The 64,667-nt window shown below is 36.5% G+C and overlaps 4 protein-coding genes and 1 long non-coding RNA gene across 7 annotated transcripts; 3 read left to right on the top strand and 2 right to left on the bottom strand.

Annotated features, from left to right (window-relative positions):
- The first annotated feature begins 20,899 nt into the window (after window positions 1–20,899).
- LOC121990580 (NADPH:quinone oxidoreductase-like) lies at window positions 20,900–23,364 on the top strand. Its single transcript, XM_042544692.1, has 3 exons — window positions 20,900–21,020; window positions 21,106–21,297; window positions 22,961–23,364. The coding sequence occupies exons 1-3, from the start codon at window positions 20,930–20,932 to the stop codon at window positions 23,260–23,262; spliced, it is 585 nt and encodes a 194-aa protein (XP_042400626.1). The 5' UTR covers window positions 20,900–20,929; the 3' UTR covers window positions 23,263–23,364.
- A 2,800-nt stretch (window positions 23,365–26,164) lies between these two features.
- On the bottom strand, window positions 26,165–30,386 carry LOC121989195 (PHD finger protein ALFIN-LIKE 1-like). Its single transcript, XM_042543080.1, has 5 exons — window positions 30,106–30,386; window positions 29,977–30,009; window positions 29,664–29,886; window positions 26,725–26,842; window positions 26,165–26,643 (listed from the first exon to the last, which is right to left on the bottom strand). The coding sequence occupies exons 1-5, from the start codon at window positions 30,194–30,196 to the stop codon at window positions 26,392–26,394; spliced, it is 717 nt and encodes a 238-aa protein (XP_042399014.1). The 5' UTR covers window positions 30,197–30,386; the 3' UTR covers window positions 26,165–26,391.
- Window positions 30,387–31,107: 721 nt separating this feature from the next.
- On the top strand, window positions 31,108–34,097 carry LOC121989194. Its single transcript, XR_006114202.1, has 3 exons — window positions 31,108–31,198; window positions 31,305–31,372; window positions 33,720–34,097. It is a non-coding gene; the product is annotated as an uncharacterized LOC121989194 (long non-coding RNA).
- An 867-nt stretch (window positions 34,098–34,964) lies between these two features.
- LOC121989191 (sorting nexin 2A-like) lies at window positions 34,965–44,194 on the bottom strand. Of its 2 annotated transcripts, none has more exons than XM_042543077.1 (6): window positions 42,947–44,194; window positions 41,523–41,732; window positions 41,151–41,411; window positions 36,398–36,484; window positions 35,125–35,229; window positions 34,965–35,048 (listed from the first exon to the last, which is right to left on the bottom strand). In XM_042543077.1, exons 1-5 carry the CDS (start codon window positions 44,021–44,023, stop codon window positions 35,149–35,151), a joined length of 1,716 nt encoding a protein of 571 aa, XP_042399011.1. In that variant the 5' UTR covers window positions 44,024–44,194; the 3' UTR covers window positions 34,965–35,048; window positions 35,125–35,148. The 2 variants fall into 2 exon arrangements, with proteins under 2 accessions (XP_042399011.1, XP_042399012.1); XM_042543078.1 differs by having other exon boundaries at window positions 35,146–35,229.
- Window positions 44,195–44,663: 469 nt separating this feature from the next.
- On the top strand, window positions 44,664–52,905 carry LOC121989193 (26S proteasome non-ATPase regulatory subunit 13 homolog B-like). Of its 2 annotated transcripts, XR_006114201.1 has the most exons (7): window positions 44,664–44,949; window positions 48,923–49,369; window positions 50,471–50,551; window positions 50,871–51,067; window positions 51,180–51,279; window positions 52,454–52,701; window positions 52,828–52,905. XR_006114201.1 is itself a non-coding variant. In XM_042543079.1 (6 exons), the coding sequence occupies exons 1-6, from the start codon at window positions 44,803–44,805 to the stop codon at window positions 52,646–52,648; spliced, it is 1,167 nt and encodes a 388-aa protein (XP_042399013.1). In that variant the 5' UTR covers window positions 44,665–44,802; the 3' UTR covers window positions 52,649–52,905. The 2 variants fall into 2 exon arrangements, 1 of the variants encoding a protein (XP_042399013.1); XM_042543079.1 differs by having other exon boundaries at window positions 44,665–44,949; window positions 52,454–52,905.
- Window positions 52,906–64,667: the final 11,762 nt, after the last annotated feature.

The following is a 64,667-nucleotide window of genomic DNA, read 5'->3' as shown; positions in this document are numbered from 1 at the left end:
GGATATTCTCCATCCTTTTTAGGGTCTTTTCTAGTTTGTCAAGTCTTGACCTCAAGACTTGATTTTCTATCATTAAATCCTTAGATTTTGATTTTTCATTACACCCATGAGCATTTTTGTTTCTAGGCTTGTATCTATTATCCTTAGTGTTCTTGCCCAAATCTCTATCTACCTTTCTAGCCTTAGGGGTAGTAGATTTGGCATGTAGGGCCACATGCTTTTCCTTAAAGCCCTCATGCTTTCTATTCTTATGGTAAATTGCATTAAAATGATAAAAATTTGAACTATCATGCTTTTTACCATAATGTAAAGGGGTAGGCTCAATAAAAGTTACCTTCCTTTTTACCTTAGAGGCTCCCCCTTGACTTAAGCTTCCTCCTTGAGCCTTGACCATCTTCTTCCCCTTAGGGCATTGACTCCGGTAATGCCCCTTTTGATTGCAAGAGAAACACATAATGTGCTCCTTGCTCTTCTTTGTTCCGGGGATGGTCTCCTTTGGCTTCTCCTTGCCCTTTGGTGCCACTTGACCCTTCTTCTTGGCCAATTTAGGGCACTTGCTTTTGTAGTGCCCATGTTCCCTACATTCAAAGCATATAATATGATTTTTATTATTAATTGAAATATTTATACCTTTGCTTGTAGGGGTGACATCTTTTCCTTTGGATCCGGAGGTAGAAACTTCCTCTTGATCCAAATTTGATACTCCTCCATTTGATTTTGCTTGACTTGTGGAGGTGGACGCTTCTTCATCCTCTTCTTCTCTTGACCCGGATGTGGAGGATTCTCCTTCTTCTTGATCCGGTGTCAATGAAGATTGCTCCCCCTCAATCCTAGAGGTGGAGGCTTCTCCTTCTTCTTCATCTTCTTGTACATGAAACAAGGAATATACTACTTCCTTGCTCTTTTGATTGCACTCCTTTGAGGATGAAGCTTCCTCTTGGACTTCTTCTTCGGAAGTTGAACATCTCTCAACTTCGGAGCCCTCCTCTTGATCTTGATCCATTGAGTCGCCCTCTTTGGATTCCTCTTGATTCGGTACAGTGGAGGGGATCTCATGGATTAATGTCAACTTGCTCCAAAGCTCCTTGGCATCCTTGAATTCTCCAACTTGAGCCAAAATATTGCTTGGCAATAAGTTGACCAAAAGCTTGGTCACTTTATCGTTTGCCTTGCTCCTTTGAACTTGCTCTTGGCTCCATTTGCTTTTCTTGAGAGGCTTGCCCTTGGAGTTTGTTGGAGCCTCAAAACCTTCCATGAGAGCAAACCATTGCTCTATCTCCATCATCAAAAAAATTTCGATTCTTGATCTCCAAGAATCGAAGCTTGTGGATGTGTATGGTGGAGCCACCCTTGTGTCAAATCCAAGTCCATCTTGGAATTGCATCTTGAAGTTGAGCCTTTTGATTTCTTTGACTTTGATGAATTTGCTCCAACTTCTTCGCCCTCTAGCTTTTCTTGTTATGCTTGACCCTTCCGGCGATGATTCTGGTGAAGAGCGGCCTTGCTCTGATACCACTTGTTAGGACCAAAAGTAGCTAGAGGGGGGGTGAATAGCTCGTCGCGTGCTCGTTGCTCGGTGTTGCTTGTTTCTTCAAGAATGCGCAGCGGAAAATACATAAACAAACACAAACACGCTAACACTAGGAGTTTACTTGGTATCCACCTCCAACGGAGATGACTAATCCAAGGATCCACACCACGCACGCACCCTCCACTATGAAAACACTCCTTTTCGGTAACTACCGAGGGCGGAGAAGCCCTACAAGACTCTCAGTACAAGAAGAAGAAAGGGTAGTAAAGAATAAGCAAAAGCTTACAAGAAATGCAGTAAACCCTAGCTTCTTCTTCTTCTCGTTGCAACTCGCCTCTTGACTTGGATGAACCTCCAAGAACCTTCAAGAACTGGCGGTGAGGAGCTTAGAGAGTGCTGGGGAGGAGCTATGTTGAATCTGGAATGAATCTGTGAAGTTCTGCTGAAGAAATCGCACGCCAACAGCTATAAACGACGCCAACGGTCGAATCCCAATCGATTGGATTGCTCCCAATCGATCGGGGAGGCTTTGGATCGATCCACGGATCGATCCAGAGCGCCTCTGTGCTCTGGAAACGCGCCTGGATCGATCGGTGGATCGATCCAGCGCTTATTGCGCGAAACAGCATCGTCCCGATCGATCGGCTGATCGATCGGGACCTCTGGATCGATCCACGGATCGATCCAGAAGCTTTCTGTTCGCTGGGAAGAATCTGGATCGATCCACTGATCGATCCACAGCCTGGATCGATCCACGGATCGATCCAGCACTTGGTTTTTGCCCAAAACCAAGTCCCAAACCTCCCTAACCAACATCCGGTCAATCCTTGACCTGTTGGTACATCATGCCTCGCATCTGGTCACTCCCTTGACCTGCTAGGACTCCCCACCAAGTGTCCGGTCAATCCCTTTGACCCACTTGGACTTTTACTCGTCGTGCCAAGTATCCGGTCACTCCATTGACCTACTTGGACTTCCACCAGATGTCTGGTCAACCTTGACCCATCTGGACTTCCTTCCTTGCCAAGTATCCAGTCAATCCTTTGACCTACTTGGACTTCCCAGCACCAGATGTCCGATCATCCTTGATCCATCTGGATTTTCCCTTGCCTGGCTTCACTCACCAGGGCTTTCACCTAGCTTCACTCACTAGGGTTTTCCATCTGCCTAGCTTCACTCACTAGGACTTTCACCTGGCTTCACTCACCAGGGCTTTCACCTAGCTTCACTCACTAGGACTTTCACCTGGCTTCACTCACCAGGGCTTTCACCTAGCTTCACTCACTAGGGTTTTCCATCTGCCTAGCTTCACTCACTAGGACTTTCACCTGGCTTCACTCACCAGGATTTCCTTCTGCCTAGCTTCACTCACTAGGACTTTCACCTGGCTTCACTCACCAGGATTTCCTTCTGCCTAGCTTCACTCACTAGGACTTTCACCTGGCTTCACTCACCAGGATTTCCTTCTGCCTAGCTTCACTCACTAGGACTTCCATCTGCCTAACTTGCCAGTTAGGACTTCCCAGTCAAGTATCCAGTCAACCTTGACCTACTTGACTCTTCTTCAATCAATATCTTATTGTCAAACATCTAAACCCTAACCAAGACTCAGCTTGGTTAACCAGGTCACCCTTGACCTGAAGGATATTGCACCAACAGCTTTGAGCAGCTCAGTTAGAAAAGAATGAAAAGTTGCAATGGATGAAAAAATGGAGTCAATGAGAAAGAATCAAGTTTGGGATTTAGTCAATCTTCCTCCAGGCCGAAGGGCTATTGGGAATAAGTGGATTCTCAAAGTAAAGAGGAAAGAAGACAGATCGATTAATCGATACAAACCTCGATTAGTTGCAAAAGGATATACCCAAATGGAGGGTATTGACTTTGAAGAGACATTCTCCCCAGTAGTAAAGTTTGTGTCAATACGTGTCATCCTAGCTATAGTAGCACAATATGACATGGAATTACATCAGATGAATATAAAAACGGCTTTCCTTAATGGTAATCTTGATGAAGAAATCTATATGGTACAACCAGCAGGTTATGTTGCTGAAGGCCAAGAGAAAAGAGTATGTAGACTTCGGAAGTCTATATATGGGCTAAAGCAAGCGTCAAGACAATGAAACATAAGATTTAATGAAATAATATTATCTTATGGTTTCGAAATGGTCAATGAGGATCATTGTGTTTACCTAAGAAAGGAAAAAGGGAAGTTTGTCATTTTATCATTATATGTTGATGATATGCTACTAGCTGAAAGTGACATAAAGTGTGTGATAGAAGTCAAAAGTTGGCTTTCATCACAATTTGACATAATAGATATGGGAGAAGCAGAGTACATCTTAGGAGTGAAGATCGTTAGAAACCAATCAAAGAGGCTTTTGGGTTTGTGTCAAGAAACTTATATCACTAAGATGCTGCAACACTTCAATATGTCAGATTGCAATGTTGAACAGACGCCTATAGTGAAAGGTACTATCTTGAACAAAAGTATATATCCCAAGACTCCTGAGGAAATAGCCGAAATGAAGAAGAAACCATATGCCAGTGTCATTGGTAGTTTGATATACACTATGTTGTGTACCCGTCCCGATATAAGCTATGCTATTGACTTAGTTAGTCGTTTCCAGTCAAACCCAGGATCGAGACACTGAAAAGCGATGAAGAGGATATTCAGATATCTCAAAAGAACAACAGATTATTGCCTTTGCTTCCAGGGATCAGAAATGAGCCAAGTGGCTACACAGATGCAGATTGGGCAGGGGACCTTGATGACAGAAAATCCACATCTGACTATGTCTTCTTGCTGAATGATGGCGTCATCTCATGGAACAGCAAGAAGCAGGCTTATGTAGCCTTGTCGACAATGGAAGCTGAGTATGTTGTTGGTTAATCCTAGGAAAACATACCGGTTCCACTGTACAAAAATTTTTGTACAAGTGTCGAACCTTTCCTTAAATAACCTATTGTGTTCTTTAGAAATTAAATTAGGAATCACAGAAGGAACTTAACATCATTGATTCCAAATTTAACTTATCTGTTCTTAATGGTTTAGATTTGAATCGGAAGCGGAACTTAACACTATTGTTTCAAATCTACCTAAGTTATTAATTACATAAATATTAATTTTCAAAATTGGTTTCCAGGACTGCATGGTGTGACACATGGCCTTCTTGGATATGGGAGCAACCACCACCGCCTAGGCAAAGCCTTTTAAGGAAAGCTAATATTTATTTCCTTAAATAACTCTAGGTTAACAAAAAAGAACAATCGAATCACAAATTCGAAAAAGAAGAAAACACAAACTCGAAAAATAAATTCGATAAACTAGATCTAATTGCCTCTTGTATTTAGAATTCTTACAAAGAAAATAACTAGTATGATGCGGAAGAAAATTACTAGTTATACCTTCTTTTTGTAAGCTAATGACCTTGAGATCTTCTGTCGTATTCCTCGCTTCGCCTTGGACGTCGTGTGGGCGACGATCCTCCAAGATGAACATCACCCAAAAGAGTCCTTCCTCTTCCTCTAAGATTCGGCCACCACCACCACCAAAGGAGAAGAGAGCAAAGGGAAAGGGAGAAGGGAGAGGGTCGGCCACCAAAAGACCTCCAAGCAATAGAATAAGAGTTGTGTCTCATGAAGCCCCCTCACCCATTCTTTTATATTACTTGCCCAAGGCAAATATGGAAAAACCTTTTACAAAAAATAAAATCATCCAAGAGTTTTTCCTTTTCCCTTTTTATTTTTCCTTTTCTTTCCTCTTGATTGAATCAATCACCAATCAATGGTTGTGATCAATCCTATATGGTTTAGGATTAAGTTTGGCCGGCCCTTTGCTTGGGCACCAAGCAAGGTGGCCGGCCACCATATTTAGGAAAGGAATAATAATTTTTTTATAAAATTTTACAAGAGAAAAAAAAACTCTTATAAAATTTTACAAACTCTCTTTCCTAAAGAAGGAGTTAAAAAAGGAAAGTTTCTAAAAATTAAAACCATGTTTTAAATTTAAAAACTTTCTTAAAAATTTCCTTTTTAAACATGATGATAGAAAATTTTAATTTTAAAACTTATCTCCATTTTTTTTCTTAAACCATGAGGATGGTTAAAAAAGGAAAGTTTTAAAACTTTTAAAACTCTCTATTAAAACATGTGGCCTAATTCAAATAAGGAAAGTTTTAAAAATTAAAATCTCTCTTTTAAAACTTATAGTTTTCTATAAAGAGAAGATTTTAAAAATTCAAAACACCCCTCCTATTTGAATTAATCTTGGTCGGCCCCTACAAGCTTGGTCACCAAGCAATGGGGTCGGCCCCTATAAGAGGATGTGGTCGGTCATTGCTTGGTCACCAAGCAATGGTCCGACCCCCTTCTTGGACACCAAGAAGAGCCTTACATTTGGATGGACCTGAGACTATAATGAGGCTACGACAGGGACTTAGAGGAGAAATTGGTTTTGGCCTTCCGATGAGCTTGAGTATCCCGTGCTCGCCCCGAACACACAACTCAAGTTCATCGATAACAACTCATTCCACTAGAGAGTTATTACCGCACTACCGCACCAATCCCAAATTACATTATGGGCTCCTTCTTATCATGAGTGTGTTAGTCTCCCTGTGTTTCATATTACGAATGTCCACTAATTAAGTAAATTGCTGACAACTCACTTAATTAATATCTAGCTCCAAGAGTAGTACCACTCAACTTTATTGTCATGTCGGACTAGGTCCACCTGTAGGGTTTAACATGGCAATCCTTATGAGCTCCTCTTGGGGACATTCTCAACCTAGATAACTAGGACACAGATTCCTTCTATAATCAACAACACACACTATAAGCAATATCATTTCCCAACTTATCGGGCATATTGATTTATCGAGCTAAACCTCATCCTTTGATAAGTCAAAGAAATAAATATTAAATATATGTGTTTGTTATTATATTAGGATTAAGAGCACACACTTCCATAATAACTAAGGTTTAGTTCTTTTACTAAGTCAGTACAAAAAGAACTTACCTAAATGATCCTACTCAATACACTTAAAGTGTATCAGTGTAATTTATTAGTCAAGATAAACTAATACTTAATTACACTACGACTATTCTGATGGTTTGTTTCTTTCCATCTTAGTCGCGAGCAACTGTTTATAATTTATAGAGAACCGACAACATGATCTTCTGAGTGTGACACCACACTCCATGTTATCTACTATATAAATTAATTGAACAATTACATTTAACAAATAAATGCAGATATTGACCAATGTGATTCTTTTATTTCAACAAATAAATGTTTACAAAAGCTAGGCTTTTAGTATACACTCTAACATATGTGGCTTGTGCATCGGCTGTGCAAGAGGTTGTCTGGCTAAGAAGGTTCCTAAAGCATCTGAAGATTGCTGAGTATAGTGGGAGTCCTGTTACTGTGTACTGTGACAGTCAAGCTACGATAGCTTTTTCCAAGGATCCTAAATATCATAGCAAAGACAAGCATATAGAAATTAAGTATAATTTTGTAAGGGATATTATTGACAAGAAAAAGGTGATTCTTGAGTACATCCCTACATGAAATATGCTTGCTAATCCTTTTACTAAACCATTGACTAAAGAGTCATTTTATGGACATGTGAAGTCTTTGGGACTTCGAAGAATGTAACTAATTGTAAAGACATTTTGATAAATGAAAAATGTCATGATCTATTCAGTGTATATGTCTTTGTTACATTCGAATAAAAGTCTCGATAAACATGTTGGCAGATTGGGATTGGTCCACTCACATAGATAATCATCTCTATTTGTTAAGTACGAATAGAGGTAAGACCGTTGCTTATGAGACAACTTATGTAGTTGTGAATAGAGACATACCCATAAGTTAAGGTCGCCTTGATATTTGTGCCAAGATGAGATCATTTGTGTAATGATTGGAGTAAATGCACCCACCATTTACTGAATCTGCTTGAGGCCAGATTAGAATTCATATGTTGAATTTAGGATTAGACATTAGGAATGTCTAGATCGAAATCTGTACGATGTTAAATTTGGGAAAAAAACATGCACTCTTTTTGGTAAAGAGAATAACATCGTAGTATGTGATTCATACCACATGTGTTATGGCGACAAGAAGGGTAGTAGGAGAATGGATCCATGCTTCTCTACTATGTGAGACCCTTGAGATTATAAGTTAATCTCGATTTTACCCTAAGTGACTATTTAGCTGTCTACTTGAAATTCTGATCAGTGTCTGCTACTTTAGCATGTTTCCTATTGGCTATGGATGATTCGGTCTATGGAGCATAACTAGGAAAGCAACTGATTAGAATGAATAGATTCTAGCTAAAAAGGAAGATTAAGATTGATTTACATCTGTGACATTTATTCACTGGTACTGGTTACATTTTTAGTTCAGTACATAAAATGTAATTGTGAATAATTTGTTTGATTGGAGATGTTGAACATGCTCTTGACATATGGTCAATATGAGGGATTAGAGATGCTCATAATGATGTAAATAATTAAATCTGGGGTAAAAGCAAGTCATTTATGTCTTTGATTCGTTCTATAGACATTTATGTCTCTGATTCGTTCTATGGAGCAGCTAAGTAAGGTGTGACAATCTTCTTAGCAATTGAATGCTCACTGTGCTTGCTGTCGCACGAACCATTTTCCTTAATGTATGGAATGGATGTTCTTATTTGATCTTTGTGACTAAATTCTGATCTGGTCTTCATGACTTGATCCTGGTAAAGTCTATGTGACTTATTTGGTCTTTGTGACTAATTTTCTCTGGTCTTCGTGACTTGATCCTCATAAAGTCTATGTGACTTATTTGGTATGTGTGACTAATTTGCTCTGGTCTTCGTGACATGATCACCTTGTAGTCTATGTGACTGACATGGTCTATGTGACCATATTGTTGGTGCAACATTCCTTAGGTCAAGGTTGACCTGGTTGACCAAGCTTGAGTCTTGGTTTGGATTTCGATGTTTGACAATGCAAGGTTGATTGAAGAAGAGTCAAGTAGGTCAAGGATGACCGGATACTTGACTAGGAAGTCCTAACTGGGATGTTAGGCAGGAGGAAAATCCTGGTGAGTGAAGTCAGGTGAAAGACCTAGTGAGTGAAGCTAGGCAATTGGGAAGTCCTAGTGAGTGAAGCTAGGCAGGAGAAAAATCATGGTGAGTGAAGTCAGGTGAAAGACCTAGTGAGTGAAGCTAGGCAATTGGGAAAGTCTTGGTGAGTGAAGCCAGGCAAGAGAAATCCAGATGGGTCAAGGTTGACCAGACATCTGGTGAGAGTCCAAGTAGGTCAAAGGGATTGACCGGATACTTGGCACGAGAAAGAAAAGTCCAAGTAGGTCTTAGGGAGTGACCGGATACTTGGCAAGAAGAGAAAAGTCCAAGTGGGTCAAAGGGATTGACCAGACACTTGGTGAGAGAGTCCTAGCTGGTCAAGGGTGACCGGATGCTAGGTCTTATGTACCAACAAGTCATGGTTGACTAGATGTTGGTTTAGGGGGCTTTGGGCAAAAACCAAGATCTGAATTGATCAGCCGATTGATCCAGCAGGTTTGGATTGATCCGTGGATTGATCCAGCAGGTTTGGATTGATCCGTGGATTGATCCAGCAGGTTTGGATTGATCCGTGGATCGATCCAGCAGATCTGGATCGATCCACCGATCGATCCGGTGAGTCCCCGCGAACAGAACCCCTCTGGATCGATCGGTGGATCGATCCAGAGGTCCCAATCGATCAGTGGATCGATTGGGACGCTGCTGCTTCGCGCGATAAGCGCTGGATCGATCCGTGGATCGATCCAGAAGTTTTTCCAGAGCACAGAGGCACTTTAAATCGATCCGTGGATCAATCCAAAGCCTCCCCGATCGATTGGGAGCATTTCAATCGATCGGGATTCGACCGTTAGCGTCGATTTAAGCCGCAGGCGTTCATTTCCTTCGGTAGAACTTCACCGATTCATTCCAGATTCATCACAGCTCCTCCCCAGCACTCTCTAAGCTCCTCACCGCCAGTTCTTGAAGGTTCTTGGAGGTTCATCCAAGTCAAGAGGCGAGTTGCAACAAGAAGAAGAAGAAGCTAGGGTTTTTACTGCATCTCTTGTAAGCTTTTGCTTATTCTTTACTACCCTTTCTTCTACTTGTATTGAGAGTCTTGTAGGGCTTCTCCGCCTTCGGTAGTTACCGAAAAGGAGTGTTTATTAGTGGAGGTGTGTGTGTGTGCGTGGATCCTTGGACTAGTCACCTCTTGTGAGGTGGATACCAAGTAAAATCCTATTGTTAGCATTGTTGTAGTTTGTTTCTTTGTATTCCGCTGCGCATCACTTTGAAGAAACAAGCAACGAAGCACGACGAGCACACGCCAAGCTACTTTTCGGTCCTAACAAGTGGTATCAGAGCAAGGTTGCTCTTCACCGGAATCACCGCCGGAAGGGGCAAACATAACAAGCAAAGCTAGAGGGTGAAGAAGTTGGAGCAAATTCATCAAAGTCAAAGAATTCAAGAAGCTCAACTTCAAGATGCAATTCCAAGATGGACTTGGATTTGATACAAGGGTGGCTCCACCATACACATCCACAAGCTTCGATTCTTGGAGATCAAGAATTGAAAATTTCTTGATGATGGAGATAGAGCAATGGTTTGCTCTAATGGAAGGTTTTAAGGCTCCAAGGAATTCAAAGGGCAAAGTTCTCAAAAGGAGCAAATGGAGCCAAGAACAAATCCAAAGATGTGAGACCAATGACAAAGTGACCAAGCTTTTGGTCAATCTATTGCCGAGCAACATCTTGGAGAAAATTGGAGAAGTTGAAGATGCCAAAGAGCTATGGAGCAAATTGGAAAAGGCTCATGAGATCCCCTCCACTGTACCTAACCAAGAAGAATCCAAAGAGGGTGACTCATTGGAGCAAGATCAAGAGGAGGACTCCGAAGTTGAGAGATGCTCAACTTCCGAAGAAGAGAAAATCCAAGAAGCTTCATTCTCAAGGGAGTGTAATCAAAAGAGCAAGGAAGGAACATATTCCTTGTTTCATGTACAAGAGGATGAAGAAGAAGGTGAAGCCTCCACCTCTAGGATTGAGGGGGAGCAACTCTTGGTGACACCGGATCAAGAAGAAGGAGAATCCTCCACATCCGGGTCAAGAGAAGAAGAGGATGAAGAAGCTTCCACCTCCACAAGTCAAGATAAATAAATTAGAGGGAAATCGATTTCGGATCAAGAGGAAGCCTCTACATTCATATCAAATGGAGGAGCAAGTGTCACCCCTACATAAGAAGGTATAAATAGTTCAATTAATAATAAAAATCATATTATATGTTTTGAATGTAGGGAACATGGGCACTACAAAAGCAAGTGCCCTAAATTGGTCAAGAAGAAGGGCCAAGTGGCACCTAAGGGCAAGGAGAAGCCAAAGGAGACCATCCCCGGAACAAAGAAGAGCAAGGAGCACATTGTGTGCTTCTCTTGCAATCAAAAGGGGCATTACCGGAGTCAATGCCCTAAGGGGAAGAAGATGGTCAAGGCTCAAGGAGGAAGCTCAAGTCAAGGGGGAGCCTCTAAGGTAAAAAGGAATGTAACTTTTATTGAGCCTATCCCTTTACATTATGGTAAAAAGCATGCTAGTTCTAACTTATATCATTTTAATGCTATTTACCATAAGAATAGAGAGCATGGTAAAATTAAGGAAAATAATGTAGTTTACCATGCTAAAACTACCACACCTAGGATTAGGAAGGTAGATAAAAATCTAGACAATCACATTAAGGACCTTAGCTACAAGCCTAGAAATAAAAATGCTCATAAATTTAATGGAAAACCAAAAACTAAGGACTTAGTGATAGAAAATCAAGTCTTGAGGTCAAGGCTTGATAAAATGGAAAAGACCCTAAAAAGGATGGAAAATATCCTAAAAGGGCAAAATGAGCATAGCCTAGGTCTAGGAGCACAAAGGTCATCTAATGGCCATAGGGGTTTGGGATACAAACCAAAGGCTAAGAAGGATGTAATCTCTTACCATAGGGTTCCATATAGTTATGGAACCAACCCTAGGTCTAGTGGTCAAGCCAAAAAATACAAGGGAAGTTATCCCTAAGAGTATTTTTGCAACAAATGTGACTAAGACTTCTAAGAAGACTAAGAAAGTCACAAAGAAGGTTACAAGGGAAGCAATCCCTAGAGTTGACCTAGAAAAAGTGACCAAGACTTCTAAGAAACCAAACAAGGTCACTAGGAAGGTATCTAGGGAAGTTATTCCTAGTGAATACCTAGAGCATCCAAGGAGCACCAATAGGTTTTGGGTTCCTAGGAGCATTTTCTCTATCCCATAGATGGGTTAGAGAGTGTCAACTCTGAGAAGAAGGGTAGTTAACCCAACTTTGAAGAAATTAACACTCAAGGAGCATTTTCAAGGTTTTTGTTAACCTTTGAAAATGAAATGGATTTATTGTTAATATTGGAAAGAGTAAAACGTGCTATAAAGGAAGAAATTTGAGATGACTTTAAATGTCACAAGAAATCAAGTGTTAAGAAATATCAAATTGGGACTTTGGTATTGTCTTAGGAATTTAAGGCAAATCTAAGCCTTAATTTAAAGTGATTACTCTTATGGGAAAATGAAATATGCCAATATTTGAGGAATGTTTTAAAATTTTAATTGGCATAATTAATTCAAGAGATTAAAGAAATGTCAAGTTGGGTTTTGGCATTTTCCTAAGGAAATTGGGCAATCTAGGGTTTATGCTTTAGGATTAGCTAAGGGTTAAGGATACTTAGATAAATAATCTAGGTATATTTTAATTATGCAAAATCTTGCCATGTTTGGTTGCCCATTATATGCCATGACATCATGTTTTATTTGTGCATTCATGACTTATTATGAAAAACTCAAAAATACCATGTCATGACATACATACATCATGTAGTTATAGGAAATTTTCTTCTAAAAATTATTTCTTTTTGATGTATGCCATAACATTATCATGCATTATGTTATTTCCTTAAAATTAAGGACAAATGGCAGTTATCATCAAGTGGCATACCAAATGACATCCTAGGTGGATGGTCAATATTCACAAGATGCCTAGATAAATATGCATGAACCCTAGGTTAGAGCAAAACCAAAATTAACATCTCACAAAGACCTATAAGATGACTTGTATGTGTTTTATACACAATAGATACAAGTGAGATGTTAGGAAGACGAACAAAACTCAACATGCTGAGTTAGTGCATTTCCTTGAGTTTTAAGTTCATCAAAACACATAGTTATGTGTTTTCCCATCATTGGGAAAGCTAATGTACAAGTCATGTGCATTAAGCCCAAGGAACATGGTGGGATATTGGTTTTGAAAATGTTTTTAAAATGATTTTGGAAAACCTTGGTGAAGGCTATCTTTTGATAGTAATCACCATTGAATAGTTAGACACAAACTTGAAGAAAACACTAAAGTTTTTGCAAGTTCTCAAGTTTGTATCAATCTTTGAAAATATGATGTATTTTCATAGAAAACTATTTTTCCATGATAAATTATACCCTAAATAATGTCTACACAAATTTTTACGATTTTTGGAATTTTGTAGAATTTTCTAGGGTTTCAAATTGCTGAAATTGAATTTCAGCATTGAAGCCTCCAATCGATCGGTGGATCGATTGAGTGCCTCAATCGATCATCCGATCGATTGAGAAGGCATTCTCGCCGAGCAGTCATGGATCGATCAACCGATCGATCCAAGAAGATTGAATCGATCGGTGGATCGATTCAGGTTCAATCGATTGGAACCCAACTCCAATCAATCAAGATGCTGATTTTGGCTTGGAAAGCTTATTTTCAGCATTTTGAACCTATTTTAGTCTAGGTAACCATTCCAAACCCCTGAAAATACATTTGTATACATAAAAAGGGTGTTTTCGTGTGGAAAACAAGGATGGATTGGTTAAGGAAGGCTAAGTTGAAGTTTAGGTTGAGGTTTGTTTCAAATTTTGAATATTTGAACCTCAAAACTTCTAAAATTGGGTTTCCTAAAGTTTTGGGGATACCAAGTCATTGTCGGTGCAATGACAGAAGTTACCACCATGTCTTTATGGGGAGGGACTCTTTAAAGACATAAAAATTATTTTTCATGAACCTTGGAAGGTGGTTAACCTTCCGTTAAGAACATGCTCAAGGTTGAGCGTTTGAACTTTAATGGGGAGTGGATATCCTCATTGTTCAAGTGGTTTCAAGTGGATAATGCTCAAGGATGGGCATTTGCCTACATTGGGGAGAATGTAGGGTTAAGGTTAATGAAGGGTATGAGACCTTCATTATCGTGCTGATCACAACATAGTTGTGAACGACGATGAGCAACTCTTCAGGGGGAGAGTTTTCAACAAGTGAATCTGTTGATGTGTGCCCAAAAATGGGGCATGGTTTGATGTGTGCCAATAGGGGGAGAATGAAAGGGAGTAAGTTAGGCTTTTATCACCTAGAGGGAGTTTGCCCTCTTAGGGGGAGAATGAAGGGCTTAACTTATGTATTCATTACCTAGTGGCATGAAGAAGGTTTAGGCTATGAGATTAGCCTAACTTACATGTGGTATTGTAAGTGATAGTGTTGGTATTGCCAAACATAAAAAAGAGGGAGATTATTGGTGCAACATTCCTTAGGTCAAGGTTGACCTGGTTGACCAAGCTTGAGTCTTGGTTTGGATTTCGATGTTTGACAATGCAAGGTTGATTGAAGAAGAGTCAAGTAGGTCAAGGATGACCGGATACTTGACTGGGAAGTCCTAACTGGGATGTTAGGCAGGAGGAAAATCCTGGTGAGTGAAGCCAGGTGAAAGACCTAGTGAGTGAAGCTAGGCAATTGGGAAGTCCTAGTGAGTGAAGCTATGCAGGAGAAAAATCATGGTGAGTGAAGCCAGGTGAAAGACCTAGTGAGTGAAGCTAGGCAATTGGGAAAGTCTTGGTGAGTGAAGCCAGGCAAGAGAAATCCAGATGGGTCAAGGTTGACCAGACATCTGGTGAGAGTCCAAGTAGGTCAAAGGGATTGACCGGATACTTGGCACGAGAAAGAAAAGTCCAAGTAGGTCTTAGGGAGTGACCGGATACTTGGCAAGAAGAGAAAAGTCCAAGTGGGTCAAAGGGATTGACCAGACACTTGGTGAGAGAGTCCTAGCTGGTCAAGGGTGACCGGATGCTAGGTCTTATGTACCAACAAGTCATGATTGACTAGATGTTGGTTTAGGGGGCTTTGGGCTTGGTTTTGGGCAAAAACCAAGATCTGAATTGATCAGCCGATTGATCCAGCAAGTTTGGATTGATCCGTGGATTGATCCAGCAGGTTTGGATTGATCCGTGGATTGATCCAGCAGGTTTGGATTGATCCGTGGATCGATCCAGCAGATCTGGATCGATCAGTGGATCGATCCAGAAGATCTGGATCGATCCACCGATCGATCCGGTGAGTCCCCGCGAACAGAACCCCTCTGGATCGATCGGTGGATCGATCCAGAGGTCCCAATCGATCAGTGGATCGATTGGGACACTACTGCTTCGCGCGATAAGCGCTGGATCGATCCGTGGATCGATCCAGAAGTTTTTCCAGAGCACAGAGGCGCTCTAAATCGATCCGTGGATCGATCCAAAGCCTCCCCGGTCGATTGGGAGCATTTCAATCGATCGGGATTCGACCGTTAGCGTCGATTTAAGCCGCAGGCGTTCATTTCCTTCGGTAGAACTTCACCGATTCATTCCAGATTCATCACAGCTCCTCCCCAGCACTCTCTAAGCTCCTCACCGCCAGTTCTTGAAGGTTCTTGGAGGTTCATCCAAGTCAAGAGGCGAGTTGCAACAAGAAGAAGAAGAAGCTAGGGTTTTTACTGCATCTCTTGTAAGCTTTTGCTTATTCTTTACTACCCTTTCTTCTACTTGTATTGAGAGTCTTGTAGGGCTTCTCCGCCTTCGGTAGTTACCGAAAAGGAGTGTTTATTAGTGGAGGTGTGTGTGTGTGCGTGGATCCTTGGACTAGTCACCTCTTGTGAGGTGGATACCAAGTAAAATCCTATTGTTAGCATTGTTGTAGTTTGTTTCTTTGTATTCCGCTGCGCATCACTTTGAAGAAACAAGCAACGAAGCACGACGAGCACACGCGAAGCTATTCCCCCCCCCCCCCCCTCTAGCTACTTTTCGGTCCTAACACATATAACCTTATGGATTGACTTGGACGAGTGAGAGATGTTGGGCGTTACATCAGGAGATGAAAGGGTTCATCCTTTTCGCTGCTGCAAACAAATGTTTGCTGCAAACGCCAGGGAGACGAAGGGGTGTCCTTTCCCCTTCGTCTTCCTCGGCCTTATCATTTAAGGTGCGTCCAAGCACATATCCGGTGAGGTGTGCGAGAGGAGAGAAAGCTTTTGCGAAGGTGATCAGAGAGCACTGAGGTGATCGTGTGCGAGCAAAGGGAGAGCATCCAGAGGCTGGGATTTGGCTCGTGAACTTTGAAGTGCTTTCCGGTTGCCCCGTGATCGTATTTCTGACAGCGACATCCTCTTCGTCGACTGGTGGTTCTTCGGCGATTTCTTCGGGAGATCCATGTAAGTGGTTACCGCTTTATTTTATTTCTGTTTCATGCTCTCAAAACTACCAACACCTTAACCAGGACACGACCTCACTTAGTCACTCTCCTCCAGTGACTTATCTTTACTTACTAATTTGTTGTTGGTTGACTAGCCTCTTGAACCACCAGTTCTTCATGCCAACTGTCCGATCTGCAGACGTAACTGGACTTCTGCTAGTTGTCCGGTCTCGTGGACCCAACCGATCTTCCCATAAGATATTTAGTCAGCCCGTTGACTTATTTGGACTTCGCATTAACTATCCGGTCCTGTGGACCTAGTTGGATTTTTGCTTGGTGTTCGGTCCTTCAGACCATCAATTCTTGCACACTTAGTAAAGTAATTAGATCACAAAACACCTAACTTAACTCACTTACCATTCATCAAAACTTGAGTTAGACCATTAGTGTAAACTGCACCGACAATTTTATTTCAGAAATATTTTGGAAATTAGTTTCTAGATTTTTTTCTACTTTATTACAAGTTTCTAATTTGGAAAGTTTCATAATTTGTTAAGAAAGTTTTAATTTTAGAAAGTTCTGAAATAATTTGAAAATTTTAAATTTCAGAAATATTTTACAAATAATTGAGAAAATTTATTTTAGAAAGTTTTTAAATTTATTAAAAAAATTATAATTTTGGAAAGTTTCTTTTAGAAAATTAAAGTTTCTAAAATAATTCTAAATATAAAAGTTTCTAAATTAATTATGAAATTCTAATAATAAAATTTTCTAACGTGTTAGATAATTAAAATCAAGAAATTACTTCCTAATTAATTAGATTTTCTTGAATAATTTTCTATCTAAGATATGTAATTAAAATTTAAACAATTGATTCCTAATTTGATTAAATAAATCTTAATTTATAAAAAAAATCATATTCATAATCATATTATATATAAATACAAAATTATGACAATTATGATAATATTTATGTCACTATGTAAATGTACGTTAGATGTATTAGTGTAATTGACCTTAGGAGTGTAATCGAGCCGAGTCGAGTCGAGCTAAACTTTTGGATGTTTGAGTTTGGCTCGTTTATAATCGAGTCGAGCTCGAGCTTTATTTAACAAATATATTCATGGCTCACGAGCTTTTATCGAGCCTAAACGAGCTTAATAAATATAAATTATAAATTTAAATATTTATTAAAAACTAAATTATATATTTTAAAAAAATTATAATATTCTTGTTAAAATTTATAATTTTATTCTAATAAATAAATTTAATATATTTGTCAATGTTTTTCATAAGTAGAGTGTAAAATTTATAAATTTAATATCAAAACTATTATTTTTTTAATTTAAAAGTTGATTTATGAGTTTAACGAACGTATTCACGAGCTAACGAGTCGAATATTATGAAGCTTGAGCTTGGTTTGTTTATCTTAACGAGCCTCATTAAATGAGCTCAAACAAACTTTTATCGAATCGAGCTTCGAATAGCTCACGAGCGGCTTGGCTGATTTACACCCCTAATCGATCTCTAAGGTTTTAATATCCGATAAATATGTTTAATGGAACTTGATCAAGGGAAGTCCTGGTCACGACTAGGTAAGGATGAGAAGTCAATAGAGTTACTAGTCCTAATTGCGGTTAGATAAGGGAAGTCCTAGTTGTGGCTAGGCAAGGAAAATCTCGACAAATCGTGGAAGCCAGATAGAAGGATTCGATAGGTCTGGAGGACCCGATATCGAATCCCTGGTGGGCCGATCCAATGCTGAGTCCTGGTAAGTGAAGACAGGTGGAGAAAATCCTAGAGGGAGGTAACTCTAGGTTCTGATAAGTGAATGCAGATGGAGAAAATCCTAAGGGGAGGTAACCTTAGGTAACGGGAAGTCTTGGAGGAGTGAACTCCAAACAAAGTTGATCGGATGGTTTCGAGTCAACTGGACCAGTAGATTTGGATAAATCTAAGTTTAGTTTTACCATCGTATTTTGCATTACTATTATTGTTGTTGATTAATTTAGTATTGCAGAAAAAATCTTAGTGGATCAGGTGATCAGATAATGAGTAGAGAAAGTCCAAACAGGTTTGGAGGACCAAATATTTGATAGATAGGTTGAGGTAAATAACTGGAGAGGAGAGACGGTGAGATCGTGTTCCGAAATGGAACAACCTTAGGTCGTTGATCTAACTAAGAAACCGGAAATATTTCCAAGTTGAGATTAAGATAGTTTTACTGTCACTTACTACTCATGCATAATATATTACTGTGCTAAATTTATTTTGTAGGAGTATTTGTTTAACTCTGTTTTGTAGGAACCGATCGATCGAACCTGGATGATGTGGCAAAGATGAGATCGTGTAGAAGAAAACATGGAAGCCTAGTTGATCGGTCGACCGAACAATTAAAGCTTTAACAGAAAATTAATGGTGAATCTCGATGAACAGGGAAACTGCTCTATTCGGTTGACCGAATAATAAATGCTATTAATGAAGCCATGATCGGATCTAGACAAAGAAGGAAAGCTAATGGATCAGTCGACCGATAGGGAGATCGGTCAACCGAAAGGATCAGTCGACCGAACATCTTTTCGGTTGACCGAACAAAGCTTATATAAAAGACATCGAGATCCGAGCCAACAACACTACTGCTGTACAATCCTCTGCTCGTGCCTCTGCTGTTTTACGCCAGAAGTATCGACGAGCTTCATCTTTTACTCTTTGTCGGTATACTTTTATTAACTTACATTATTTACAAAAAGATAGTAATGTGTTATTATTTTTTATTCCATTTGTACGAATTGCTTCTTTTCAAAGATTTCGGAAAGAAGACTTGTAATGAATTGTCTAACGATGTGATGAAGGATCGCGAGTCTTAGAGTAGGAGTCGACATGGGCTGCGAACCAAGTATCCATCTGTGTCATTCTTATTACTCTTTCTTTTTTCTGTTGCTTTACTTATATTTGTTTGTTTTGATAAAAAAAAGTTTTTAACGAGCGATATTCACCTCCTCCTCTATCACTTCATTTCGATCCTTCAAGATGTATATGCCATATGAGTAATGTGTTATATTATTAATTATGTTATGCGTGTGGTTTGACATGTTATCATTTATGTCATGTGTATGATGTCATATAGATAGTACATTTGAATGATGACGATAAGACCTAAATCCTTTACATCAATATTAAAGTATACACCTTCCGTTAATATGGTAAGAATCGGAATCTAATTTCTTGTTTGGGTTTTTGGACTCACTCCAGTCTCGACCTGAAATTAGATATGTTCAAACCATTGAAATACGATCTCGTGATTAATGGGTTGGTTTGAACTTGAAGTATTAACTTGTTTGATTCACTCCAAGGTTAATGTGGATAGGGTAAAGTTGGGTGATATATATATATAATGTATATTTATTAATGAGTTAACAATCCAATATTTATGTGAATATTCAAATAATTGATAGAATAATATGATAGTCATGTATAAGCGATACATAATTGGTATTTATGATACCTACCTACTATGGCTAAGAATGACTTGTTAGACTCACTCTAAGGTTGTTCTTATGGTGGATTTCAACCCATTTAGAAAAAAACTATGATATTTCAAATTCAAAGTAAGGGCTTTTGAATTCGATAAATGAATGAAATTCTAAAATATATGTAAATTATTTACAAATACATTGTAAAATCATTTCTCTCATATTATTCTCGATTTTGCATTTTCTAGGGTAATCATTTGATCATGATGTCTTTGAATTTACGTTCAATTTTGGATTCAAACAAACTGATCAAACTAAATTTCTTGGACTAGCTTATAAACATGAAAATTGTTCTCATGGTTGAAAAGCTTGCATATGTCCTTGATGAGTCTTTTTCACTAATCTAGGAGATGATCTAACGGTGGACTAATTGTTGGCCCATCAGAAGCATACGATTGATTTTGAAATTACTAGTTGTATCATGCTAACCTCAATGACTCCTGAGCTACAGATACAGCATGAGCATATGGATGCTTATACTATTATTTATCATCTTCGTGAGTTTTTTTTATGAGCAAGCTAGATTCGAAAGCTTCGAGATCTCCAAATTTCTCTTTTGCTCAAAATATAGGAGAGTTTATCTGTTGTGCAATATGTACTAAAGATAAATGCCTACATTGAACGATTGGGATCACTCGGAGTTACGATGAATCAAAAATTAAGTATCAATTCGAGAGTAGATCAGATTGCAGCTAGATTTATGAATGCTGCTTATCAGAATAAATCATGTGTTTTTGTTGTCCATGTGACCAATCTCAGTTGACGTACCCTTCATATAAGAATTGAATATATGAAGAATTTATAAATATAGTGTTTTTATTTAAAATGATAATTTTTAATTTTTATATTCAAGTAAATTGAAATATGATACATATTTTAATATTTTATGTTATTTTAAATTATATATGATCTCTCAATAGAATCATCAAGTCAAACTCCAAAAAATTTTAAATTAACAAATTAAAAAGCTTAATAAAATAAATTAATAAATTTAAATATTCTCATTATCACTGTCAATTTTTGCCTCATAAAAAATAATATATTCTTTTAGGGATACTCTAAAAGATGCATTAATTGATAGAAAATTACAAAGGCGTCCTTTAACAATTTATCAAAAACAGAACCCTAATTATAATTTAATATTTAAAATATCTCTGTCCACTTTGTAAACAGTTAATTTATTTATTTATTTTAATAGATAAAATTAACTGTGGGAAGGCCAATATTTTAATATTTAATATATCTCTCTCTCTCTCCATTTTCTACGTAAAACGTTCAGAGTTGAGAGGTATCAGGGTGGGTCGATGGAGGCGGCGGCGAATCCAGCGATAAAGGTGGTGGCGCTCTGCGGCTCCCTCCGCAAGGGTTCTTTCCACAGCGGGCTCATCCGCTCCGGCAAGCCCTTCTTCTCTATATTATGCCATTCTTGTCGTTTTTTACAGCTATTTCAGCCCTTTTCGTCCCTATTCTTGATCCGCAGCCATTCAGATCTGCGATGCATTCATACCCGAGATGAAGATCGAGTACGTCGATATCGAGGCGCTCCCCTTCGTCAACACTGACCTCGAGGTCAACGGCAGCTTCCCAGAACCGGTGGAGGCTTTCCGCCGCAAAATCCTTGGGGCGGATGCCTTTCTCTTCGCCTCGCCCGAGTACAACTACTCCATGTCCGGTAGATCCGTCTACTCTCTACTGTTAAATAGATTATTGTTTTTTTTTTGTCTGGTTAATTCTACCATTGGCGACAAGGAAGTCTGGAAGTGTGTGCTTGTGTTTTCTTTATTGTTTAGGTCTTGTTCTTAATGGATCTTTTTTATGCCACTTTTTTGGTAAAATTATCTGTTCTTCGTGGATTTTTCCTTCTACCATAATTAAACTTCATCGGTGAGAAACCTTATAAAAGTAATAAAATAGGAATGAATTTGACAATAAGCTGAAGCTACTAACAATACTTGAATGATTCAATACCCTTTCAAGATAAGTCTCATTTGTTTATCTCGATGAACAAAAACCGTGGCTAATAGTAGCTGATACTATGAATCTATTTTTTCAGCAAGAAGGAAATATAAGGCTGATGGAAATAGAGGGGACAAACTAAATAGTGTGAAATGTTTCGTCTTGTGTCATCACTGTATGCCCATTAGGCAAAAACAATAATTTTATAAGATTGGTCGATGTTTAACATTTAGGAAATATCACAAAAAATTTAATATAGCAAAATTATGAAAAATCTAAGATGAATTTGAAAGGTTAAGAAGAAAAAATCAAACATAATTTTTTTATTTGAGATCAGTTATGTTGTGTAGTTAAAGGGATGATAACATAAGAGAGAATATATGAAAATAATTTGGATTTTCATATAAGTTTGGATTAATTAAGGCATGAGGTATGGAGGGAGTTCAAAGATACATCTATCTACCATAACTGAAAAGAAAAAGAAAGTTTAGAAAATTTGATATTATTATTGTTGTATCGTAAGAGTTCAATGACAGAATAAATTGATGTAGTCAAAATAAAATACTTTAGACATGCAACTAGTTGTTTTTAGTCCTTTCATGATTGTCTCTCTTCTTATTTTTGTTATAGTGTCCAACCTCTGTTGCTGAACTTTACCTTACCTTCTTATTTGGTTCATTATTGAGTACCTTGATTTGAATTTTCAATATACTTTAAATTGAATGCCTGAAATCGTGTTTTACGAAAACTGATAGAAACAATAGTTGGCTTCATCCTTTTACACATTTTGGCACCTCATTCTTAGTGTTGTGAAAGAGTAAATTCTGATTTGAATTTTCGCAATTTATAGTTTTCACATTTTGGCATCTCATTCTCAGTGATGTGAAAGAGTGAATTCTGATTTGAATTTTTGCAATTTATAGTTTTACAAAACTCTTCTCAAACAATTGCTAGTAATTTATAACCTTTGCTCAAACATTCACATTATCTTTCTGCTATAAAACCTTTCTACAAGAACGAGATACTATCTTGAACCTCATTAACAAAATACAATCAAGTTCAAAATTCAACTAGTTTTTTTTGTCATTCTCTTTGTAATGGTACCAATTCAGGGAGGGTATTATATATTTAGTTCTTATCATGAATGAAAGTAACTGCCTTTGTTCCGCCATTGGTTGAGATATTGAACACAATGTATTATGTTTTGTACATTTACTCCTTTCTATCTGGTTTTTTTATTCAATTCTTGAGTGTTAAACTATAACATTCACTTTTATGAAGAATTGTAATCATTTGTAGTCTTTAAGATGATACCATATGAAATAGCATTGCATATCTTCAAAAATTAGCATCCCATTTTTTACTCCTTTTATATTTAGGTCCTTTGAAGAATGCTATCGACTGGGCCTCAAGACCTCCAAATGCCTGGGCAAACAAGCCTGCCGCTATCGTAAGCGCAGGTGGTAATTTCGGCGGCGGAAGATCTCAATACCATTTGAGGCAAGTTGGAGTTTATCTAGATCTTCACTTTATCAACAAACCAGAATTATCTGTGTGTGCATTCGAGCCACCTCAAAAGTTCGATGTCAATGGAAACCTAATCGACCTTGCGACCAAAGAAAAGTTAAAGGAAGTGCTTTTATCACTTCAGGCTTTCACCCTCAGACTTCAGGGTAAATGATTATTTTGTTAGAGACGAATAAACATGGAGTAAGAAAATTCAATAATGTCGATGTTGTTATCATCATTGTTGGCTTGTTATAAGATGACAAATTTTGTCTTGAACCCATTTTTCATAATCTCGTAAGAGAAATTCAAATTATGAGTTATTATTTTGTAGCGAGAATTTCTTTTTCTTTTTTTTTCTTTTTCAATTAACTTTTGTTTTTACTACAAATGTGTACTAGGCCAGGCCATTATCAGCCGGCTACTAGTAAATTATCAAGGAGACTTGAAATTTAATAATTTTATTATTACATTTATTCAATTTCAGCCAGGAGTTATTGGACTGGATCAAAGGTGAAATTACGTATGATTAAATGTATATCAAAATTCACTATAGATTCTGTTCGAATGGTAGATTGCTTGTATAAAATCGTAGCTGGTTTCTTATTCAACTCAAAACCTCAAGATTCTTCCCTTACGATAAAGAACACCGGCGTGAAGAGAAGCTACGGGGAGACGGAGGTGGAGAAGGAAAAGAAAAGAAGGTGAAGCTGATTACCTGGAAGTTGGGCGGCAAAGTCGCAGCCACTTCTACTCTGTTTTCTGACGCTCGTTCTACTTCGAGTACCGGAAGGGGGCCGCTGGCGTCGGAGCGGTGCGACGGGTTGAGGGAGAAGCTGGCGCAGATGGGCGTGCGCCACCCTCTTTCGGTGATGAAGAAGACGATCAAGACCAGCGACGTCAACCTCCGGCAGCATCGCCTGCAGCTGCCCAACAGACTCCTGGACAGGCGGCTGCTGTGCAGCTCCGGTCCTTCGGAGGTCCGGGGAGGAAAAAAAAGTCCAAAATAAATTAGGTTACATTCAATCATGCATAAAAAGATAAAAGTAAAAAATATTATAAAAAAATTCTGAAATATAAATTTGAGACAACTATTAAACATCCTAATTACATACCTATAATACATAATATATATATAAAAAAAATTAAACCCTCTCAAATTATGGGTCCAGGGTCATCCCCATTCCGCCCTACTCCAGGGCCGGCCCTGCTGCTGTGGGCCGTGATGAGCGAGGCGGAGGAGGCACGGACGAGGGAGGATGCGGGGCTGGAGGTGAGGGTCCTGGACTGGCTGGGGCGGGAGTATGAGCTGAGGCTGCGGCTGGTGCTTTCCCTGGAGGCGTACCGCGTGATGGGGTGCGACTACCCTAGGCTGTTGGAGACCAACGCGCTCCGGAAGGGGAAACTGCTGGAGCTCTTGGCCTTCCGCCTCGATGGCCACCTTGGGCTAGCGGTGGTGAATCACGAAGAGAATCAGCAGCAACAGGAGGAGATGGAGGAGGCCGCCGGTGGTGACGGCGAGCAGCAGTCTGCAGTGATGGGGTGGCGCCGGGGGAACGAGATTGTGGAGGCGGCGCTGACGCTGATTAGTATGAGAAGGCCACTTCCTTCTCCTCCTGGCCATCTGGAGAAACAGTACCCAATCTAACGGAATTAATTCAGATTTAAATTCATTTCTTAATGAGTTTAGATAAAGTAGATAGATGTTGGAAGAGGTTGCAATAAGATTTGATTGTTGTTGTGATGATTAATGTTGCTGTGTGTGTTTGGATTCATTTGCGCCCCCAGCTTTTGGGGGCTAATTGTTCATTTGTTATGTACAATTGGAAGGATGATGACATCAATCAAAATTGTTATTGCATCAGCTTTCAAATAAGTGGTAATATGGCAAGGTAGTCCATATAAATCAGTTGGAGTTTTTGATTCGGAAGTTTTAATTTCCTCAGTATCCATTCCGTAATTTACAAGTTATGCGATGTCTCCTGGGTTCTTGTAATTTGAGTCAAAACAGGCCGAGCAAGAGGAGTGCCCGCCTACCATTGGTAGCTTCGATGGTCTTTCAATCCAAATTATAATCTCAGTGGAAAGATAAATTAATCCAAATTATAATCTTAATCCAAATTATAATCTCAGTGGAAAGATAAATTAATCCAAATTATAATCTTAATCCAAATTATAATCTCAGTGGAAAGATAAATTAATCCAAATTATAATCTTAGTGGAAAGATAAATTTAGGAGAGATTGTAGTTAATTTTAACCGTATTTTGACCATAATTCAACGTTTAAATTATAGAAGGGATCAAGAGAGAACCAAAAATTATGGACCAATTTGAATTCTATAAATCTAATTAAAGTGAAAACTCATACCTATAAATATTTAACAACATTGAATAATAGAGTTTACTCTTTACAAAATGATTAATCTTCACAAATAATCAATAAAAAATGGAAACGATCTTTTTTTTTTTTGCCGGAGTTCATTTTCTTTGACTTGATTTGAAGATTCCTCTCCATTCCGAAGAAGATTATGCTGTCTTTGATCTTATCAAACTCACAAATCAAGAGGGAAAAAACAAATAATGAAAAGATTCCGGTCAGGGACAAATTGTTCCATAACCTCAAATTCCAACCATCACAACCCTGCGAGAGATATAAAAGGAGAATAAAACATCAAAATTAATTAATTAAAAACTCTCTTTTCTTTTTTTGTTTTTGCAAAAATACAAACTTGATCTCTAGAAGATTAGGTTAACATGAGATCTTACCTAGCTGGTTGGGGCACCTCATGTCAGGGGATGCAGTAAGATCGGGTGTCTCTGCTTAGACTGGTAGGAGGACACCTGATACAAAAAGGTTAAGATTGAACTATTTATATTCGGCTAAATGAATATATATTATGGTGGTGGCAAAGGCAATTTGTTTGTCCCAATGTCTCTGCTAGCTTGTCCTAAGATCAATACAAAAGAGATAAATCAAACAATTAAATAGTACATTGAAAAAGACAAATACCCAAATACCTCAGAATGACAACACTACTATGTGTTAACCAACTGTCCATCCAAATGAATAGCAAGAGTTGATATCAGAAACACAACAGCATTTCAACTAGTACGACATGAGAAATCAGTACAAGTAATAAAAATGTCCAAATTTGTGAATGTTGTCAAAAGCTAATATAAGTTACAGATGAGGAGGATGTAACTTGGGGAACATTGTGACGTTCAGTATTTGGATAAGACTAACTATAATGGACAAGGATCGATGTTTTGAAGACTTGTTTGAGGTCTATCATTGTTCGAATTGTCACTGCCTAGCTTTCTTTGAGCTGCAACGGGGGCATTTATACTGTTTTATGCTCTCGGCTTTGGCAGGAGTTATCTTAACGCACTTCCCATGGAACCACCTTTCACATACATCACATGCAATCCAAAACTCATCTGCACTGTAACTTCCGCCACAAGCACCACAAAGGGTTTCGCTGTGTTCGTCTTCATCTTCATCGTACCCTTCATCAGCCATCCTCGAGTTGCTTTTTATTTGTCCATCACTTGATCTCTGTAGGGAAATGAATAATTAGTCAGCAATCGAAGAATCGAAAGAGAAACAGTTTAAGATTCAATGGTTCAATGTCCGTACCTTTGAGAGTTTGGATTTATTTCCACTGTCAATACCAGACTTTTCTCTTGATTGCCTCCTGTCAGACACCACTTCGAAGACAGTTGGATGCTCATTGATCATGCTGAACAAGCGTTTCCTGTTGGTATAAGAAGATCATCTTATATGCCAAATTAGTCAAGCACCCCAGAAGTTTAGCGCTAGTAGTTTGCTACTAACAATTTGTAGAAAAAACAATATCAAACAAGTTTCATCCAAAAAGAAACTAAGACATGTGAATATATTATTTTGTTAGAATTATCTAGCATGCTGAATATGTAAATACGTGAATTTCCTAGTAATCATCTAAGTCGATTTATTGACAGGTTCTTTAAGAAAATCTAGTCAATAGTAATTAAATCAAAAACAATCGTACAACACTTGGTGACAGTAATCTCTAGTTTGAAGTTGATTTCTTCTAATTGAATTTCATCCTTGGTTACTCCACCTGCAACCTCGTTTCATTAAGTTCAGTATAGCAATTTCTGCAAGCTTCATGCAAGATTCCCAGACGATGCACTTGTCTGGCCTAGTTAATTAACACTTTTTGGATTTGTTATATAATATTAGAACCTTTTACTACAAGTGGCAATATAGATTTCAACCATTTAGATGCTATTAAGAAGAATAGAATTAACATAATGGCAACTAATGAAGACTCTTGAATCAACGACAAGAGTTAATGCCCAGGCAGAAGTTCGGTGTGTTGAATATTTTGCAATCAAACTGGGAGTTGTGGTTCAGGCAGCCCAATTATTGCATGATCTAATTGTACCATGTAGCTGATTTCAAATACCTGGATGATATAACCGAGTTGTTAACTAATATAAAGAAGGACTAACTAAGATGATTAAATGAACCCCACTACACCAACCAAAGCCTTGGATGCGCACATCTCCAAATAGCATGGCGAGGAGCTACCAACAGATAATGACACAGTTACAAATCCAGTCTAATTCAATACTAGAAAGCTATATATTGACAGCCATAGTAGTGCTAATACAAATATGCAAAACAAACAAATACAGAATCATACCACTGCCTAATTGAAGTGAATCAAGATATTCTATTTTAACTACGATGTGGCACAAGGTAGACCATTCATATACCACATGGAAACTATCACCTTAAGAAGTGGGAAACAAACATGCTTTTTTTAACATACAAGAATGTACTCTCAAAAAATAGCTTAATTTGGAGTCAATAAAAACTAAACTAGTCACAACATCCAATCTACTTGAGCGCAAAATGAATCGAGAATAGATGTCCTGCAACATACTTATCCTAAAAAATTGCATTTAGGAAAAGATTCAAAACCAATATAAAGGAGAATGTGACAAATCCAGTAAGTAGACACAGAGGATTGTATATTACTTGCATATTTCTACTTCAATAAAATCCTAAACATCATTAATAATTACAGACAAAGCTGATAAGGATGTCAAGAACATTATTAATAAATGAATAAGCACAGTTCACAAAAAATTGTGAGCAATAAATCTGTTGCTTAGGAACTTCTTTGAAGAAGTTTGTGATGAATTTGGAATCAAAACATACAAGCGTAGCGATCTAAACATTGGATCAGTAAGTTCATTTAGTTTTCCCAAGTATAATTATATTGTTTCATGATGAATTATACACTAAATTGTTACAACTGCCTTTTGCATCCAATTCATATTCCATTAAACAGTAGACTCAATCAGCTGCCAGCAAACTCCCAATCCTTTTTTTGTAAAACCTCACTGCAATTGAATCACTTCTAATGGTTTAAAGCTTGTCTGTCTGAGTATAATCTCATTATGTGTGAAGATGAGTGTTCAATGGACAATAACATATAGAGAACAGATAGAAACAGTATAGAGAAAGTATGCATGAACATGAGATAGATCCATGGGAAACAATATAAGTAGAAAGCTAAATGATGTGATAAAGGAGACACTGACATGACAGTGTCTACGCATCTACACATCACTTTGTGTGGGCTAAGGAAATGTGTAACATTTTGAAGGTTTGAACACTGATAAATTAACATTCTTCCTAGATCAAATCTAGCCATAAATAAATGGATTAGATAAAAATTGAATTATCTTCTCCAACTTCACCAATCGTAAAATTTCTCAACTATTTTGATTTGTTCCACTGAAAGAAAATGACTTTAAGATATCACTTTTAGTGACTCATTTCAGCATTTATCTCAGCAGTTAGTATGAGCAGAATAAGAAAGTGGTGGGGGGTGGTGGAGAATAAGTTATAGATTCATGGATTTATGGCATCATGACATCCAACAGCCAGCCTAGTAATTGCTGCTAGAGAAGCCACTTACATGAATTGTTGTATTAAGTATTAACTGCTATTACATCCTCAAAATAATAATAACTTACAAAATGTAGTAAAAATCATTTTTAAACATGGAGTATTTAGTACAAAAAATCAAAAAGATAAGACTTATATATGTTTCTTAAAATTTGCAGACTCACATAGGGCCTAAGCTAAGATCATGATTAGAGGGGGCACATGAAACCATAAAAGACTATCAAACAACATTGAACATAAATAAATTCAAAGATGACATTTTTTTGGGTAAGAACATAACAACAAGTAGAAAACTTGAAAACTTTCAGAAAGACAAGACACAAAATTCAGCCCTCACATTTGTTTCAACTAGATTTGCTATTGCATTCTCAGCGCAGATGAACAAAAGAGTACATATAAAGGAATTTCATATCTCTCTTGTAGTTATCACCTACATGGTTATCATCATGTCCAAAGCCATGAAATTGTAATGTCATGGATGCTTTATGGTCTAGTATTTCTACTTATGTGTCTAGGTTAGTGATCAGATCCTAGAACCGTATGTGTCTATCTCCTACTAAATAAGCATTAGTAAGATAGCAACAAGAGGCGGGAGAGAGATGTAATACCTATCGTTCCTGTTGAGGCGCGCCCCAAGATAGAAAGCAACAGACAAGAGCCAGGAATCGCTGTGCACAGCGATAAGCGAGAGCCAGTCCCTCCGGTCCATTCCGTCCCTTGCGAAGTTGATTCCAAGAGCCGGCTCCGGAAGCTCCGGCGGCACCTCCTCCGCCGGGAGGTTGACCTCCCACGTGTCGTTGGAATGCCCGTACAGACACAGATTCTCCTTATCTGCACCAACAAAAACGAATCGGGTTAGAAGAAGGAAGCAGAAACACCAAACCCGCCGGATCTGAGTAGGAAAGGTCGAAAAAGACCTACCGGGATCGCATTGAGAGTAGAACTCGTCGACATCTGCGCACAGCAGAAGGAAATCATAATCGGTCAACGTCGACAAAAAAAAGAGGTCAGAGAAGGAGGGGGAGAGGGGGAGCAAGAGGGAGGAGTTACCAAGGGTGAGGGCGCGGACGATGCCGGCTCGGCGGCCGCTATAGTCCTTGAAGATGTCCTCGACGGTGCGGGGAGCGGAGCCGGGATCCATGACGGCAGCGACGGAGGAAGTGAGGAATATCGAGATCTCAGCTCCGGCTCTACGAATCTGAGGCGGAGCGGCGAGAAATGGAAGGCATGAAGCGAGGCTGTTACCGTTTTCAGCGATCGATTCCAAAGAGGCGACGGGTTAAATCGATTTAGAGGAAGCCGACGATGTAAAGGGAAGGAATGCTCTTCTCTTTGGCATCTTCCCAAATAACACCTCCCACTTTCGCTTTTTCCCAAATAGCACAATTTCTTTTGCGAATGGCCTAGGGAATTAATTTTTAAACCTTCTGTGCTGTGAAAATTAAATTAAAAAATGTCCCTCTCTTAAAAGGTTTCAACTTTTTAAATCGCATGGGTTTGACGACCTTTTTTTTGAAAAAAAATATATATATAATTTTTAAATTTATCTTAAAAGCAACAGAAATTATTTTTCTATAAAACAATTTTAGTTGATAATTTTCCCTTTATTATATAAACACACATAAAGTGTCCTTCCAGTATTATAGATTTTATTTAATAGATTAAATAATGTTTTTTTGTTCGAGTTTGTTTTTTTCTATGGTCTGTGTTTGGGTCTAAAAAGTAGAGGCCGTTAATTTTTAGCCAAAAGTCTATTTTATCAAGGAGGAATAGGCCAAGCAAATCCTGAATTTTTGACATAAAAGATATTGAGGAAACCAATTTTTTTTGGAAATACTAAAAAAAATATATATTTGACGTTAAAATAATTTATTTTAAAAAAACATTTTTATTAAATCAGCATTTGGTGATAAATCACCCGTCGTTGGTTTTGGTTCGGTTCGAAAGGCTCGGTTTGTCCGGTTTGGAGTTCCTCATCCGAAGCATATCGAAAGCACGTGCGATGTGCGTGACCGGAGTTCTTCTTCCTCTTTTTATTGTTGTTCTCCTGCCTATCTCGTCAAATCCAGCGAGTCCTTCCTCCTTGTTCGTCCCTGATCCGGGGAAGCCTCGATTCGGATCGGTGACCGGAAGAAAGGAAAAGGTTGGGATCTCGATTCGTTTCAATCGATGTGATGTTGTTTTTTTATCTTTAGAGCGATCGATTTCTCCTGATGATTTCGTTAATTCTGTATGATCGATGTTTGCAGAGTAGGATCTGATCGGGGGAAGAAAATTTTGCCCTTTTGCCATGGATGAAGTGTTTTCGGATGCCGCAGTAAGGCTTCATTAACGTATTTGAATTATTTTAACCCATTCTCTTCGAATATCACCGAATCTTAATTTGATATTGAGTGACCTCTATAGATCTGGTTTCTTGGGTTGCATGCAGCGAAATTTTTTTATGCTGTTGTTTTTATATCTGTCGGAGCCTTCACTGCTCGCTTGTTCTTTTCCATATGCACTGAAACCGTTCGCAATTAACATAAAGGTTATCGTAGGTAGATTGATTAACCTATTTCGAATTAGAGAAGTAACTATCGAGAATATTGAATTGCTGATGGCCAACTAGAAATGAGCCATTGAAAATTCAGTTCCTGTTGATTTTGTGTTTTCTTTGTAGCTAGAAAAAAAGTAAGACGCTTGTTTTTCCCCAGTGTTGGGTCTCATTGTATTTATCCTTATGAAAGCTATCTTAGACTTGTATCCTTTTACTCGACATTGCTATTAACTAACTAAGCTGAACACTGTTCAGTTTATTTGTCCACACCGTATTTGAGTTTGAGGTGGGATCGAGTTCAATTAACTTTAAAAGATTTAAGGAAACCCATTTAGTGTCAAGAGTGTGTCAACAGATTATTCTTAATTTGTTTAAGTTCTTGGCATAAATAATTACCGACAAATGCATATCAATTTTTGGGAAAATAATTTGCTCATATGCGTTTTAGTAGTGTGTTCACTATTTTAATAAAATATTTGCTAGTTTCGAAAACTTAATTGCAAATGATATATATAGATACACATTCAATAATGAATTTCACCAACAAAATTTTTAGTTTATATTTTTATATGCTAGTTAAATATTTAATCATTTTTTTGTGTGTGTATTTGTAAAAGGGGCAGTTAATTTACATACATATAGCAAGAAATATAATATCACATTGAAATATGTTTCGAATGATCAGAGTCTCAATCCAAATTACCTAATTGGGTTAGGGTTTGTATCGGCTAGTGTATCTGATTTCATGATTATAATCTATCAAAAGGAGGGAATATGGTAAAAACATATTTAGAAAAAAAAATTATATGAAAGCATGGTAAAAAGGAGGAAAAGAAAAGTGACACATTTTTACCTTAGAACATCTTCTACTTTCAAACTTTTCACAATATCTAACATTTTGGAGAGAATGTTAATCTTCTAACTCTGAAATTGTGAAGTATAACTACATAACTCCTGGAATAAGTAGTATTGCTGCATAACCATAATGTTTAATCTATTGTTAATGTATAAAATTTTTGTGCATTTGACAATCCACATTTTTTAAAAAATTATGTTTATGTTTTGTAACTTTTTCACAAAGTTATTATAGCTAATTACTGTCACCGTTTAAACATCATGACTTGCAATTAGAGTAAACTATATGCAAACCCTTGTAGTTTATAGTTATGCCATGTACCCATAGTATTTTCCTTTTTGTTTTTTTTTAAATCTCGACTTTAAGTGTGTGTGCGTGCGCGCGCGCGCACACACACACAACATATATATACTGCAAACGAACGCTGCGCGATTATGCATTTAAGGTTTTTTTTTGTTTATTTTTTTTAGCTTGTAGGTATACCATTTAGGGTTTTGCCTTTTAAGGTTCAAGGGTTGGGTTATAGTATTAAGTACAAAAAAAAAATATTTCAAACCGAATAAAAATTTTAGGTGTGCAGTATAAGGTCCGTGGCATCTATATATATATATATATATATAGCTCATGCGCTTTGTATTCAATCACTCACACAGTTATTTCATAAGATGTAGTTATGAGTTAAGATGTAGTTACATAAGATATATATATTCGTACATCCACATAATATACTGTTTGGAATTATACTTATTGGTTTAAGTGGCATTTAGCAATCCTAACGGGAGCAGGGCAAAGATGCAAAGTGCTAATGAGTTGCAATTTATGGGGTCATCATGTGAGATTTGTAAAACTTTAGGGGGACTTGTTCCTTAATGTGGACTTCCGACACTGCTCTCTGATTATTCCTTTGCAAGTGTTATCCCATGACTTGCAACCTCCCATGATCTTGTGTAAGTTCTTTGTTATATGGCGCTATAATAATACCCTCTCCTCACTGGCATACGATAACGAATTGGACTTATTAACAAACCTTTTGATTCCACTATTCTCTAATCTCGTGAAAGTTAGTTCTCGATTCTTCTTCAAGATCATGATCATCAATGATAGCTGTTTTTGATTTATTTATTTGTTTGTTGCTTCATGTCCATCTCATTTTTCTCTCTGTTTTTTTTTTTTTAATTCTTGCTTGAAATACTTCAATCTCTTTCATCCATTGAAGTTTAATACTTGGTTAGTCACCCCCATTTGAACTATATTTCATTTTAACAACAGGGAAATATAATCACAGAGAAGGCATCCAATGGATTAAACCCTGGATTGGTGGTCTTGCTTGTGATAGGGGGCCTCGTGCTGTTGTTCCTTGTTGGCAATTTTGCACTTTATACTTATGCACAAAATACTCTTCCGCCGAAGAAGAAGAAGCCAGTGTCGAAAAAGAAGATCAAAAGGGAAAGACTCAAGCAGGGAGTCAGCGCGCCTGGTGAATAAACCAGTCACAACAAATGAAGTGGGAAAGAAAACCCCAAGGGCCGTTCACTACTACTTAAGTTATGTCTGTAGAACTTTTAATTTCATTCTCGTTCGGTATCAAACCAAGTAGAAGTGGTGGATTAAGAACAATCAGTGTTTTGAACGAATCTTGCTTTGTCATGATGTGTTTATTTGGACGGGAGGAAACAGTGAGCATTAGATTCAGAATAAAGACGTATTTGATAGCGGATATATATATATATATATATATATATATATATATATATATATATATATATATATATATATATATATATATATATATGTTTTAATAAATTATCTTATCAAAGTTTAGCTCCCTTTTGAATTGTCTCGTGCAGTTCTAAATCGTTGGATCGTATTGTTATTTGTCCTTCATCTTGTCAAATGGATGGAAGGAAATTTTAAACCTAATTAGTATATTAATAACTTTTTTCCCCCATTTTTTTTTTACTTGAACAAATGTTTTTTCAACGATGGGAAACAAATGTTTGGAGCATTTGTATCTATGAACATTTTAAAAATTCGAGTTTAAGGAAGCTAAAGGATAAACTTGTAAGAAAACTTAAGAATTTTATTTAGATAACATTCAAATTTCTTTTAAAGTTGTTGAATTATAAATAAATTTTATTTAGATAAACTTGTTTAAGGAATATAAAAAAAATAACCTGGTAAAAACATTCATGGATAAATAATTTAATAGAATAATGTTTAAAATACTCCAAGCATTTAATAGTGTTTTTAAAAATACTCAATAAAGTTTTACTAATATCAAAATAACCCTTGAAATTTCTATGTTACTATCAAAACACTCATTATCTGCGATTATTAGAGAGGACTTTAACAATAAAATAAAAACCTTATGAGGGATTTTGACAATATTAAAATATTAAGAAGCATTTTGAAAAAAAATCGGAAAATTAACCTAATAAATATTCACAACAGCAAACTAAAAATGCTGAGCCCAGACAGATTTCAGAAACAAGCACCACCATGAACTACTTTTTCTGTAGCAAACACAACCCTTTTCTTTTTCTTGTTACCCTTTCAACTGCAAGGTGGTTCGTGTACATTCCTGTGATTGAGAAGAAGCTGCAAAGGAGAAAATTTTAGTTTCCACTCACACGATTCATGTGGCTGATTATAAATAGCTTGATATAGACACGACTTGATGTTGATGATGACGCACAATCTAGCTGTTGCCTCTCACATAGGTACTCGTATCTTCGGCTACGGTTGCCCAGACATTTGCCAACTTTTCAGAATAAGCGACCTGTTCAAGATGTGCAAGAATGTGGAAGAAGAATCAATTACCTGACACAAATCGACAAAGATGCTGTTTTTTGTAAATTAACACGGATCTATAGAGATTCTAAATCAGAATTCCAGTTTTAGGAAAAAAAAAATATATATGCAATAAGCTAGATTGTGAATTCTAAAAATGAAAAGCGGAGATGTGAAATTCTCTCCTAATAAGAAGTGTTTTCAAATGCAGACCCTGCCCGGGAGGTTGACCGGTCAGTGTTCCTGATTGCAGTTTTTCAAATTCTCTCCTGATTTTATCATTTCAAGTGGACCAAATTTTTCTAGATTCCTGGTTTAATCAGTAATCAGTCAATCCAAGCCAGTTTTGAAATCGCAACTAAAAAGGAATATCTATGCTACAAAACCTAGTGCTTCATAGCCTTTGTGTATATCTACCGTTTCTACATCAGCGTTGAATATTGGCATTTAGACATTGAAACTCAAGTGTGCAACTGATATTACTGTCTATTAGTAATGACCACATAAAAAGTTGTAGAAACCACTGTTTTAGACACTTGGATCTACACTTGTGTTGAATACTATGGCCGAGTCCAAGTAATGTAGCCTCATAGTACGATCAAGAAGCAACATTAAAGAATATCAAGGATGAGTGGATTTTTGAATTCTAAGTTCAAGTGAGATGAGTGCTGATAATAACTATTGACTTGATCTGCAACTAGATGAACTGATACTAGTTTTCTTTTATATATATATATATATATATATAATAGATAGATAAATGAAACTGCACCTCTAAGTTTTCAGCTAGTAGTTTATCACAGTGACAGATACGGAAGAAAATAGAATTATATGGCATAATTTCTTTGTCAACAAAGATAAAAACAAAATTAATGACATACGGTAAACAAAGAAGCGTTTTTTAGCATAATACAACATGTTCACAAAAAAGAAGAAAATTCTTTTATAAACTTTATCCTAGAATCCATGTTCACCCAGGTGAAAGCAATACATTTAAGGGAGAAAAAACTGCAACACACTCAGTTTTGCAGGAATTGTACGTATTGGATAATAAGAGGAGAATCCAACTAGCATTGTCAAAGCAGTAACTGGAACATGCTGAACAAAATTTCCACCTATATATTTTGATTCTTACATTGTAAGAACCTGAGAAATACCTGGTTAATTACAAACCCTTTCAGCATGCTGAGAAAATCATCCTTCCTTTCTTGGTCTAGCCTATTGAGCTCATTCCGATTGTTTTCCTGGATAAATGTAAACAAATAGAATAGATATTTGTATTGAGTGCATCACAGTGACATTGGTTTCTTGTATTTTTTTTTGGTGTGTGTAAGATGGTACTTAGACAATCAATAAATGTTCAATTAGGCGATGCAAAACAATGACAAATACACACATCATACGTGAAAGAGGAAGACAGAAAAAAGACTTGGTTAAGACAATAAAATAAAATAAAATATATTTAAGTATAGATAATGATATAGTAGAAGATAAAGCCCAATGGCGTAAATAGATCCAAATAGCCGGCCCCACCTAGTGGGATAAGATTTTGTTGTTGTGTGTGTGTGTTAGAAGTTGTTTTTGAATTTTGAAGTAGAAATTGGGTTTGGAGTTAATATTTTGTTTTTCAGTGTTTTTAACTGTAAACGGTGATTGGTGTGAACAATAATTGTGATTGGTGTTTTTGAATTTTAGGACGAATCTAAGCACTTTGGAAGGATGCTTTCCTCATATTTGCTTCTCATCAGTGAGCCTCACCTATTAAAAAACAACAAGAACCATAATGTCTTGTTCAAGCTTTACCCCGACTTTTTCAGGTCTTATAACAAGCTTTCGAAAGCTCTTATTGCCCAACTTAATTGGCACAAATTTTACAAGCTTAAACCACAAAATAGTTCCATCATCTTTCTTAGATAGTTACCTTTCTACAAACTGTATACTCGGATAAGATCTAAGAAATTTTTAAGATAAAGGAGGCGAAAAAAGCCTAGAAAATTTTATTAAGTTGTCATAGACATTTTACGAGAAAACATACAAACTAGGAAATTACAAGCATACAAACTAATTTGGCTAGCAGCTAATTACAAGCTTACATAAGACAAATTAAAATAGTTAGGACATTATACGAGCATACTTACATGAAACTGAAAACACATTTGTGCTAAAGCACACTAGCACACTTTACTCATTCTCTCTTGCTTCGTATGCTCGCTGAGATGCTAGGATGGTCTTTAATAGGGTGTGTTGGCTATGAGGATTGCTTAGAAGAGAAGGAAAGAGGGCAATGAGCTGTCTTTGTAATGGAGAAGAAAGAAGAGGACAGAGAGTGGTGGGAAGGAGTTGTTTTCGTAAGTGGGGAATAAAGAAGGGAGGCAACAAGTAGTGCAAGATGAGTTGTAGCAGGTAGTGGAGAATCCACTGAGTAAAAGTTTATGTAGATAGAGAAATAATGTTAGCTGACGCTATGACTTACGAATTGATGCAAGCTGATGTCATGGCTTACGTCTATTGCTATGGCTCTATTATGTTGTCAAGATTATGTTCACCCATTCCATCTAAAGACGGGGCTTTGACACTGGTAGCTTGAGTTGGGGTGTTGGCTCTATTTAGAGCACTCTTGTAGGATATTGTTGATCTAGCTGAGTTGGCCAGTTTCTTTGTTGCCCACCTTTCAGCTTTCTTCTAACAATGTTGGTAGAGGGTCGTATGTTTGGTAGAAAAAATAAACGGAATAAATCTGGTGCCCATGTCTCTTATAGCCAATAGATCTTTTTAGTGTATGTTTCTCCAATTAGCATGTAATTGTCTCAATCTTCATGCTAATCCCATGACCAATTATTTCCTTGGATCAAACACACCAATGCTTAAGTTGATGTGCTGGTGCTGGTGCTGGAAGTGCTGCCCACTCCAGATCAGGATCAGAGGGATATTCTTCAATTTATAATTGAAAACCATTTATCTCATGGATATCTATCTTGATTGAATGCCTGGCTGGTTCTATCTTAAAATTTATCCACTTTGGCGGGGAGTTTCAAATGTGCAGATAACAAATGTTTCTTCTTTATCAAGGGCGTGAGCTATAATGCTGCCCAATTTCTTTGAGAAGTCTTTAACGGAAATCATGTCGTTTACCCAAAGTTTGTGTAGAAGTCCATAATCCATTTAAATAAATGGAGTAATAAGCCTTCCTCTGAAATTTCTTGGGACATTTTTCAAAGTCAATATTGGTTTTTCTAAAGGAGTAAAGTAGTTGGCATTGGCAATCATATTTGTCTGAGTCTACATATGTTTTGGAGAGCTTTTGACATTTCAGTTTATAACTGAATTCAACTTCGTAGATAATTGTCATACCTTCAAGAGGGTTTGTATGAAATGTCTCAAGTATTTCATATAAGTCAAGGAACGTTTGGAAAGTTGATCTTTCAACCATACTTCTTCGAACCTATGTGGATATGTCTTCTAGGATAGTAGTCTGGAAATCTAAAAGCATTGATTCTGAAGCTCGTTGTTCTAAAGAGCAGCTTTTACTTTAAGCTGGGCCAAAGTTGAGTAATTGGGCCTATGAATAAAGCCTGAAGGTTGTGTGCTTGTTTCTTCAGGCTCAGTGGTAGTTGCTTGAGCATATGTTTTGTTTGACTAAACTTTTCCACCTCCCTTTAATAAAGTGCTTATGAAGAAGTTAGTGCCTATGCATTCCCTAGCAGAAGTAAATTCTTCATCTAGGGAGTAAAAGCCTTTATAGGATGGTTTTTCACATCCTTGGATAGCTATTTGGACTTCTTCCCAGTCATAATAGACTCCTGTTTGTGTTCCAGAAAAAACTACATAACAAGAGTACTTCTTGCCTCCTAGTTTTTATATTATTGTCGAGAAGAATTGGATAAAGCATTGATTATGGTAATCTTAATAATTGGAACTTCCAAAAGTTCATAACTTTCTCTGTCTATCCATGAAGACCATGAGGTTTGGCAATCAAGAACTTCAACAATTCACAAAATACGAGGATGAATTCCATTTCTCCTCGAGAAAAACTTGAGGATATACAAAACTATTTACTTGACAACAACAATACCAGGAAGTTTGAATTACAAGCTCCTCACCAGAGTGGATAAATCTAAAGATAGGTCAAGCTAGACACTTAATCAAAATAGACATCCATGAGATAAATGATCTTCAATTAGAAATTGAAGAATATCCCTCCGATCCTGATCTGGAGTGGGCAGCACCACCAGCAGATCAACTTAAGCATTTACGTGCTTTGATCTAAAGAAACAATTGGTTATGGGATCAACACGAAAACCCAGACAATTACATATTAGTCGGAGAAACATACTGGCTAAGAGACATTGAGCACCAGATTTATTCCGTTTAATATTTCTACCCAACATATGACCCACTATCAACATTATCAGAAGAAAGTTGAAAGGTGGGCAACAAAGAAACTGGCCAGCTCAACAAGATTAGCAATATGCTACAAGCATGCTCTGAACAGAGCCAACGCCCCAACTCAAGCTACCCGTCCTAGAGCCCCGTCTTTAGACTTAATGGGTGAACATTATCTTGACAACATGATAGAGCCATAGCAATAGACATAAGCCATGACGTCAGCTCGTGTCAATTCGTAAGTCATGGCGTCAGCTAATTTTATTTCTCTACCTACAGAAACTTTTACTCAGTGGATTCTCCACTACCTGCTACAACTCATCCTCCACTGTGCCTCCCTTCTTTATTCCCCACTCACGAAACAGCTCCTTCCCACCACTCTTTGTCCCATTCTTTCTTCTCCATTACGAAGACAGCTCATTGTCCTATTTCCTTCTGTTCTAAGCAATCCTCATAGCCAACATGCCCTATAAAAGACTATCCCGACATCTCACCTAGAGCAGACAAAGCAAGAGAGAATGAGCAAGTGTGCTAGTGTGTGTTGTAAGAGTGTGCTAGCATGTGCAAGTGTGCTTTAGCACAAGTGTGATTTCAATTTCATGCAAGTATGCTCGTGTAATGTCCTTACTATTTTAATTTTCTTATGTAAGCTTGTAATTAGCTACTGTCCAAATTAGTTTGTATACTTATAATTTCCTAGTTTGTCTTTAAGAATTCTGAGTATACAGTCTGTAGAAAGGTAACTATCTAAGAAAGAGGATGAAACTGCCTTGTGGTTTAAGCTTGTAAAACCTGTGCTGACTAAGTTGGGCAGCAAAAGCTACTGAAAGCTAGTTATAAGACCTGAAAAAGTCAGGGTAAAGCTTGAACAACAAGACATATGGTTCTTGTTGCTTCTTAATAGGTGAGGCTCACTAATGAGAAGCAAATATGAGGAAAACACCCTTCCAAAGTGCCTAGATTCGTCCTAAAACCCAAAAACACCAATCAAAATTACTGCTCAAATACTACATAAACACATATTTTGTGATTCTTCATGGAAGAGAAAATTTGATAATATTCCATTGTGGAGGACAACCTTACAATAAGCATTTTTTTTTACATTAATAGTAACTTATCAGTCATATAGATTTTATGTTAATTGATGCCAATCAATTATATTATGTTAATTGATGGTAGAATATGCATAAAAATAATTAAATTATGAAGAGCAACTTTAAAAACTAACTACTAGAATAAAGAAAATGTAATTAAAAAGGAGAGGATGTAATGGTCATATGAGCTCAATGTTTCCTTAAGTTCATAATTATCTATTTGTCTTTCTGATGGCAATGGAATTCTAATGGAATGTTAGTAAATAAAATATTATAATAGGCACAGGCGATAAAAGCAAATATGATATTCAGTTGTAAGGACGAGTAAAGTCAAACTTGTGAAATGATTAACGGTGGTAATTTTTCCAACATATGATAACATTTACACATTGCAATTTATTCATATTAAGTATTATTAGAAATTCGGCAATACCTTTATCCTCTCGTATTCTCTTATTGCACAACCTTTAGCATCCTCAGTAACTCTAATTGTTTCTCTTAGCTCCTCTATCTTATGTAATCTTGATCTGTCGCCACCAAAAATCTTAGAGGATGCAGCTTCAAGTTTATCGACCCTTGTATTTAGTGTTGTCAAATCTGACATTAAGGTCTGCACAGTCAACAGAGCACTGGTTCTCTCTGAGAAGGCACTGTTAACAGCAAGCATTAATCCTAGATGTTCATGAAGTGTATCCTGTCATTGGATATTACCAAATAAGTATTCAAAACATCAAAAGAACACAGAGGATTCATTCTACTTTAATATGTAAGGATTCATGTCAACTGGTTAATATTTAATGAGTACCAGATGTTTGACAGTTTGAGCATTTAGTTCACGATATAATCTGCTGGCTTTTACAGCAGCAGTTGCAACGTTTTTGGTATCAGCAGCTCGTATTCTCTGAGAGCTGTATACTGCTTCCTCGGTCTCAAACTTTGTAAGTTTGATGAATGCCAAACCTATTTCTCCCATTGTTTCACCAATACTTTGTTGTCCATTAACCAGAACTTCAGCCTGCCAAAGAAAAAAAAGTGCAATTAGTCATGTATTAGGATGCCAGAAGAGAAAAATCCAGAGATGAAACAATTGCAATTCTAATAAAAAGTCAACTCATGGTGAGGAAATCAACATTATGATGAAAGACCCTAAACTGTTTTGGTAAATTGCAAATCAACAGTAGAAACAATTAAAAAAATGCAAGTCTGTAACCTTTGTTAGACCACAATTCATTGTCATATTGAAAATATAAAGTGAACAAATTATAAAATCATTGCTACTGTTTTAGAAGAAAGCACATGTAAACCTCACATTCCAAACACATATCGTGTTCTTGCAATAACTACTTTTAAAAAACGAACTCACAGATCCATGTCACCTTGCAGCCATTACCCTGATGCACCTTAAAAGAAACCGTGTGTTCATTCTCACAGAAGGAGAAATTCCTACCTTCTCAATTTTTCTTGCAGGAGCACGGATCCAATCACAATAGTTAGGATAAGTATATGCCAGCATATAGTTGCTCTTCCTAAGCTCTATAATTAATCACAGCATGTCTATCTTCCCATCTTATGCATTCCAGGACATTAAATAGAAATTACATGAAAGCAACAACTATGTAACAATATTTACACAAAACATGTTAATGTGTTAAAGATCTCCAGTTAAAAAAGATTTTTGTGCAAAAATTTACACAAGTAAATAACAAGGAATAGCTCAGTCCTATAATGCAATTTGTATAAGAAAATTTTATTATTTATCTGAGATGAATTCCCAACATCTTTAAGAGAAAGAGTGGTATCACTTTGCCAATCCAGACATGCTCGTCAAACATTTGCTAAGGTGCTAGCATGCTTCACTGCTTACAAAATTTTTCTTGGTTCTAGATTTGGCAATATGTACTTGAACTCAATCAAATTTGTAGTTTCATTCAGAAATTATTCAATATAAGCATACAACGTTCTCTACCAGGGCACTAGAATCTCTAGATGATAGAGGACAATGTGGTCTTTTGCTTTTCCATATCCAAAAGATATAAAAAGTAGGATTTTAATTCATAAGATTCACATTCTATCCTTAAGACTTCAGTGAACCGATCAAATAATCTAGTCTAAAAGATTTCATCTCCAATCTCAATATAAAAAATCACCTTTTGGATACTTGACCGCTATAAAAATCAACAGGTAACTAATGCAAAAAAAGAATTTTTTTTGACAGAATTCTTTACTCACCTGCTGTGACGCACTGCTGAGTTGCTGCTCAAGATCCTGCATCTTCTCCTTTTTCTCCAAAAATTCCTTGTCCTCCTCCACCAACAATGGTTTCACTCCTCCCCATTCATTAGTCACTGCCTGCTTCAATTCCTTAAATATCCTCAGCAAGTCTCTGCCTCCCTTTGCCGGCTGCACTACCTCCTGCGGCACAACTTGTGCAGCTGCTCCCTCCCCAAATAGCTGCTTTGGAAGCCTCACCGCCCCATCCAGCATCCTTGAAGCAACATCAGTGGTCGTCGGCAATGGAAGCTTTCCCTTCGCCTGAAGGAACACTCTAAACTCATCGCTCTTCCCGATCACCGGATGCTCCGCTAATCGCCACAAATACTTCTCAAGAGCCGACCGACGCTGCTCCACGAACTCGTTCTTCTGCAACACCTGGCTCTCAACCACGCTCTTATCCGGACGTGGAGGAATAAAAAACCCCCGGTAAGCCTCCGCAAGCCTATCAGAGAGAGTGACCACGTCTCGGAACCGCCGCCGCACGCCAAACTCAACAGGCTCCGACTCTCCGTCCCCATTCGACGCAAAGCCAGAGCGCATTCGGGTGGTGATCAAGTAGGTGAAGTAGGTCCCACCGCCGGGGACGAGCGAGTTCGCTGTCTCCTGCTCTTTGTGCGGGTTGGAGACGGAGATCTTAATGTAGTCTGACTTAGCGGCACGGGCGGATCTGGGGGAGGAATCGCTGCGGAGTAAGGATCCATTATCAGCGCCACTGCCGCAGCCGCCGTGGCCGTTATGCGAGTTGAATGGACTGAAGACCACGTCCGCGTAGGAGGGCGGATCTAGGAAAGAGGAAGCCGTGGAAGTGGCGGGATTCCCGCCGTGGCCGGAGGCGGAGGAGGAGATGGGGAAGTGGAGGGTGGGAGGGGGAGCGAGGAGTGGATCCCCATCGGAGGATGCAGAAATGGAGGCGGGGATGGAGGACATGGCGGAGCGGTAGGCGCTGGCGGAGGCGTCGGAGAGGGCGAGGCTCTCCATCTCTTCTCTCTCCGGAGGCGAGTCGAAGCCAGAGGCAATCTCCGGTCCCATCATCGCCTCTCTATTTCCGCAATCTTCCCCAAAAAAGAATCAATCAAACAAAATCGGAGGAGAATCGCCGGATGAGGAAGCGATCGGAGAGAAGGCGGAAGAAGGAAGAACCGCGCACCGACGGTGAGGATAAGGGACGCCGACGCGAGTACGCAACGGGTCTCACGTTGGTCACGTGACTGCGTTTGGATCAATCTCATTCAAATGTTCTTTTGCATCTCGAGGCGGTTGATTCGGTCCTGCTCGATTTGTTATGACCAGGTCTAACATGGCCCAAGCTATGTCTTATCGGATCCGTCTTACTCGACGGGTCCTGGAAGAGCAATTGAGTTGTAGCCCGCGGACCCGGATCCGTAATCGCACTTGTAACTCACCACGGTCCGCAGATCGAATTTGGTCTAATTTTTTTAGTCATAAAATAAAAAATGTTTTCAAATGCTATATCATAAAATATTAGTCATATAATATTATTTTTTTAAAAAAAATATTCTGATTAGTTTTTATATTTTTATGAAGAAATTTTAAAATCAAAATTGTTGCTAATCAAATTTTATTTAACTTTTTTTTTTTTTGTTATTTTGAGATAATAATCCCTATATAAATCTGCAAAGGTTCAGGATAAACTATGATTTATCAAAATATTAGGAGTCAAATGAAAAACTCAGGTCGCACTACAGAATAATGAATACTGGGGACGGAAGCAAAGAACCGAACAGACGAGGCCGAGTTTAGGGTTTCGAAAGATATCGCGCTGCCACTGATCTGGTCCTGAGCTCGATAGGATGGCGCTTCAATACCTCGAATCGCAGCGCAACGCGCAGCCGGAGCTCGCCGACTGGTACAGCGCCTTGGCAGATTTGTACCAGCGTAAGCTGTGGCACCAACTCACCGCCAAGCTCGAGCAGTTCGTTGCCTTGGCGGTAGTTCAGGTATTCTCTTACCCTTGGTTTTTCTTTGCTTCTACTTTTGTTGTTTAAGTCGCCTGGTGGCATTTAGTTGGCTATTGTCTTCGCCGTAGAGTAAGCTGCCAGTCTCCATTTTTATTTCTGTGATTCATCTGCTTGTGTAGTTGGATCTATGACGTTATTGGCAATTTGATGCCTATAATTAAGAAAAGGAATATTTTGAAGGAGGCTTAAACAAATTAAAAGCAATTTTTGTATGTAAGGTGATGTATATTTGCATGAGATTCTGCATTAAAGATTTATAACTCAATATCAATTTTTTGTGTTGAAGATTTGATTATAGTTCTAGAATAAATACAGTCTTAAAATCTTGTTATTGCAATTGATAGACTTTTTATTTGTTTTGTAAATTTAAAAAACTCATTAGGACTTTTAGGATTCTACTGTGCATAGTCATTGCCTAGCTTGATTGTATGAGATTTTGATTTTGATGAGTGTAGTGTGATTTGCAGTTAACATGTGCCGGGATGGATGTGATAACCTAAAGAATTTGATTATTGGAGTATTTCCATTTCAAAAACTTGTTCTGTGAGCATGGTTAGCTTCTGTTTATTTGTCTAGTGACCCACACTTTTTTTTCTAATCTAAATTTAAGTAGAAACATATGTATTTCCATTACATGTCTATTGTCTAATTGAATGTTTAAATCTGTAGTAGGAGCCCAGGAGATAATTTACAAGCCTTGGCTGTGGTTGATTATTCCAAGAGGCTCCTTTTAACTGTTTTAGGTGTTAAACAAACTAGTTGAGTGGTGTAGCTATGTTATGGACCGTGGGCAAGTCCATGCAACAAAAGAGAATCTGGAGCCCATCAAATACAAGAGATACACACATGACTGATTTAGAAAGAAGAGTGCATATCAAGAGAATTGATTCAGCTATAGTAATTAATTTTTATTTAAGTCGAATATTTTTTTATTTTTAGTAAGAATAAAACCTTTCTTATTCCGTGTTTGTTTTCTTCCTTTGTTGGGAAGGAACGTTAGTAGTTGTATTTAAATGACTTGGATAAGACAATAAAGATTGTGATTGAGTTTACAAAAAGAAATCAAACCCCTAGATCTAGAGGTTCTCTAATCCCAACGAGCCTCAAATTATCCCTATCACCATAGGCCGTCAAGGCCATAAAATCAAGAAGAAAAAAAATTGATTCCATCGATCAATAGGTAAACCATCCCATTACGCGATCCATATCCCAGGGTCATAACAAATCGATATCAGAGCTTGTCGTAATGGGTGACTCACAAGCACTTCAACAACACTTCGATGCTTTTCTCAAAATTTACGAGGAGGACAAAGTTGCGAATGAAAAACAACAACAACTCATCCACGCTCAATTAGAGGAATTGTCCAAAGGTTTCTCTAAGCTACACTAGCACAACAGTCATCCATGTGAAGAGAGTAGCAACTGTCCTGATCCACAAGGGCACTGCTCGAAAGGGTACCATGGCCATGAGGAGGGATCCTCATTTATATCACGGTATTCAAAATTGGATTTCCCGTGTTATGATGGTCAGTCTAATCTTTTGGGTTGGCTCAATCAATGTGATCATTTTTTTTTTCATCATCAACGCACTCCAGAAGAAGAAAAGGTTGGCCTAGCCTCATTTCATCTTGAGGGAGATGGCTAATTATGGTTCATCAAACTAGAACGTGATCGACCTCATATTCATTGGGAGGAATTTAAAGATCCATGTAATATGAGGTTTGGGCCACCTATTCGCAATAACAAATTGGACGAGCCTGCCAAACTTCAACAATCAAGATATGTGGAAACTACCTGCGAAAGTTTGAACAATTGGCAACACCAGCGAGTTCCATAACATCAGAACAAGAAGTTCAAATATTCATTAGTGGCCTCCAAGATTACATTGCTATGGAAGTCAAGCTTCACCGCCCCAAAGATCTCACATCGACTATGAGTTTCGCCTGTCTTTATGAACTCCACTCTAAACAATCTGTACCTACCGTCACATCGTGATGCTCTCCCATCCAGCCATTGAAGCAACCATTTATCAAACAATTAAATTGGTAGGAAATGAAAGAACGATGTGTGGGTCTTTGTTTTAATTGCAATGAACTTTACACTCCCAGTCATCGTTGCAAACGTCTTTTCTTGTTTGAGGGATTAGAAGATTTTGATGAACAAGGCCATGTTGAATCACAAGCACCCCCACTCCTCAAACCATGCGGATTCATGGGAAGACACAGTAGTTATCATGGAATGTTACCCATCATTCGTGTTTGCAGACAACCTCAATTTTTAAGAGAGCAATGTTATGGACCGTGGGCAAGCCCATGCAACAAAAGAGAATCTGGAGCCCATCAAATACAAGAGATACACACATGACAAATTTAGAAAGAAGGGTGCATATCAAGAGAATTGATTCAGCTATAATAATTGATTTTTATTTAAGTCGGATATCTTTTATTTTCAAGAAGATTGAGTCGAGTATCTTTTATTTTTAGTAAGAATAAAACCTTTTTTATTTAGTGTTTGTTTTCTTCATTTGTCTGGAAGGAACGTCAATAGTTATATTTAAATGGCTGGAATAATGTGTTAAAGATTACGAATGAGTTTACAAAAAGACATCAAACCCCCTAGATTGAGAGGTTTTCTAATCCCAACGAGCCTCAAATTATCCCTACCACCATAGGCCATCAAAGTCATAAAAACAAGAAGACAAAGATTGATTCCACCAATCGGTAAACCGTCCCATTATGTGATCCATATCCAAGGGTCATAACAAGCTAGCAGAAAGGGATTCATTCAAATTTTGATATTTGGAATTTCATTTTTTTTTCAAAGAAGGGATTTGTTTTTCTGAGGAATGTGTTTGTTACAGTTCTCTATTGATAATGCACTTATCATCTTTTTAAATTTTCTTAAAGTATGGCCAAACAAATCTCAAGTGTTGATCTTAACAATCCAACTTTGCAATTCATAAAATATTGTACAATAATTCTTTGTTCGCATCCTTCCCTGGCAGTTTTTGACCCTAGCTTACATGTAATTTAATTATCTTGGTTTAAAGTGTCTTCCTTACCATATTTTATGTTGTCATCATATGCACTTTGAAACATTTAAATAGAAACAGTATAACAATTTTTACAGCAGTAATATTTAAATTAATTTTATTTATTTCTTGTTTCATTGACTTCCTTTCTAATAGATTTTGACTCTCAGAATTTATTGATATGCGTTTGAACATGTACATTCCATCTCTTTCTTTTATTGGCTATTGAGCTACACTCAATTGCTCTTTGATATTAATATTTTTCTTTTATCCTTTCTAGTAATGTGACAAATCCAGCTTTAGCATTCTCATCTTTGGTACATCAACTTTTTGAATGTGTTGCTTCCTAACATTTCAGTGCTCCAATCCATAAAGTATGTAGATCGTACCAAGGTTCTATAATTTTTTCCTTTTACCCTAAGTGAAGCATGACAATTATACAAGACTTTGGAAGCTCCAATCCATTTCTACCACCCTTTCTTGATCCTGTTAATGATATCATATGTACTTCAAATACTCTAATTTAGAAGCAACAAAAGGATTTTGGTTCAATTGGCATTCAAATTGGCAGTGATATTTCTCAGATGGATTTACTTTTTAGATTTATTTTTTTCTTTTCAAAATTTGTATGTTTCAGCTCTGGTTGTCTCCATTGACTTGAAACTTAAAAAACAAAGAAAGAAAATCTATGTTCAATACCATGAATGTTTTTTAGTCTATATTTATGTACATCCATTACGTATGAGAAACAAATTTTTTGGCTGTCATGATGATTTGATTGCCTTTGTTTGCATGGCTACCTGTCATCAAACCTAACTGGATAATGTGTTGACTGTTTTCTGTTATTCTATTGGTTATTCTTTATTCTTTACTAATTTTGCTTATAATGTCACAATAACATTTTTTTGTTTCACTCTGTAGGCTGGTGATGCTCTTATACAGCTGTATCATAACTTCATTACAGACTTCGAGACCAAAATCAATCTATTGAAGCTCGCTCATTTTGCTGTGGTGGTTTCGCGTCAATATTCAGAGAAGGATGCTGCAATTATCTACCTTGAGGGAATAATTGAAAAATTGCATGCTACTCGAGAGTTGAGGATTGAGGAGCCAATCCTATATGTTAAAATGCAAATTGCTGCATTAAATCTGGAAAAAGGGGATCAAAAGGAGTGCAAAAAACTCATAGATGAGGGAAAGAGCACATTGGACAGCATGACTGATGTTGATCCTTCTGTTCATGCTAGCTACTATTGGGTATCTTCACAGTATCATAAATCGCGAAAAGAATTTGCAGAATTCTACAAGAGTGCTCTTCTTTATTTAGCATACACTTCAGTAGAGTCTCTTTCAGCATCATTCAAGCTGGTAAATATGATATGTCTTTTTGGAAAGTGACTTTGTTGACTAATTGAACTAGCTGATATATCTGTATGCGTAACTCTCGAAAGGTAATCAAACTAATCAAATTATCAATTAAAAAACAAGGGAAGGCATAATAGCTAGCCAGCATGCTAGAAACATCTCTAGGGCTTACCAGTTGCATCTTATACTATACAATCAGCATATTTTGTTTTGGTTATTCATCTAGGAGTAAAAGAGGAAAAATGCTAGAAATCATTAATTGGATTTTCATAGGTAAGTAGGCCTTGAATGTAATATGTTCCACTCCAAACAGGATGCATTTCATTTCAGTGGGTGTGAAAATTTAAGGATTTCAAACCACAAAAGAAAAAATAAGATTACATGTGAGGATGTCATCCTTGAATTTTGACATCATAGAGATGGATAACTATTGTGTCATAGATTCTTGTAAATAAATGGTAGACCTTCCCATATTCTTATCATAATTTTTTTCTGAATATTAGAAATTGCTGGTGTTTTCTCGACAGGGAAATACAAATTTGTATATATTCTTGAATGAGTATTATCTGCATTGCTTTCCTTATGGAGGGCAGACAAACTACATTGACAATTTGGAGAAGATTGTTGTTCAACTTTCAGTTGTCAGAAGGATAGAAATAGCAAAGAAAAGAAAAATCATAGATTTCATAGTTTCATCAGTTAATGAGTGAAATTTTTCAAGTAGAGTGTAGAAAGTCTTACAGTACTGTATAAAATAAAATGTTTTTAAGCATGTTCATACATTGAGGCCTGCTGGTTCAGTACAACACATTTTAAGAGTAAGATATATTTTTCCTGATAGGTTTTGGTCTTGTAGTAGCATGATATGACCTGTATGCAAACTGTTTATTTGTAGCCAGTATATCATCGATCTATTGCCTTGAAAGCTACTTTTCAATCAATTTATTGCAAGAATTAATTGGCAGGCTAATCCTTTCATCATTTTTCTTAGTTCTTTGACTTACGAGAATCTCCAAATTGTATCTTTGCACATATTAACAAAAATAGTTTAAATATTAATGCCTTTGATCCATTTGCTAAAACTGACTTTGTACTTATTTTCAGGACTTGGCGTCTGATCTTTCTCTTTCAGCTTTGCTGGGGGATAACATATACAACTTTGGTGAATTGCTTGCTCATCCTATTGTAAGTCAGTTCTACCTACCTATTTCTATGAATGTGCTTGGCAATATTAGGTGGAAGAAGTATACTCTTTCATTTCCTAAAAATGAAAATTTCAACTTATAATTTTGAATGATAACTACAAAGTTTTCTTTGTTTATTATATGTTATGAATTTAAATGCATTCATATGTTCCATTAGTTCACTCGGTATATCTTTATCCTGATATCCTTGTGCATAGATCTTTCCCCAGATTCTGCATATGTATATAGTCAATATAGTTTTTTTTTCATTGTAACTTGCCATGTCTACTCATATCTTTGAGCTCCTGATTGGCCTACAGATCAATAGCCTCATTGGGACAAAAGTGGAGTGGCTCTATCATATTCTTCAAGCTTTTAACTCAGGAAATCTGATTAGATATCAAGAACTATGCCAGATCCATAACACTGCATTGAGTGCTCAACCTGCATTGGTAGAGAATGAGAGGAAGCTACTTGAAAAAATCAACATTCTGTGTTTGATGGAAATTATATTTAGGTAAGATCATTTGTAGGGAGAGATCGACTTCTTCCGGATATGTGCATCTTGTGCTCTTCTTTCTATATTCTAGTTGTATCATACATCATTCAAGATAATTTTTTTTTCGCAGTCGTCCATCTGAGGAACGGACTATTCCTTTAAGTATCATCGCTGAGAAAACTAAACTTTCCATTGAAGATGTGGAGTATCTCCTCATGAAAGCCCTTTCCGTAAGCATAACATTTTTTACCCTTGATTTAAGTTCATTCGTATGTTGCCTGAATTGGTAGCTTGTTAGTTGGAAAGACTTTTTCAAACTCATTTTTTTGCTTCTGTTATTTTTTTCCTTGCAGATTGCTGTTTTGCGTGTTAGTTACAAATTTTTTGGTGACTGATTACATGTCTATTTATCCTTCATTTTTATGGTTATATTGTGTTTCTGCTTGATAGTAACTGTCATCTCTGTCTTGTAAGTTTCTCTTTAGTTTATCATAAGTTGGTGTTGTGGATTTTTTAGAAAGGATCCCTTCACTTCCACTTACACTCAACATCCTATTGTTCACATGTTTTTTAGAGATAACCAGCTTAGGTTAGTGTTTACTTGGAAGAAGAGTAATTGCAGAGAAGAGGGAGAGGGGAAGGGGAGACCAAGTATTAAAAACCTGTTTATTTGGGGAAAACATAGAGAAGGGAGAGACCCTTCCGGCTTTCACTTTCACAGAAAAGATTCCATTGCAATTATACAAACCCTTGATTCACAACTATGTCAGATACTCGGTTGGACTAACATAAATTCTTACCAGGAAATTTTGTAATATTTTTTTCTGGATTTGATGATCATATGTTTATTATTTAAATTAATTCTTAGTTTTCATTATTTTTCATTTATAACTATAGTTTGATTGTTTTCATTTATATCAATCCTTAATTTTGATCAATAATTATTGCACTGATTGTACAACTTCTTTGTTTTCATATCTTCAAGGCCATACCATAAAAATTACTAGAATATTCTAATAAAATTGAAGCTTGGGTGAGCTTTAAACACGTCTGAAAAAGGTTATAAGATTTGAATTTTGGATCTGTGATGATTAGAAGTAGGGTCCATATAACTAAGTCCTAAATTTAGACCCTTTTTCACCTCGTCCAATATCATGTATTTATTGTCTCACATATAAGTAATTCATTCAGCACTACACGTTACCAATCATTAATTATTTTATGTATTTTTTTTTCTGGACGGCGATCTATTATTTTGGCATTGTGATATTCTCTCCTGAATATGTATGCAGTTATTAGGATCAAAAGGCAAATATCTATTATTTTGGCATTCATTTCCCAGTTTTGCTGGTGTATCACTAGCATCCACAACTCAAGAGGAGTGTTTCTTTTTTGTTCCCTCAGGTTCATCTCATTGAAGGCATAGTAGATCAAGTCGATGGAACAGTTTACATTTCATGGGTGCAACCTAGAGTCCTAGGGATTCCGCAGATCAAATCATTGCACAGTCGTTTGAATTCGTGGGCAGGGAAGGTGCGAATGGCCTTATCGACTGTTGAAGCCGAGACACCTGATCTGATCGGCCATGACACAGCCTAACACATCGGCGATTCTTACTGCATCCCCCTGCCATGAGGTGCTTCAGCCAGGAGGTAAGATCTCAGGTTAAAACCTAATTTCCTAAAGATCGAGTTTGTATTTTGCAAAAACAAAAACGAAAAGAGAGTTTTAAATTAATTAATTTTTGATGTTTTGTTCTCCTTTTATCTCTCTCGCAGGGTTGTGATTGTTAGAATTGAGGTTATGGAACAATTTGTCCCTGACTATAATCTTTTAAATATTTGTTTTTTCCCATTTGATTTGTGAGTTTGATAAGATCAAAGACAGCATAATCTTCTTTAGGAATGGAGACGAATCTTCAAATTAAGTCAAAGAAAATGAAAAGTGTGAGAAAAATTATATAAGATCATCTCCATTTTCTATTGTTTATTTGTTGAGATTAAACATTTTGTAAAGAGTAAAATTTTTTGCTCAATGTTAAATATTTATAGATAAAAACAGAGAATGATCGATGGGCATTTCCATTATTATTAAATCTTGAACTATTGGTTTGCGTTTATTGGTAAGTTTTTTTTAAAAAAAGTTAGCAATAATCTGAGGCGGTTCATCAATTCAACTTTTTTAATTAATCGTGCATTAAAAAAAAAATTGGAACTTCATCTTTAGATACTTGGACAATTAAGAAAATGTTTTTGACGCTACACACCTACACCGTTGCCTTGCGGGTTTATTTCATTTTTTTATCCAAATTATATTATTTATCTATTTTTTTAAGAAAAAAAAATCATAAAATCGAGAGTGATGAAGGAAGGCATGTTACTAAATCTATGAAGTTTTCAAAGTTTTCGAGTTTCCTTGGTGACATGTAATGCTGCTTTGTATTGTGAAAATTTAAAATGTATTTACATTTTTTAAAAAATTTAAAATATAACTCTAGTCTAATTAATTGGTACATTAAAATAACACTTATTAAAGTAGGCTATCCAATGTATTATGAGATTGCATATAAATGAACAATTAGTAAACAAAAAATTATAATTTCCTAATCTAGTGTCACTTTGCCTTAATCAAGTCCCTCTCACCAACCGTACCATTAATATTATTGATTTGAAAATTTATTATTTGAATTATCTTGCAATTCGAAAGATTAATAAAATGATGTCCATCCTTGTAACGGTACATAACTAATCTCAGATAAAAGAAAAAAAAGTTTAATTTTCCTTTTTTACATGAACAATCAGCCCCCAAAGCTGGAACCTAAATTGGCACAAACACAAACAAACAAACAAAAACACAATTGATAACAATTTAACACCTTAGCAATTTGTTTACATCCATTAGAGATGGAGCATCCTCTTCCGAAATCTCTCTATCAATCTACTTTATCTAAACTCATTAATAAATGAATTTGAATCTGAATCTTAATTAATTCCGTTAGATTGTTGACTGTTTCATCGGATCGCCAAGACATCAAGGACAAGGAAGTGGCCTTCTCATGCTGATCAGCGTCAGCGCCGCCTCCACAATCTCGTTCCCCTGGCGCCACCCCATCACCGCCGACTGCTGCTCGCCGCCGCCACCGGCGGCCTCCTCCATCTCCTCTTGATTCTCTTCGTGATCCACCACCGCTAGCCCAAGGTGGTCGTCGAGGCGGAAGGCCAAGAGCTCCAGCAGTTTCCCCTTCCTGAGCGCGTTGGTCTCCAACAGCCTCGTGTAGTCGCACCCCATCAGGCGGTACGAATCCAGGGAGCGCACCAGCCGCAGCCTCAGCTCGTACTCCCGCCCTAGCCGGTCCAGGACCCTCACCTCCAGCCCCGCATCCTCCCTCGTCCGCGCCTCCTCCGCCTCGCTCATCACAGCCCACAGCAGCCGCCTGTCCAGGAGTCTGTTGGGAAGCTGCAGGCGATGCTGCCCGAGGTTGACGTCGCTGGTCGTGATCGTCTTCTTGATCACTGAAACAGGGTGGCGCACGCCCATCTGCGCCAGCTTCTCCCTCAACCCGTCGCACCGCTCCGACGCCAGCGGCCCCCTGCCGGAACTCGAAATAGGACGAGCGCCAGAACCGGAGGAGGAAGGGGCGGCGACGCCCGGCACGACCATTAAATGGCCGGAAGAAAACAGAGGAGAGGTGCCTACGACTTTGCCGCCCAACTTCCAGGTAATCAGCTTCGCCTCCTTCTTCTTTCCCTTCTCCATCTTCGTCTCCATCTCCCTGTAGCTTCTCTTGACGCCGGCGTTCTCCATCGTAAGGGAAGAATCTTGAGGGTTTGAGTTGAATCGCGAAATCGAAAGGGCCGGCCAGCTGCGATTTTATACAAGCAATCCACAACAGAATTTATATTTCATACCATAATTGGAGACTCCAAATTTCCTAAATTATTTTTATCATACGAATCATTTTTTAAAATTTTAAATTAATTTTTATATATTTTAATAGGATAATTTAATTAAGATTTTAAAAATTAACTTTGATTATTTATTTAAATGAGAAATAATTAGATCATTAAAAAATAATAACATAACTAAATAAATAAATAAAATTTTATTATAGATTTTTAAAATAAAAATAAATAAAATATTTAATTAATTAAATAATTTTATTTGAACTTAATTAAGACTCTAATTATCTCAGTGTTCTTCTAAAACGTGCTCTAGATCGCCTATGAGCTCTGTGGCCGATAATTGTACCAGAAAGATCAGTACAACCGCTTAGGTGGCATTGGATGACCTGGGCAGTATGAAAATTTTAATTTTTTTTTCATTTAAAGTCTTAAATCGTTCACACCCTAAATATCATACTAACTCAGGGCTGGATTTTAATAAATGTAATACTAAAATTATTAAATTTCAAATATAGTTTTCTTGAGAAATTTTAATTTGTGTCAAATTTCCAAAATTAAAAAGGTTAAGTCAAAATTTAATGTATCCTTGAAAATTTACTAGTCCTAGCATGCTCGTAACGGGCCAGCCTAGTGCGCATTCGCGAGAGAAAGAAGTTAATTGAAAAAGAAAAAAAAAACATAAAATTTTCGCTATAAAATAATAACTCAAAATTTGAATTTCTCTTACCAAATTATAAAAAATGGGTCTAAGATAAAATTTATCATCAAGGTAGTTGAAAAAAAAATATGATCATAATATTTTTTTAAAATAAATATTATTTTTTTGAAAAAATAAATTTTCAAATAAAATAATATTAAAGTATTTAATTTTATTAGTATAAATTAAAATAACAGTTTTATACATTGCAAAAAATTATTTTCACAATTAAAAACAACACCAAGTAAGTCACGTAACAATAACTCTTTAAATCAAGTCAAAGTTCATTTCTTTATTAATAAAATTTAAAATAACAAAAAAATCTTATATGTTAAATTTTCAAACATAATTTCTTAAAATATAATATATTTATCTAATAAATATTTTTATTAAATAAATAAAGTTAAATTCCACCAATAAATTATTAAAAGTAATTAGCAACGAGTAATAAATTATTGTAATATTATTAATATATATTTTAATAAATATTTTAAAAAATATCAATCAATTTTAATTTGATGAAGAGAAGCCAATAATAAAATAGTTGTTGTGTGATCTAGGAATAATAGGTTTGAGTAGCAGATATATTCACTACATATAATAAATCTTTCTCCAACATCCCAAATAGGTGGGAGATTCGTGAACCAAAAAATCTTTTTATCAATTTAACTTTAAAAAATTATAAATCAAATTTATTTAAGTCAAAAATACTGCAACATAAATGGACTTTAAAAAATATTTTTATGAAAAATAAATTATTAGTAAGTATAACTAATAAATATTTTTTAATTATTAACCCAATTTAATTTTTTCAATAAATTAAATTTTATCAATAATTTTTTTTTAAAAAAAAATTAGAGATCAAATTTTAAGAAAAAAATAAAAAAAATTACCAACTAAATATAACTTTATTAATAAAAAAACATTAGAACTATCAATCAAATTTAATTTTGATAAATACAAATTATAAATGATCAAATTTAACTTTAATTTGATCCGAATCTAAAAATTAAAATTATTAATCAAATATAATTTGACTAATAAAAAATAAAAAAATATCAATGAAAATAAATCTGATCTAAAATTTATTTTAACCATAATTTTAAATATATATATATCATAATTTGATGGACCTTAATATAAAAAGAGCCCTAAGCATAAGCCTGGTTAGCCTATGCTTTGAGCCTGTCATGTTGTCATCTTATAATGAGCCAACAATGATCATAACAACATCTAACATTAATGAATATTCTTACTCCATGTCTATTTGTCTCTAACATAATAATCATTTATCCTGATATCTAAGGTTGAAAGTCTGAAATGATAAAAGAATGTGCTTCAACTTTCTTTGGTTTTAAGGTCGATTAAGTTTCCATCCATATCCAACTTTTGAGGTAGTTCAAATACACGCACAAATAGTTCTGATTTGGTGATAAAGTGGAGATCTAGATAAAACAACTCAAACTTGCCTCAAATGGTATTGAGATATTTCGCCGCTGAAACTACCACCTGCGCTTACGATAGCAGCAGGCTTATTTGCCGAAGCATTTGGAGGTCTTGAGGCCCAGTCAATAATATTCTTCAATGGACCTAAATATAGAAGGTGTAAACATTGGATGTTAATTTTTGAAGATACAACAACAACAACTAAGTCTTTTCCCATTAGGTGAGGTCGGCTGTATGAATCCTTTTACGCCATTGAGCTCTATCTCCTATTATATCATCATCTATATTTAAATAAATTTTATCTTGTTTTATTGTTGCTAATCAAGTCTTTTTTGGTCTTCCTCTTCCTCGTTTGATATGCATGTTTATCATAGTTTCACATCGCCTAACTGGAGCATTTATTGGTCGTCTAAGTACATGTATCATCTTAAACGTGTCTCTCGGAGTTTTTCCTCAATAGATGCAACTCCGACTTTCTCTCTAATGCTCTCATTTCTTATTTTGTCCATCTTTGTATGTCCACCTTAACATCCTCATCTCTACAACTCTCATCTTCTCCTCGTGTGCTGAGTCATAGCCCAACATTCGACTCCATATAACATAGCAGTGTCTAGCTGCGGTTTTATAGAACTTACCTTTAAGTTTAAGAGGTACTTTACGGTCACATAAAACACTTGACGCCTCCTCCATTTCACCCATCCTACTTGTATTCTATGTAAGACATCTCTCTCGATCCCTCCATCATTTTGTAAAATGATCCTAAAATTTAAATCGCTCGGTTCCAGCAACTCGTCCTCTCCTATCTTAACAATTGTTTCATTACTTCTAATATTGCTAAACTTAAATTCCATATATTTTGTCTTTAATCTATTAACCTTAAAACCTTTCCCTTCTCGTGTTTCCTCCAAGATTCTAACTTAGCATTTACTCCTTCACGTGTCTCATCTACCAAAATAATATCATCTGCAAACAACATGCACCACGGTATTGTGTCTTGAATGTGCGTAGTGAGTTCGTCCATAATTAGTGTTAAAAGATAGGGTTCTAACACCTCTCTTTTCTAAAATTCGCCATATAATTTCTCTTGTGACTCTATCATACGCTTTTTCTAAGTCAATGAATACCATGTGTAGATCTTGTTTTTGCTCCCGATATTTTTCAATTAATTGTCTAAGAAGATGTATAGCTTCTATTGTCGACCTTCCAGGCATGAACCCAAATTGATTTTCTGTCACTGTTGTCTCCTTCCTTAATCTTTTTTCTATTACTTTTTCCCAAAGTTTCACAGTATAACTCATTAGTTTAATACCCCTATAGTTTGCACAATTTTGTACGTCTCCCTTATTCTTATATAAGGGAACTAGAGTACTTATCCTCCATTGATCAGGCATTTTTTTCGTTTTCAATATCATGTTAAATAATTTTGTAAGTCATTCAATACCTTGTTTCCCTAAGCACTTCCATACCTCTATTGGAATATCATCTGGTCCAACGGCTTTTCCATTGTGCATCTCATTTAAAGTTTATTTTACTTCTGAAGTTTGAATTTTATGATAAAAATTAAAATTTCGATGCTCATTTGACCTAATTAAATTACCCAAGTTAAGTTGGTCTCCTAAACCTTCATTAAAAAGTTGATGAAAATACCTCTTCCACCGCTCTTTTATTTCTCCATCGCTTACTAATACCCTATTACATTCATCTTTAATACATTTTATTTGGCTAAGATCTCTTGTTTTTCTTTCTCTCACTTTAGTTATTCTATAAATGTCTCTTTCTCCTTCTTTTGTATCCAATTTTTGATATAACCGTTCAAAAGTTTCATTTTTTGCTTCACTCACCACTTTCTTAACTTCTTTCTTGGCTATTGTATATTTTTTTAAGTTTTCCTCATTCTTACAAATATATAATTCCTTATAAGCTATTCGTTTTTCCTTCACTTTCTCTTGTACTTTCTCATTCCACCACCAAGATTCTTTACTTAGCGGTGCATGCCCCTTTGACTCACCGAGGACACTCTTAGCTACTATTTTCAACTTTGATACCATATTATCTCATGTTGTATTAGAGTCATCGTATATTTCACCTAATGTTTGTACTTCTACCTTCTCCTTAAATATATGTTGTTTCCCATCCTTTAACTTCCACCACTTAATTCTAGGAATTGTATATATTTTCTTTCTATTGATACTATGTTTAAGACGTATATTCAACACTACTACCCTATGTTGGGTAGTTAAGCTTTCTCCAGGGATGACTTTGCAATCTTTACAAATCTTTCTATCTTTCTTCCTAACCATAAGAAAGTCATGTCAATTTGCGATTTATTATTCCCACTTTTGAATGTGACTAAGTGTTCTTCTCTTTTCTTAGAAAACGTGTTAGCTAATATAAGGTCATATGCTATCGTAAAATCTAATATAATTTTTCCTTCCTCATTCCCATAACTCCCATGTACTCTCTCATATTCCTCACTTTTCACTCTGACATGCCCATTTAGATCACCTCCTATTAAAATCCTTTCATTTGGTGAAATATTTTGTAATATTTCATCTAAGTCCTCTCAAAACCTTGATTTGGTAGCTTCATCTAATCCTACTTGTGGTGCATATACGCTAATTATGTTCATAGTTTCTTTCGCCACTATTATCTTAAGGGCTATAATTTTATCCCCTTTTCTAACTACTCCTACAACTTCATCCTTTAACAAACTATCTACAATAATACCCACTCTATTTCTTGTTTTACTCTTTCCAGTGTACATAACTTAAAACCCGTGTTCTCTATCATATTTGCCTTCTCACCTGTCCATTTTGTCTCTTGTACACACAAAATATTAATTTTTCTCCTAATCATCATATCTACTACCTCCATTGATTTACCAGTGAGAGTTCCTATGTTCCAAGTTTCAAATCTTAGATTATTAGTTTTCCTATCATATTTGTTCTTATCTAACGTATGGTGTGAGAACTCTTGTCTATTTAACTCTACACCCAAGTTCTCATGGAGATGTAGCGGTCCTTACTGAGACGTTACAGTCGGACCCTGTAACGCGAACTCTTGCATATTTATCACTACATCCGAGTTCTGGAGATGTAGCGGTCCTTGCCGAAACGTTACAGTCGGACCCTGCAACGCGTTCCTTCCGGGGAACAACCCAGCATTAGCACAATAGTTTAATGGATTCATTCATGAAATATTTGCCATAGTTTGACGTTGGCTGGCAACCTAACGCAACCCTCCTCCTTTATCCGGGCTTGGGACCGACCATGACCAGTCATCATGACCGGTTAATTTTTGAAGATATGCAATGTTATTTCATCTGGTATCATCTACGCTCATGATAAGAACTAAATATATAATACCCTCCTGAATTGTACCAATACAAATAGAATGACAAAAAAACATGTTCATCTTTGAACTTGATTGTATTTTATTAATGAGGTTCAAGGTAGTATCCTGTTTTCTAGAAAGGTTTTATAGCAGAAAACTAATGCGAATGTTTGAGGTTCCAAAATGTGTAAAAGATTTTTTGCAAAAAATTCTAATCAGAATTCACTCTTTCGCAGCACTGAGGTTCCAAAATGTGTAAAAGATTGAAGTCATCTATTGTTTCTATCAGTTTTCATAAAACACGATCTCAGGCATTCACTTTAAAGTATATAGAAAAGTTCAAATCAAGGTATACTCAATAATGAACAGAATACGAAGATAATAGGCGTTCGTAATGGGAATATGGATTATTCATGATGTCCATATTGTCTATATTTCTATGGGACAATTTATTGATATATCTCTTGATATTTTCATTATATAATGTGTCCAAGTCTTTCATTGGAGAGGTATAGAATAGTTAGAAAAGGGAGAAGAAGAAGATCCATTAGGCAATGAAATTTAGTTTGTCAAATCGTCGAGAAGCGTTCGTCACTGTAACCTTCTCGTAGATGGTAAGAGACGAATTCTTTCATCCAACGGTTTTTCTCCTCCTTCAAATTTTACCGCAAAGAGGTATGATTAATTGTTTTGTACTATAAATTTCAATTATGATTCCTTTTTGGTATTAGAGCATTAGCATTGTGCCTAGTTGTGATTTCTCGTCGCCGTTAATTTGCACGACTAATATATAGTAGCAGACGAGCACCGGCGACTGTATCACGACAGTAGGATGCCGACAGTAGGGTCATAGGGAGACCGGCGACAAGGTCGCATTAGCACCATTACTCGGCAGCGCACTGCATCAGGTTGGAAAATCGCGATAGTGTCGCAATTTCCACCGGAGCTGGGCTCGGGCCATGGGGAGATGCTGGCAACTACATTCCGGAGCCGGAGAAGGCTTCCCGTTTGGCCGGTGATGCGCTAGTAGCTGGGACGCGTAGAACAGCGATCGACGACATCATCGGGCAGAGGTCAACCGGTGTCCAGCGCCGGAAAGGACTAGCGACCGCTCGAGTAGGCCGGAGATTAGCCTTAATGGCCAGTGACCGTGTCTGTCGTGGTTGTGTGGAGGTAGTGGCTTGTAGCGTGGGTGACGTGCGGCGGAAAGAGCGTCGGGAAAAAGAAACACGAAGTACAGTACTGTTTCGTTTTTTTCCTTCATCTGCACGATAAGTTTTGTAGATAAAAGAATTCAAAATAAATTTTAAAAAAAAAACGTGAGCAGTGGGCTTCACGTAATGACGAGTTTAGTTTAAGCCAAATGGATTCCTTTGAATGAGATGGTCTAATTAGACCATTAGGATTAGACCATTAGGTCTAAGTTAAGTTCAAATTATTACTTGATTTAATGGATCAGTTTGACTCAAATCAGAATTAATTTGAGTTGATTTAATTAACCTTGGATCAAATATTATCAAATGATCATATTTATTCTATTAGGTTAAATTTGTTCTAATGAATTAAATTTGTTCTAATGTGTCAAACTAAATCTAATAGGTACTAGTTTAATCAACCGGACCTAAGTTTATTAATATATAAGTTTGAAATTGATTGAAATAGACTTAGATTAAACGATAACAAAATATAGGTATAAAAAATCTCTATCTAATTAGATTAGCTCTAACGAGGACAATGGACCATGCATTGAATCTGGATTCCCGATTGACCGGTTCAATGGATCAATCAACTGAGACTCCTGAAAATCGAGAAGTTTTGTTTTTCTTGATTTATTATGTTAGTTCTATGCATGTATAAATTGAATTAAGCCAGTTTTGTACTGATTTATTTAATTTCAATTTTTCAAATGGCACGGACAATTATCACATTGACTCGTCGTGAAGTGCGACAGAACCAGCTCAGGGAGGAAAGTCAGGAGATAGAGTATAACTACGTTTACAAAGTCGATGAACACGTTGGACGGCTTGATGAACTATTTTGAAAACTTGAGCGAAAAGAGTTTCCAGTCTTGGACAATTATAAGATCTGGGTTTTGATGCGGCATCATCATAGACGTGTCACATATTCAGAATTATGTAAGGAACTATTTCACCATATGATTGAAGAGGATCTTGTAGAATTCGAAGAGGACCCGTAAATAATCGAGGAAGAGAATCCGATTGTGAATCCAAAATGAATTTAGGCAAAATTTGCCATCATAGCCAACATTGACCATAACAATATCGGCATTAATGAATATTTTTACGCCATGTCTATTCATCTCTAACAAAGTAATCATTTAGCCTGTCTGAGGGTAAAAGTCTGATGTGATAAAAGCACTTGTTTTAATTTTTCTTTGGTCTTAAGGTCAATTAAGTTTCTATCCATATCCAACTTTTGAGGTGGTTCGAATATGAACACAAATAATTTTGGTTTATTGATGAAGCGAAGATCTAGATAAACTCCAATTTACCCCAAATGGTATTGAGATCTTCCACTGCCAAAACTACCACCGGCACTTACGATAGTGGCGGGCAAGTTTGCCCAGGCATTTGGAGGTCTTGAGACCAAGTCGATAGATAGTGTTCTAGATAGTGTTCTTCAATGGACCTAAATATAAAAGGAGTAAACATTAGATGCTAATTTTAGAAGAAGGCGCTATTTCATCTTGTATTATCTTCATTCATTATAAGAATTAAATATATAATATGAACTTGATTATATTTTGTTAATGAGGCTCAAGGTAGCATCTTGTTTTTATATAAAGGTTTTATAGCAGAAAGTTAATGGGAATGTTTGAGCAAAGTTATAAATTACTAAGCAATTGTTTGAGAAGAGTTTTTAAAACTATAAATTGAAAATTCAAATCAGAATTCATTAGTCTTGTAGTTTTTAAAAGTATAGTTTTTGCCTAATGGGCACACAATTTTAATTGCCCAATCTATTTCCATTAGTCTTATATTTTCTTCTATTGAAAAAATAGATTCATAGTATCAACTACTATTAGTAAAAACTAAAAGTCTTTGCTCATTCCTATATAATTTATTATATTTCTTTTTTAAAAAAATATTATTTTTATGACCCATTTGGTAAAAATAGACAGTGACAGAGGCTATATTTAAATTTATTTATTTATTTTATTGAGTTATGGTAATTCAAAATGTTATATAGTTTGAGTTGACTTTATGATTTTATTGTGTCTTATAGGAAATAATATATACTTTAAAATAACATAAAATATTAAAATATGTATCATATTTCAATCGGGAATTGCCCACATCTATCGTTTGCAATTACCCAAAAACATTTTGAAAATGTCACATACCATTTTTTCCCCTCATTTTATCCATGCCAAATTTAAGAGCAATGATATGTTCAAGAAAAAAAATTCAAGGAAAAATTCAAGGATAGACACATAAAATCATGTTCCACCATTTTACTTTTTATGGGCCCCATCATTTTATATGAGCATATCATTTTTCCAAATTTAATTGCCCGCTTTACGTTTTCTTTTTCTTCTCCTTATGCATCTGAGATTTCTTCTTTGGCCTCATGTATATAATAACAGAATCAATCGCAAAATTTAATTAGGATTTGAGATTAAAAAAAAAAAGATAAGTATTTAATTAAAACGGATCTAAATTAGTTCCGTCTAAAAATTCAATTAAGTCTATTTGATTTAATCGAATAAAGAATTTTAAAATTGAATCCAAATCAAATTAACTAAATTAATTATTATTTTTTTAAATAAAATTTTAAGTAAATTGAATTAAATTTTAAAATTCAATTAGTTAGATCGTTTTGTTTAATTTAGTTAAACTTTTACTCGCAGAGATGAACATTACGAAATTAAAAAATCATAAGGGCAACTGAGAGATTTTATACCAGACGACGCTGCCGCTAATCAATGGACTTAATTTGTTCGAAACATAATGAATCATAAAATTTAAAACCCACTTAACTTAATTTCATACAGTAAATTATCTTAACAAAACCATAATAACTCCAAATTATTTCCTAAATTGACTCGAGTTAATAAAAACTAAATAGATTGACCATAGGAGGAAAAAAAAAATTTAGGAGCACTATTACAACTGCCGGAGATCCGTGGCCGGATCTAATATGAAACTAATGTCAGGAACAACCACACCTTAGCACAACCTCCCATATTGAAATCGAATCCAAATCTCTACCAACATAG

Source organism: Zingiber officinale, chromosome 6B, assembly GCF_018446385.1.
Source record: "Zingiber officinale cultivar Zhangliang chromosome 6B, Zo_v1.1, whole genome shotgun sequence".
Classification (NCBI taxonomy): Eukaryota; Viridiplantae; Streptophyta; class Magnoliopsida; order Zingiberales; family Zingiberaceae; genus Zingiber; species Zingiber officinale.
This window is presented reverse-complemented; position numbering and strand designations above follow the sequence as displayed.

Coding starts and splice junctions, on each gene's coding strand:
- LOC121990580 (XM_042544692.1), top strand. CDS start 20,930: ATGGAGGCGGCGGCGAATCCAGCGATAAAGGTGGTGGCGCTCTGCGGC. Junction 21,021..21,105: donor CAGCGGGCTCATCCGCTCCG/GCAAGCCCTTCT, acceptor CTTGATCCGCAG/CCATTCAGATCTGCGATGCA. Junction 21,298..22,960: donor GTACAACTACTCCATGTCCG/GTAGATCCGTCT, acceptor TTTTATATTTAG/GTCCTTTGAAGAATGCTATC.
- LOC121989195 (XM_042543080.1), bottom strand. CDS start 30,196: ATGGATCCCGGCTCCGCTCCCCGCACCGTCGAGGACATCTTCAAGGAC. Junction 29,887..29,976: donor CTACTCTCAATGCGATCCCG/GTAGGTCTTTTT, acceptor TTGTTGGTGCAG/ATAAGGAGAATCTGTGTCTG. Junction 26,644..26,724: donor ATAAATCCAAACTCTCAAAG/GTACGGACATTG, acceptor ATTTCCCTACAG/AGATCAAGTGATGGACAAAT.
- LOC121989191 (XM_042543077.1), bottom strand. CDS start 44,023: ATGATGGGACCGGAGATTGCCTCTGGCTTCGACTCGCCTCCGGAGAGA. Junction 41,412..41,522: donor CTCAAACTGTCAAACATCTG/GTACTCATTAAA, acceptor ATCCAATGACAG/GATACACTTCATGAACATCT. Junction 36,485..41,150: donor GAGAATACGAGAGGATAAAG/GTATTGCCGAAT, acceptor ACATTTATCCAG/GAAAACAATCGGAATGAGCT.
- LOC121989193 (XM_042543079.1), top strand. CDS start 44,803: ATGGCGCTTCAATACCTCGAATCGCAGCGCAACGCGCAGCCGGAGCTC. Junction 50,552..50,870: donor AATTGCTTGCTCATCCTATT/GTAAGTCAGTTC, acceptor ATTGGCCTACAG/ATCAATAGCCTCATTGGGAC. Junction 51,068..51,179: donor TTGATGGAAATTATATTTAG/GTAAGATCATTT, acceptor TTTTTTTCGCAG/TCGTCCATCTGAGGAACGGA.